At 41.2% G+C, this 72,089-nt stretch overlaps 1 protein-coding gene and 1 pseudogene across 1 annotated transcript; one reads left to right on the top strand and one right to left on the bottom strand.

Annotated features, from left to right (window-relative positions):
- Positions 1-37,313: 37,313 nt before the first annotated feature.
- TMIGD1 (transmembrane and immunoglobulin domain containing 1) lies at positions 37,314-53,870 on the top strand. Its single transcript, XM_056128130.1, has 5 exons — positions 37,314-37,392; positions 40,961-41,239; positions 46,089-46,370; positions 52,416-52,519; positions 53,826-53,870. Exons 1-5 carry the CDS (start codon positions 37,314-37,316, stop codon positions 53,868-53,870), a joined length of 789 nt encoding a protein of 262 aa, XP_055984105.1.
- Positions 53,871-64,314: 10,444 nt separating this feature from the next.
- Positions 64,315-64,926, bottom strand: LOC130036113 (protein lin-28 homolog A-like; annotated as a pseudogene).
- Between the last annotated feature and the right edge of the window lie 7,163 nt (positions 64,927-72,089).

Here is a 72,089-nt window from a genome sequence, read left to right on the forward strand (position 1 = left end):
TCTCTTATGAAAGTAATTCCACTTCTGAGCCATTGCACAAGGAAAGTGAAAAATACTTGTCCACAAAAAGATAGACTAAAATGTTCATATGCAGCTTTATTAAGAGTAGCCCCAAAGTGGAAGCAACCCACATGAAAATAGATTCACTGTACGCATTCATACAATGGCAAGCACGTAAGGATAAAGAGGGATAAGCTGCAACAATGTCTCTGAATTTCAAAATCTTTATATTGAACAAAAAGAACCAGACACAAAACAGCACATAATCTATGCCTTTCATTCTTAAATCCTAGAAGTATGCAGAAGTGGGTCAGTGGAAGAACACTTGACTGTACAAGGCCCTGGGTTCTATCCCTGGTATCATAGGGTCAGGTGTGGTCTCTCAATAATAGTCAAAAACTTTATTTTTAAAAATTAAGTTCTAGGTGCTGGAGAGATAGTACAGTGAGGAAGGTAAAGTACTTACTAGCCTTGTGCAATGCCAACCTGGGTTTGCTATCTGGCACTATATACCTGATAACTGAGCCCTACCAGGAGTGATCTGTGAGCATAGAACCAGGAGTAAACCCTGAGCAAAGGTGTAATCCCCAAACCTGTAAATAAATAAGTTCTAAAACAATTAGTGGTGATTAAAAAAAAAAAACAGCAGAACAGTAGTTATTTAAGAAGAGAGATTTATTGAAAGGAGGCACAGGGCCACTTCTGAGATCATAAAAAATAGTCTAAATATTGATAAGGATGGAAATTGCATTGACCAATATATTTGTCTAAGCCCAATTGAAATTTGTGCATTTTATTACATCAAAATTATAACTAAGCTTAAAAATAGGCCATTTGTACATCCTTGCTCACAGCAGTACTATTTATAACAGCCCAAAGATGAAAGCAGCTTAAATATCCATCAATTTAAGATAAACAAAGTACAAATTGTCCATATACGCCTATTCCCCCTGGCGGCTTGGAGGCTGGAGCTGGAGCGATAGCACAGCGGTAGGGCGGTTGCCTTGCACGCAGCCAACATGGCCGACCCGAGTTCGATTCCTCCACCCCTCTCGGAGAGCCCGGCAAGCTACCGAGAGTATCTCGCCCGCACTGCAGAGCCTGGCAAGCTCCCCGTGACGTATTCGATATGCCAGACACAGTAACAACAAAGTCTCCAATGGAGACATTACTGGGCCCACTCGAGCAAATCGATGAACAACGGGAGGGCCTTTACCTTACCTTTTACCCCCTGGCGGCTTGGTGGCTGCCATCTTCCAGAGACCATTGGAAAGTCAGGAATGGGATGGGCCAGCAGTGACAAGACACGTGGGGCCTCATGGGATGGGGGTGGAGTCGGCCTTTGTCTGTCCCACCCCAATGAGACCCTGGCTTGCTGCGCACGAACAGCTCCTCCGGCTACTGATTAAGCTGCTTAACAGCCATGATCCCAGAGACATGCAAACGAACCTCAGAACCCAGTGGCTTTGGGCAGAAATTCCTCCAGATTTAATTTTTAAAATTTCAGAATTTCAAAATTGTGTGGCTGCAATAGCGGCCACAAAACATCATATGCTATTCATATCCAGCAATAGAAAATAAATTGTCTAATGTTTCCTTTTCAGCAGATCTGAGTGTTGGGGGAAAATGCTAAACAGTAATGATATCAAAATATTGAATGTAATCAAAGTACAAAGAGAGTAATGTGGAAATAATCTGCCAAACAGGTGGGGGGTGAGTTGGTGGGATGGGGGGTATACTGGGGTTTTTGGTGGTGGAAAATGTGCACTGGTGAAGAGATGGGTGTTTCATCAATGTATAACTGAGACTTAAACCTGGAAGTTTTGTAACTGTTCTCACAGTGATTCAATAAATAAATTTATTTTTTTAAAAAGTCTGTACAGGGGCTGGAGAGATAGCACAGCGGGTAGGGTGTTTGCCTTGCACGCAGTCGACCCGGGTTTGATTCCCAGCATCCCATATGGTCCCCTGAGCACCACTAGGAGTAACTCCTGAGTGCAGAGCCAGGAGTAACCCCTGTGCATCGCCGGGTGTGACCCAAAAAGAAAAAAAAGTCCGTACAATGAAATATTATATGAATCTAAAATGGAAGGAAGAGAGAGAAAGAGAGAGAGAGAGAGAGAGAGAGAGAGAGAGAGAGAGAGAGAGAGAGAGAGAAGAAAAAATTCTTCCATAGAAGCAGGCAGGGAGTAAGGGGTGGCAGGTGATGGGAGGGAACCTGGGGATACTCTTGCTGAGAAATGTACACTGGTGGAGGGACGGGTCTTGTGATACTGTATGACTGAAATCCAATCATGAACAGCTTTATAAGGGTCTATATCACAGTGATTCAATAAAAAAGTTTAAAATATAATACAAATTAAAAGGAAGGAAACTATAATCCATGTTGAATATTAATGAATCTTGAGGACAATGTGCTAATTTAAATAAACCAGACAAACACACACACACACACACACACACCTGTATGATTCTACTTATGTGAGGTAGAGTAGTCAAATACATGAAGACAGAAAGTAAAATGGTTGTTACCAGGGTGCAGGGAGCAATGGAGATTCTTTGATGAATGGGTAGTTTTAGTTTTGCAAGAATGAGAAGAGTTCTAGGATGGAGTGGGGAAAAGACTCCACAATTCACAAAGTGTGACTGTACACAAATGCCATTGACCTGTACTTGAACGCTAAGATGGCAAAATCTTAAGCTACATGTACTTTACCGCATTTTTTTTTTCACTTTTTGGGTCACACCTGGCAATGCTCAGGGGTTACTCCTAGTTCTGCACTCAGGAACTGCTCCTATTGATGCTCGAGGGACCATATGGAATGCCAGGGATCAAACCTGGGTTAGCACCTGCAAGGCAAACACCCTACCCACTGTACTATCATTCTGGCCTACCACATTTTTTTTTTCAAAAAAAGAAATTGCACAGAAACTGTTATGATGTTATCTATATTTAATATTGCCAATAATAACTGATAATCTATATGTATTTCATAAAAGGAGGGAATATTTTTTTGGTTCTAGGATTGTTTGTAATTTATTCATTTATTTATTATAAATCAGATACAGTTACAAAAGAGATATAGTTACAAAGTTGTCCATGACTGGGTTTCAACCATACAGTGTTTCAATAAGGGAGGGATCTTTTTAAATTTAAAAAAAAAAGAGCATTGTTTAAGGATACAAAATGGTTCTTTCCCCCAAATGAGATTTGAATCTGTTGTCCCAAAGTATTCTTGCTTTATATTATGTTACAGATTAATTTTTTTTTAAATAAACCTCTCCTCTTCCCAAAAAACATAAACTTCCCATATTAGCACCAGTGTGAGACCCGAACCTGAACCACTCCAAAGGGGAAGATTGATAGCAATGGTAAATACTCTTGCCCACTGAACATTTATTCTGACCAAAATAGTGTTTCTTGTGACTAAAAGCATGCTTTCTCATTTATGTATTGGAGAATATCATGCAAAACTGTCCCTGTTACAGCTATTGAGATACTGAATAATAAAGATACCTCTTCCCCAGAGGCTAACACTGAGAACTGGCGAAGTAATGTTCTCTCCTTGGCATGATCAGATAGTGCAATTGCGGCTTGCCTCCACTTCCTTTCTACTTTCTGTGCCTTTAATATGGTGCCTGCTTAACCTGCAAATAGGTCTTGCAACTATGGTTTCTGTGAAGCTCAGGAAGTGAAGCAACCCAACATTGGTGAGGTCAGAGAGGCTGAGTCTGTGTGAGTGGTGGCAAGAAGGGAAGAAAATGTAACAAACATGAAACCACAAGAAAATTTACAAGTGGGTTTGCTGTGGAGTCCCAGAAAATTCTACAGGCCTCTACACTGACTAAGCTTCATACTCTTGCTTGGGAAAAAGGTGAATGGGCATTTCAAAGTCATGGAATTATCAGAGTCAATATGCAGTCTACCCACTTCTTATTCTTTAAATATTAAAATTTCTTACTGGCACATCTAAAATTATTTCTGAATTAGAAAAAGCAAGATAGACACAGATGAGAGGAATCAGTATTGTGATTAATATGACTCAACCAGCTTCCGCATACATGTATGTCCAATAGCACTTTATATATGTTTTCTGTGATGTTTCCTTTTATGTCTGTAGCTATAATATCAGGGGGGAATCTGGTATGTTAAGGCACATGAAGAAAAATTATCACACATTTTCAGGAAAAAATGCAAATAAATATAAAACACATGTATATCTCTTTGATGGGGATTCTTTCTTCATTCTCCTCAAGCCCTCATACTCTGTTAACTGTCTCTACTTTTCTTCGTCAGCCTGCCTCACCAGGCTTGAGTGTTACACTGTTGGCAAGTTACTGCTGGCCATAAACCCCTTCCTCCTCTTGTTTGGATTCAGATGCACTGAACATCCCTCCATGCCCTCATCCACCTCCACACCACACACATACAGACACTCTTCTCACCAAGCATAGGCTCCAATCTTTTATCTTCAGGCATCCCTTGAAATGGATACCCAAGCTGTGCTGAGCTTCTCACTTGCATGGATACTCTCCCTTTACTGCTCAGACTTTCACAGTGCATCCCCTACCAGACCCCACCACTGCCTGGTGGGGTTAAGACACCCTCTTAACTTTGCTCTTCAGCTTCTTTGCCTTGTTCAGATATAAGGGCCTTATTTTGTAATGTCTGTAATTGTTTTTGTTTTACTTCCAAATTTCTATAGATTTGACTTCAGAGCTAGTCCTGTTGTAACATATTTATCTCCATTCCCTGTTTTTTTTTACTCTGAAATGTCTTAATGGATGGGATTTTATCATCAGATAATTTTTCAAAAAGTGTTTATATATGCCTACCTGAGCTAAATGTTTGCATGTTTGAAACAATTTGTTGATTACCTTTGTACATGGGTAGACATTTGGCTGGGTATAAAATTCTTGAGCAATTCAATTCTTTGTAGAACTTTGTGAACATATCTTTCCTTCTAGCAGGGAGCATTCGTATGAGTAACTCTGAACCCAACTTGACCTCTTGCTATTATAAATAATCTGTATTTATCCCCCATGTTTGCACATGATTATTACTTAGCTCATAAAGTTTAGTCACTTGATGAGACTGCAGCATATTTCTATGCCTCTGTGTTAATTTTTTTCCTGCATCCTATAAATTTTTAGATTCTGTTCGTTTTAGGAAAATACACTCTTCCCTTTTAAAATTTCTATTCCCCATTTTCTCTTCTATCTCCCTTAGGGAAATCAAGTATATATAATTATTTCTATAATTTTTTTTCTTAGTTGATCTCATATTTTTCATAGATGTAAGGTTTTGGTTTGGAATTCCATAACAAAAATGCCATAGATTTGGTAGTTTCTGAATAACAGAAATGTATTTCTTAAAGTTCTGGAGGCTGGGAAGTCTAAAACCAAGATGCCAGTAGATTGTGTCTACTGAGAGGCCACTTTCTGGTTCATAGACTGCTGTCTTCTTGCTGTGTCCTCACATAATAAAAGAAACAAGAGAAACATCTTGAGTTTATAAATTCTGTTCGTGAAAGCTGCCAAGCCACCTCATTATAATACCATCACATTGGAGGGTGAAATCTTAACATAAAGTTGGGGAGAAACACACTTGGTCTATACATGAAGAGAATTATTATGGTATGATCTGAAGTATGAAGATTTTATATTTTTTCTTAGTTCAAGTCTTAAGAACTAAAAACTTTGGGGTGTGTGCTGTGTGTCTGTGCATGTAACTATGTAGAAAATTACAGAGAATGTTCATATCAAAGAAATACAGTATCCATGGGGGTGCAGTGCCACCAGCAGGTCAACCTACCCACTGGGTAAGCACATCAGCAGCCTGATGGTTCCTTCAGGCTGCTATGCCTCTGGCTGGACCCCAACAACTTGGGACCAAGTTTCACAAGAAATTAAATGATCAAAAATTAGGTTAGCCATGCACCCAAACCACCTCCAGCTCAGCACATTTATCAGCCTTACTTTAGAGACCCATAAATAAATCTAAAAAGATATCAAAAGCCACATCTAATCTCGGACATGCTCAAGGCTAAACAGACCAGGGTAAACTGGAGGGGGGAAGGTTAGCCTGCTGCCCACTCAAGCAGAGCCCCTGGCAGTCACCTGCTTTCACAATCCAAAATCTCTGCCATGCCCCTAGCCAGTATCCAACATCTCAGGTAGACTTCACTGAGATTTTAACCTGTTGAAAATTCAAATATGCCGTTTTTGTGACTGAAATCTCTAGGCTTTCTTGGGGTCAGAATGGGCTACCTTCCCCACCTCCCTGTACTTCCGGAAGCCTCAGCAACCACGTCCACACACCAAAGCTGCCACCAAGTTAAAAATCTACTTCAGCCTTACCTTCCCAATAAAAATACTGAATGCCCTGAACAAACACAATGACCTCTTGGTACCTGTATTGCAAACCATAATGCACAAAAGGAAAAGGAGAGAATGGGAAAGAAGAAAAGTGCCTCCCATAGAGACATCTGGGTGTGGGGTGTGGGGCGTTGGGGGATGGTAGGAGGGAAACAGGGTATATTGGTGGTGGGAAATGTACACTGGTGGAGGGATGGGTGTTGGATCATTGTATGATGAAAACTCAATCATGAACAGCTTTGTAATGGTCTATTTCATGGATATTCAATAAATTATTTTTTAAAACTGTAATGTGGAAAAAAGAAATATAAATAAAGGAAATATATATGTATATATAAAAAAACTGTAATGTGGAATTCATGCGGTTTCAGTCAGCTTGCTTAATCAGTGGTTGAATAAATAGCAGTACTCCTACATAAAAAAAGAAAAGAAATACAATATCCAATTTATTTTCTAAAAATATAGTGACTAGATAATAAGTGATTTAATTTAATTATTAAATAATTATTAAAATAAGTAAAGGTAAGGTAAAGGTAAAGGCCCTCCCGTTGATCGTCGATTTGCTCGAGCGGGCCCAGTAACGTCTCCATTGGAGACTTTGTTGTTACTGTGTCTGGCATATCAAATACTCTCGGTAGCTTGCCGGGCTCTCCGAGAGGGGCGGAGGAATCGAACTCGGGTCGGCCATGTTGGCCGCTTGTAAGGCGAACGCCCTACCACTGTGCTATCACTCCAGCCCAGAAATCTAAATGCTTTGTTTCTATTAGCCCTTAAAATTCTTACCATAACTATATGAAGTAAGCATTATTATACTGTCACTATGAGGGACTAAGCCATGGAAGGGTTAAGTAATTCTCAAGAGTTTCCTGACTACCAAATGGTAGAGCTGGTTAGAACTCACAGTTTCTCAAAGCAGTGTCCATGTATTAATCTTCTGTTTTCTCACTCATCTACTGTTACAATGGTAAGTTCTAAAATAAAAACATGTGTGTGCTCTTATTCATATTTTAAGAAGTTAAGTCTGTTGGTTCCCAATATTGCATATCACCTTTAAAGAAATTCATTAGAATTGTAAATCATATTGTCTGTAATCACTTAATCACTTAACTTCCCGTTAGTCGTCGATTTGCTTGAGCGGGCGCCAGTAACGTCTCCATTTGTCCCTGTCGCGTGCTAGTGTAGCCCAATGGCATCTGTTCGCTCCGGGAACATGAAGGGCCTCAAACCGATCGTTCATGATCTTGACGAAGAAGTCTGACCATCTGGTAGGTGGGCGGCCACGCGGTCTCTTGACATCCCCTGGAATCCAATCAGTAACAGCTCTAGTCCAACGGTCGTCTTTAAATCTCATTACGTGACCAGCCCATCTGATTTTCGACACCTTGGCAAATGAGACAGCGTCCCTGATCCTTGATCGTCGACGGATGTCAGAACTCCGGATTCGTTCTCTCATTTGAGTGAAACATGATATTCCAAGCATAGCTCTTTCTATTCTTCTTTGGGAGAACCTGAATGGCGTTCTCATCTTGTTTGCGTAGGGCCCAGGTCTCTGAGGCATATGTTAATGCAGGAAGAACAGTGGAATCAAAGAGATGTGCCCGGAGCCGGAGGTTCTTCGTCCTCTTAGCTATTTCTTCGACGTTCTTGAAGGCGTCCCAAGCCGCTCTCTTCCTCCTGCGCAGCCCGGGTGCCAGGTCATTTGTCATGTTGACCTCTCAACCTAGGTAGACATAGCTGTTGCATTCGGAGATGGTCATTCCATTGAGAGCGAATGGGGCGTCAGGAACAAGGCTGTTTCTCATAAACATTGTCTTCGTAAGATTCAGCTGTAGTCCTACCTTTCCACACTCACGGTCAAAGTCGGCCAGCATTTGTGCCGCTTGGCTGATGTTTGGTGTTATTAAAACAATGTCATCAGCAAAGCGGAGGTGGTGTAATTGCCGACCATCTATCTTCACTCCCATTCCTTCCCATTCCAGTCGTCGCATGATGTTCTCGAGGGTGGCACTGAAGAGTTTCGGTGAAATGGGATCACCCTGCCGCACCCCTCTCTTGACATCAACGATCACTTCTTTGTAGAATGGTGAGATCCTGGTAGTGAATCCGCAATAGAGCTCACAGAGGATCCTGATGTATTGGGCTTGAATGCCCTGATTGGCTAGGGCTTCAATGACCGCTTCCGTCTCAACAGAATCAAAGGCCTTCTTTAAATCAATGAACGTTAAGCAGAGCGGCATCTTGAACTCCCGAGAAACCTCAATGAGCTTGGTTATCGTGTGGATATGGTCGATGGTGCTGAATCCTTTGCGGAACCCTGCTTGCTCGCATGGTTGTCCTTCATCTAATGTTCTGCCAATCCTATTCAGGATGACTCGAGTGAACAACTTGTAGATGACAGACAATAGGCAGATCGGGCGATAGTTGCCAATGTCATGGATGTCTCCCTTCTTGAACAGTAGTACGGTCCTGCTGGTTTTCCATTGGGACGGAACCTTGCATTCAGACCGGTAGCGAGTGAAGAGCTGAGCCAGTGTATTGATGAGTACTGACGGCAGGTTCTTCAGGTGTTCAGGTCTGACCTTGTCTGGGCCGGGTGCTGTTTGTTTCTTTACCGACGAAATGGCGTGTCGGATTTCGGAGGGGAGAACGTTGGGAACAACATACCCATCCTGTGGAATTTGGTATGTCGGCAAGTGGACATGGCTATCGAAGAGATTTGAGTAGAAGTCATGGATAATCTTCTCCATTGCCGTTCTGGAGGATGTGAAGGATCCATCAGGACGTCGGAGGGCAGTCATCTTGGTCTTATAGTTGGCAAAGAACAGGCGGGCCTTACGAATACTTTTCCCGGCTTCTGCCGCATCTACCAGTACTTCTGTTCTTCTCTCTTTGAGGTCTTCCTTGATCGCATCTCTGCACTGCTTTGCAAGCTCGGACGTTAGCTTGCGGTTGCCTGAGGCATGCGCCAAACCACGCTGGCGAATTAGCTCAAGAGTTTTCGAAGATAGGCGACTTTTTGTGGCTATCTCTCTCTTGGCGTTCCTCGCACATTCATGGAGGTGCTGAACCAGTCGATCGTATTCCTCGTCAATGTTGTCAACAATGGCATCTTCCCATGTTGCCGCAATAGTACCAAAGAGTTCCCAGTTGGTGGTCATTCTGGGAGTTCTCTTTTTGAACTTTGCAGCCCTTTCTCCCCGCTCTGTGAAGTAGAATTTTGCACGAAGGAGACGGTGGTCCGATCCCGTTCGAAATTTTGGGACAACAGCGACATCAGTCAGGCAAAACCGTCGATTGAATATGATGTGGTCTATTTCGTTGTGGAATCGTCCACCGGGAGACTCCCATGTCCATCGTTTAGATTCTGCCTTCTGGAACTGTGAGTTACCATGGATGGTCTTGGTCGACATGATGAACTCTGACAGTCTCTCACCCTGTTCGTTCCATTCTAGGCCATGGGTCCCGATGTGAAGTTCTTCAGCTGATCTTTATTGTCTGTAAAACATTCTAAAAACTCATTTTCAGTTTTTCAGCTTTTTTGTTTCAACTTCTCCTTAAATCTTTTCAGTTATTTTCCTCAAAAGCTTTCAAGTTATATATATGTATACATGTACATATATAATGTTATCACCCTAATAACTTCAATTCTCTTATTTCAGCCATTGACACCTTCCTCTCACTTACTTTCTTCGTGCCACTAGTCTTTAAATCTATTTCTTCTGTCTTCTCATACTTTATTTTCTGGAATCTGTTCTTCAAATTCTTTTGGAAGCACAACCTATCTTATAAAATGTAGGACAGAGATACAGTATAAAGAATAATATACTTGCCTTACATGCAATTGACCTATGTAGGTTCCCATCACTATCCATAAGGCCCTGATCACTGCCAGGAATATCCACTGGTTACAGAGTCAGGAATAACTCCTGAGAATCACTAGGTATGGCCAAATAAGCCAAGTAAATAAATATGGGCTGGAGATCTAGGTTAGGGAGTAAGGAGTCTATGGTGCACGCAGTCAACACCAGTTCAAACCCCCGCATCATATATGGATATATGGCCCCTGGGCACTGCTAGAAGCAATCCTGGCATGATGGGTATGGTCAAAATAAATAAACAAATAAATGGAATAAAATAAAATGTATAGAAAACAGAAATTAAAAGAACAAAAGAAAAGGGGGTATGATGCCACCAGCAGGTCAATTTGTACCTGTGAGGCGAGTGCATCAGCGGCCTGATAGCACCATCAGGCTTTCAGATACTCCCAAATTGCTGCTGTGCCTTTGGCCAGACCCCAAAAACTTGGGGCAAAGTTTACCAAGAAAGTAAACGGCCAAAAGTTAGGTATGTGGGAGACACAACCACAAGCCACCTCCAGCTCAGCTATATAATTGGAGGCATGGCCTCTCTGGTTCCTGATCGAACTGCTTAACAGCCATGATCCCAGAGACTCAGAAGCAAATCTTGGAACCCAAAGGCTTTTGGCTGGCAGAAATGCATCCTGTTCCTGCAGTAGGTTACTGACTCTCCAATCCAGGTGGGAATAGGTTTCGTGTCCTGGCCTGTTCCCCTTGGTGGCCTAATGATCACCATCCTCCAGAAGCTACTGGACAGTCAGGTTTGGGCCAGCAGTGACGAGACACGCGGGGCCTCGCCAGATGGGAGTGGAATGGGCCCTTTCCTCCCCATCCCAGCGAGACCCTGAGTCGCCACCTACAAACGGTCTCTCTGGCTCCTGATCAAGCTAATTAATGGCCATAATCCCAGAGACTCAGAAACAAATCTCGAAACCCAGTGGCTTTTGGCAGAAATGCATCTGGATCACATACAAGGTGGCTGCTGCCTCAGAGCTTCTTGGAAAGCCAGGTATGAGCCAGTGGTGACGGGGCAACTGCAGTCTCATGGGAAGGGGGGCGATACCAGCATGTCCTTCTCGCACTACCGAGGTCATGAGTTGCCCCCATGAACGACTCTCCGGCATGACCATGGCTTCAGAGGCAAAAGGACTTAATCCAGAGCCCAGCAGCTTGCGGCAGAAAAGTGAATGGACCATGCATTAAACTACGGCTGCATGCCTCCCCGGGAGGGAAAGTGTTGCTCCCTTCCGCCTCCCCCCCCCCTGCTCCCCCCCCCCCCCCCCCCCGCAGCAAGGTGGCTGTTGCCTCAGAGCTTATTCAAAAGCCAGGTATGATCCAGTGGTGATGGGGCAACTGCATACTCATGGGAAGGGTGGCGGTACTGGCTCATCCTTCATGACCTACCGAGGTCACGAGTTGCCCCCCACGAGCGGCTCTCCAGCACAGCCATAACACCAGACACACAGAAACCAATCTCGTAATTATCTCACTCTTTGCAGAAATCCAAAATCGCAAGGCTGCTATTGCGGCCACACAAATTATATCATTCTCATTACCAGCTATAGAAAACAAAGTATTTCACAATGCCTTTTCAGCAATTCTGATTGTTGGGGAGGAAATTCTAAACAATAATGGTGCATCTTTTGTCGAAATAATAAATGTAATCAATGTAGAGAAGAGTTAAGTGGAAATCATCTGCCTCACAGGCATTGGGAGGGGTGGGAGGGAGGTATATTGGGGTTCTTGGTGGTGAAAAATGAGTACTGGTGAAGGGAGAGGTGTTTGATCATTGCATGACCGAGACTTAAACCTGAAAGCTTAGTAACTTTTCCCACAGTGACTCAATATATAAATATAAGAAGAAAAATTAAAAAATAAAATTATGAAAAAAAAAGTAAGGTGGAGTTCATGCCCAATTCAATCAGCTAATCAGTGGCTGAATAAATAGCAGTACTCCTACATTTAAAAAAAAAACAAAGTAAACATTTGCAGCTGATAGTGGTTAAGACAAAAATATAATAATCTTGAGAAAACTTTACTAAAATTGAGCAAGATGTAATTATGATTATGCTCTTTTAAAAAAATAAAAGTAATGATTTTTCTGAATATAGATTAAAAATAACAAAAGAAATATTTTTAATTTAATATTTTTTTGATTTTTAGAGTTATAAAACATCTATCTCTCTGACTTTCACCATTTTACAAAAATATTAGTTCAATAATTTGTGACTCAGATTTACAATTATTCTATTTTTTGCTCGAGCAGGCCCAGTAACAGTCTCCATTGGAGACTGTTGTTACTGTGTCTGGCATATCGAATACATCACAGGGAGCTTGCGAGGCTCTGCCGTGCGGGCGAGATACTCTTGGTAGCTTGCGGGGCTCTCCAAGAGGGGCAGAGGAATCGAACTTGGGTCGGCCATGTTGGCTGCGTGCAAGGCAAACGCCCTATTCTATTTTTAGTTTATTTTTTCATTATAATTGAAAGATTTTCACAAAGTTACACAGTACCAAATGCACCAAACCAATTTACCAACTCCTCATATTAACTTTAATCCACCGATTACGCTAATGTTCATTAAAATTTAGCTAATATATTTGTTGTTGTCAGAGTGACTCTTGCCAATAGAAAGGAATTATAAACTCATATGTAAAATATTAATAAGTTGGAAGATTATTTCTAATTTTTTAAAGCAGTGGATATTAATGTTTTATAGGTTATGATACAATTACATCAATTTCAGGAACAAAATAATAATGGAAGCATTTCCAATGTATAAATGTTTCATAGGTAATGATAAAGTTATATCAATTTCAGGAATAAAACTATAATGAAAACATTTCCAGGCACCCTTTTTTAAAATGTCGTCTCAATAAAAAGACTTTCTTTTCAAAAGTTATTTTTAATTAATTGATAAATAATGTCTTCTTATTAAATATATTAAATTTGAATGTTTAAATACCTGCTAGGTAGCATAAACATTCAAGGTGACTTGTCATATCAGAAAAGGTTGGATACTCTCAAGCACTGGTTTTCTTGTAAGAGAAAAAGAATGTAAAGAGTTCTTTTTTTTCCTTTTTTTGAGTTACAACCGGCGATGCACAGGGGTTACTCCTGACTTATGCACTCAAGAATTACTCCTGGAGGTGCTTGAGGGACCATATGGGATGCTGGGAATTGAACCTGGGTCTGCTGCATGCAAGGCAAACACCCTACCTGCTGTGCTATCACTCCAGCCCCCAAAGTATTAAAGAGTCTTTAAATTAACAATTATTTTGTCTTTTATGCCCAAATAACCTGTGAACCTACTTGATACAATTTTTTTATAAGTGGGAGGGGATTCACACTCTGGGATGCTCAGGGTAACTCCTGACTTTATACTTAGGACTTACTCCATGTGGTACATGGGGGACCATATGGGATACTGGGAATTGAACCCAGGCTGGACAGGAGTGAGACAAGAGATCAGACAACTTCCTCACAGTCACTCACTGCGGTGGTGAAAGTGGGTGGGGTTGAGCGTAGACTCTCTTGATTCCAAACCTGTTTTATGGTGCTTGTTGATTCTACCCAAGTCTTATGCCTTTTTCCTTTGCTAACAATGGTGGCCAGGCAGCTTTCAGTCAAAAGTGTGGCCAGATCTACAAGTACAGTATCAATGCAATGAGGGAATGTTTCCTCTGAATGGATCAGAAAGTCATGTTTAGAACACCGGCACTATTTAAGAGCTGAATTATGGGGACATGGCTGTAGAGTTAGGGTTCCAAGCATAGGATATGATCTTCTCCACTTCGAACTATAGCACCACCTGGTACCCACTTCAACATTAGCCCTGGTGAGACCCAAGCACCTCTGAAATATCCCTGGCATTCCCCAAAACCTCAGAATTTAATGTGCCTTCAGACCTTCCCATTGAACCCTTATAAACAGTTGACTAAGGATGGCTAGAAATGGTCCCCATATTTGGAGAGCCCCCTCCCCAAATAATTAAATTATGAAAAAAAGAAGAAAAAAAACACTGAGACCCAAATAGGCTCAAGATCCAGGCTGAGAAAGTCTGTGGCTAATTCCCAGAAAACAGACCTGGTAGTCAAGGAACAGGCTGACAGTGAAAGATGAAAAATGGCGTTATTTTATTTTATTATTTTAGTTTGGGGGCCACACCCAGCAGTGCTCAGAGCTTATTCCTGGTCTGCACTCAATCATCACTCTTTGTAGGGCTTGGAGGGACCATATGGGGTGTCAGGAAAAGAACTAGAATAGGCCACATGCCATGGCAGACACCTACCCACTGTACTCTTTCTCTAACCTTGGCCCTATTTTAAAAGGTTTTAATTCATCCTCTCTGCTTTGACTTTGTTTCTGTGATAACTGGGGGGTCACTTGACTGTGATGCTCACACACTTTTCTTTATGGTGCTCACTGGGGTTGCACACTTTAGTTGTAGTGCTCTCTTATTCTGACTGCAGTCCTCACCAGGAGTCACACTTGGTTGTGGTGTTTGCACACTTTTTGGGGGGGCTCACAATTATGACTGTGGTTCTTGCACACTTAGTTGCAATGCTGGTCAGGGGTCTCACATTTCATTGTGGCACTGGGAATCTCAAACCATATAGCTGCCGGGACAATATGCAGGCATGTAAGATGGCGCCAGGAGGCAAACTTGTAGCCTCACCACAAGACAGGTGTCTGTCACTGAGCCCTCCCTGGACTCTTGGATACCAGTGATTAATGCCTGCCGTGTCCCAAACAATATCCAACTCACCTAATGCTCATTTTTCCCTTTAATTCTGCAATGGTGATACTATTAATGTTTACATAATCTAGATGGAGAAAATGAGTTTCAGAAACTTCAAGTAATTTTTCTAACCTCCATAACTAAATGGCATGGCTCGATCCAGATTTGAACTTACGTTTATCTGAAATACATGCACTAATGCATGGCTTGGTATGGAAGGGACATTCACCTGGGCTCTCACATGCAAAGCGTATGCCTCAGCCTTTGAGTCATCTCTCTGGGCCCCAAGAAGGCATTTCAAACATAGGCCCTCTTTCCAATTGGATTGCTGTTCCTTGAACTTTCCTGGTCTCTTTCCAAAGGTGAACTCTTAATAGTGGAGCTGATGCCTCCTTATCAATGGAGTATGTCAGCAAGTAAGAAAGACAAGTGTGAAAGTACTTTTGCACCATCCTTTCCTCAACTATGAATTGAACTTTAAACAATTGGACTGAAGTTTGAACAAGAGAGATAGTACAGTGGGTAGGGAGTCTGCCTTGCCATGTGGCTTACCTTGGTTTAATTCCCAGAAATACGTATGGTCCCCTGAGCACCACCAGTAGTGATCCCGGGGTCCAGAGCCAGGGGTAAGCCCTCACCACAGTCCCTCCCCGCAAAATATCCCCCCAATTAAAAAATGTCCAAGTGTCCAATAAACATGTGGAATAAAGTAAAGTAAAGTAAAAGCCCTCCCGTTGATCATCGATTTGCTCGAGCGGGCCCAGTAACGTCTCCATTGGAGACTTTGTTGTTACTGTGTCTGGCATATCGAATACTCTCGGTAGCTTGCTGGGCTCTCCTACAGGGGCGGAGGAATAGAACTCGGGTCAGCCATGTTGGCTGCGTGCAAGGCAAACGCCCTACCGCTGTGCTATCGCTCTAGCTTCTACGGCCATACCACCCTGAACGCGCCCGAACATGCAAATGCAAATGAAAACCCCATGAGATTGCAACATGGGATGGAGTTCTTTGAAGGATGAAAATCTTAAACTGATTGTGATTATGATAACATGATTGTGACTGAAGAAAAATTCATCAAACCATCCATTATCTTTGGGTGGATTGTAAGCAGACATAAATCAATCAATAAACAAAACACCTCACAATGAGACGCCTCTTTAATCTAATTGATGATTTAAATAAAAAAGAAAGACAATAACAGGTGATGATGAATATGTAGCAAAATTGCAATCCTCCTACACTGCCATTGCAAAATGAGGCAGCTACTTTGGGAAATCGTTTGTCAGTTTCTCAAAATGCTAAATGTAGAGTTACCATATGACCCAGCAATTCCACTCATAGTTTGTACCTAAGAAAAATAAAAACGTATGTTCACACAGCTGATACAGGAGGTGGCTTGGCAGTATAGCACATGTCTCAAATGTGTGAGGTCCTGGGTTTGATCCTTAACACTGCAAAAATCAATATTTGAATATTCATAACTTCATTATTTTTAATAGTTAAAATAAATGTAAATATCAAAATGCCCATGAACTGATGAGTGGACAAGCAAAGTGTGGTATCATAAGCCACTAAGCAAACAGAATAATATTATGTGATCAGACAGAGGAATGAAGTAAGAGGCTAAAAAGAGATTGGGGTGAAAGTATTTGTCTGGCATGCCACAGACCCCAGTTCAATTCCCCATACCACATATGGTCCCCTAACACTGCTAGGAGTGAACTTAAGCACAGAGTCAGGAGCAACCCGAGCACTACCTCCCCCACAAAAAAAACCCAAAAGAAGTGAAATAGTGATAATCATGCTAAAACACGGACTAACTCTGAAGATGTGATAAGTGAAGGGAGATCAGAAAGAGTACCACTTACTTTTTCTGTGCTATTGCTGGAGCAATAGCACAGCGGTAGGGCGTTTGCCTTGCAATCTACCTGGCCGAGCTGGGTTCGATTCCTCCGTCCCTCTCAGAGAGCCAAGCAAACTACCAAGAGTATTTCGCCCGCACGGCAAAGCCTGGCAAGCTACCTGTGACGTATTCGATATTCCAAACACAGCAGCAACAAGTCTCACAATGGAGAAGTTACTGGGCTCGCGCAAGAAAATCGATGAGCAACAGGAGGACAGTGCAGACAGACAGTCCAGAATAAGTAAATTCATGGAGACAGAAAGTAGATTAATAGTCTCTAGAGACTAGAGGAAAAGGAGAAATAAGAACCTGTTATCAGAAAAGGTGAAGTCATGAAATTTACATACAAGTGGTAGTACATGGAAAGTATCATGCTAAGCAAAATGAGTCAGAAAGAGAGGGACAGACATAGAAAGATTGCATTTATCTGGGGAACATAAAGAAACAAAATAGGAGACTAACACCCAAGAATAGCTGAGATAAGTTCCAGGAGGTTTACTCCATGGCTTGGAGGCCAGCCACACAAGCTAGGGGGAAAGGCAGCTCAGAGAGAGAAGGCAGCACCAAATAAAGGGTGTTGGGAGGATCCTCCCAAGATGGGAGAAGCATGTTGAAAGCAGACTATAGACCGAACATGATTGCCACTCATTGACTCTTTTGCAAACCACAGTACCCAAAAGGAGAGAGAGAACAAAAGGGAATGCCCTGCCACAGAAGCAGGGTGGGGTGGGGAGGGGATGGGGGGTGGGAGGGATACTGGGATCCATGGTGGTGGAAAATGGGCACTGGTGGAGGGAAGGGTACTTGATCATTGTATAACTGAAACCCAAGCACAAAAATTTGTAAGTCTACAACTATACCTCATGGTGTTTCACTAATAAAAATTCTTTTAAAAAAGAACCCATTACCAAGACGCACAGCGTTTCTGTTATTATTTTGTTTTGCTTAGTTGTGGAGTCCAGAAATGGTGGTACTTGGGAGTAGAGGCATTCCTGGCAGTGCTCTGGGGACCATGTGGTACCAGGGACACAAACTAGAATTTCATATTTCCCAGGCATGTACTCTGCCACTTGAATCACAGGGCCAATCTCTCCAATTTCCTTTCGTTAGGGTAGGTAGGAGAGGGTGACTGGGCCCACACAGCAGGGCTCAGAGAGTACTCCTGTATTAGTGCCAGAGATAGAACTGGGGTCAGCAGTTTGCAAGACAAATGTCTTAATACCTATACTATCTTTCTGGGCTACACAGTTTCCTTTTTAAAGGTATTAAAATACATTTAGATAGCAGTAATGATGCATAACTCTATAAACATTCTAAAAAACCAGTGCACACTTTTAAAGGGCAGTTTCATGTGAATTATACCACAGTAAATCTTTCATTAAAGTGCTTTTAAAATAACAAATATAGTTATTTTGTAGCTACCTCTAATCAAAACAGAATCATAAAGTTAAATCATGTGTAGCACTTAGTGAAAATTAAGTTTGATTCTGTATGTTATAGGATGAACATATGAAAATATGACTATTCTGCATAAGTAGCCAGAATTGCAGTAAAAATAATAAAAGGGATAATGAATATCTGAAAATGTATTTTATTGTGCTAGCAATTTATTCATCTCATTACTCAGTGTATTTATTCATTATGATCGTGTTCCCATAAAAGCCACCCATTACTTTTCAAACAAAACAGTGATATCTCTATAAAAAAATAACTTCCACAGAATGAAAACAAAATAGTGTGGCTTCAGGTAGATAAAATTTGTTTTAAAGGAAGTCAGAGAAAATATCAAAACTACACCATCATTTAAATCTGCATTTCTTTAGCTATAAATCATATAGTCTTTAGACTATAAATCATTATACTACTCCAAAAGATTTAACTCCAATTTTAAGCCAATGACACATTTAATGGTCAAGGAGACTTTTTAATAAAGGTATAACTCCTTTATTAATCATATGTTACAAAGATTCAACAGCACACAATTTGAAAAAGCAGTCATGAGAGAGGGAGAGAGAGAGAGAGAGAGAGAGAGAGAGAGAGAAGAAAGGAAAGTCCTGCCATAAAGACAGACTGGGGGGAGGGTGGCAAGATCCTTAACTTGGAACATTGATCCCTTTACTCAGAAAGAAAGTGACTGGTGCACAAATAGCAAATCAACCTGGACGTTTGTTTTTGCATATATGATGAAGAAATGCTTAGAGATAGTTTTCGGAGAGCCCGACAAGCTACCGAGAGTATTCGATATGCCAGACACAGTAACAACAAAGTCTCCAATGGAGACGTTACTGGGCCCGCTCGAGCAAATCGACGATCAACGGGAGGGCCTTTACCTTACCTTACCTATCCTTGTTGACCCATGCTATGGGGAAGAGATTCTTCATCTCTACTGTGTGTTACTGAGAAAATAAAAGTTGGGATCAAATTTGATAGAAACCTGGCAATATGTTCAACATGGAAAGGTGTTAGTATAGGAACAAAAGGTTGTACCCAAGTGCCAATCCCCATGCTGCTTTCTTTGCAGAGAGAACTGAGCAGAATCAGTACTATTTACAACATGTCTTGGCCTTGAATCAGAGATGCAGTAGTGAGCATCGCAAATATGAACAGGTCAGGATCATTGAGTGAATGCTGCTGCATGTTGGAAGAAGAAACAAGACTTTTCCTTTACAGAGATATGTTGTTTGTCAGGAAATGTGTCCCCACCATTTTATTTGTTTGTTCTCATTGTTCTTAGGGGCTACTCTGAGCTCTGTGCTTAGAGGTGACTCCCAGTGGTACTCAGGAGACTATGCAGTGCTCAAGATCGAACCCGGAACCCCAACCCCCAATCCCCTGACAAAGCATGAGCTGAACCCATTGAGCTATCTCACAGGCCCCACATTTGTTTCTAATCAAGGAAGAAGTGTGTAGTATTTCTTCATGACACTCATCATGCTGATGGAGATATTTCTGTTTTCAAGTGGATTATCTCAGCTTTGTGTTCACATTATTGATTGGCCTCCTGAACCTATCATTTCAGAACTGAGAGAGCAACAAGTTTTAGAGATTGAAACTCTAGCCGAATTTCTTAGGACACTATAAACAACCTGTGATTGTTAGTTATTGCTATACAATAAATTACTCCAAAAGTGCTTTTAAAAATAATGTTTATGATCTCGCAGCTTCTGTAGGGCAGGAATTTGCAGCTTAGCTGGGTGAGTCTGGCAAGAAGCCCTTACAAGGTTGTAGTGGATCTTTTGGCTGGATCTGTAGTCATTTCAAGGGTCGATTGGAGAAGGATCCAGTTGTAAGTACATATACTTAGTTGTGGACAGGCCTGTATTGTCTATGGCTGTCGACTAAAGACAGCAGTTCCTTGCCACTCTGTCTCCCCTTGGACATCTCATTATCTCATAAGATGTATGTTGGATTCTCTAGACCAAGTGAGAGAGAAACAGAAAGAGACAGAAAGAGAAAGACACACAGAGAGAACAAGCAAGAGAAAAGTCACGGCCATTTTGTAACCCAATAACAGAGTGAGTTCTTCCCTGATCCCTTTTTTTTTTCTTTAGAAATGACTCTGTAGATCCCACCCATATCCGAGGAGAAGAGATTGTACACCAAAATGGAAAGCTGGAGATAGAATCACTGGGATGCCTGCTACAGTGCTTATTTTTTCCCCATGGATGTTGCTTTGCCAAGACAGGGGAGCATCTGATCCACTAGTTTTTTTTTTTTTAATTTTTATTAGTGAAACACCATGAGGTACAGTTGTAGATTTACAAATTTTTGTGCTTGGGTTTCGATTATACAATGATCAAGTACCCATCCCTCCACCAGTGCCCATTTTCTACCACCATGGATCCCAGTATCCCTCCCACCCCCGTCCCCCCATCCCACCCTGCCTCTGTGGCAGGGCATTCCCTTTTGTTCTCTCTCTCCTTTTGGGTGTTGTGATCTACTACTTTTGATCAGTGAAGTTTTCTACCTCTCCATCTGGCAAGGTCCAAATGTGTTCTATGCGGCATGAGGCAGAACTTGACCAGTCATGTCAATTGTGAAGATAGTTCAAGGTCGAAATCCTAACTCAGAAATCTAGTGTTCCTGTGAATGCATTTGTCACAAAGCTGGTATGCTCCCACTGCCCCCCCATGCCCCCTCCCCCCACACACTCATACCTCGCTTCTGTTAGCACAGATCTTTGCTAAGCAGATCTAAAGAGTCTTATTTTTGTATCCAAACCCAGGAACAAAAATTCTCGTCATTAAGCATTTAACCCTTTTTGCTGGGATATACTGAGAAACAAATTTCTTTCAGTGCATCAAATGGGTCTTATCTGACTCAACCTGAAAGGTAATGAAGTGGGTTTGACCTGACTGGATACTCTGTGTACCTTGGGAGTTGGCTCTCCAACTTTAGGCACTATTTATCTGGGTTAGGCAACTCAAATAGGAGTGGCCCGATTTAGGGCAACAGACTCATACATCTGCTTTACCAATTGTTCTCCAATCTCCACATATCTCTTTGGCCTTTGTAAGAAAACACCTAATTCTAAGGTGGCACGTAGCTTCCTAGACTTAAAACAACAATCCACTTTCTTGCAAACAGATGTGTTCATGTGTCTATGGGTTGACCAATGAGACATCCGTAGTAGTTGGTGTGGGCAATGTACATATGACCAATGTCCAGGAAGTAACTTGAAGGGACCACAGCAGATCTTGGCTCTTCCTTTGTGTTGGGTAGAGAATGGCTACACAGTCAAGGACTTCGGGAACCATTTTGAATCATGAAGCAATTTTGGGACTAAAAGTCAGGCAGGAAGAAGCAACATGAAAGAATATTCTGGCAAACCTAAAATGAATGATCTCTGGACTCCTTAGCTATGAGAACAAAATTAATCTGCATTTTTACTTAAGATACTTCTAGATTTTTCTGTTTCTCCTAACTGAGGTTTTGTTAGAAAGCAGACCCTAAATTTTAGCAATAAAAATCTAGAGTTGCCCTTTTGCTGTGTGTCCTATCCTTCCAAGGTATTGATTCTAAGCAGAAGTAAAAATCTTACAGCAATCATGACTATGTAGTTGTGATGACTGGCTGTGCCCCGGGTATGGGTCAACCTACAGAGAGCTGAATGGGACGGGGCAAAACAGGGGTGAGGGGTCAGAGTGCTTGGGGTTTTTTCTTCAGGAAGCAAGACTAGCAGGAGACTGTGGAGCCCTGAGCCAGATTCTGCTGCCATCTGCCTTGTGTGCTATCTAAATAAATCTTAAAGCCTGACAGGCTCTGCTCGATAGGTCAAGTCCTTGACTCACTCAGTCATGCAAAGCCTGTAGTACCTTTAAGGGGTGGGAGTCTCCAGGGACAAGGAAGTGCAGATAAAAGATAAACAAGAGGCTGTCTTATGAAAGCAGGCAGGGAAAAGAAAGAAAGAAAGAAAGAAAGAAAGAAAGAAAGAAAGAAAGAAAGAAAGAAAGAAAGAAAGAAAGAAGAGAAGAGAAGAGAAATCCGTATCTAGTACCAGTGTGGACAGTGTTGGCGCTGTTTGTGTAATGCCAGCCAGAGGTCCCTGTAAAACAAAGGCTATCTCTGTTTTCCTTTCACTGCCTCTGCTCCATGGTGTCAATGACATTCTCTAATGAAACCCATACCCAGGCTTATGCCAGGGCTCTGTTCAGCTCTTGCACTTCTTTTTACAGCATGTCAATGAAATAACTTTGCTTTAGAGCACTCAGAGCATTTCTGAACTAGTATTTTGAGTCAATGATGGCACTAAAACCCAGGATTTCATCACTCTTCCCTCCTCAAAGTTAAAAAAGTTTCCCTTCACTTCTAAAAGTTTCTCTTCCCATCTCACTCCCTTCCCTTCCCTTCCTTTTGTCTTCTTTTCCTTCCCTCCCCTACCCTCTGTTCACCTAGCTGTGTTTGAGGGCTGCTCCTGGCTCTGTGTTGGGTTAGGAAGGTTGCTTGCAGGTTAGGGGAATTTAACTTTGTCCTTCCATATGCAAAGCACTCAGTCCATTGAGCTATGTCTCTGACTTTTAGTGGTATTCAAGGGAACTGGAGTTGGGAGTGAGGGGAAGCTCCTGGCAATACCCACCAGGAAGACAAGTCAGTGCTAGAGCAAAGGATGCCACACTCGTTGGGCCCTAGGATATGGAGACCACCAGAACCACTTATCAGTTCTTGGAGGCCTCCAGGACTGCACAGGGCAATGCTCAGGGATCATATCTGCACCAGAGATTGAACCTGGATCAGTATCATCAAGGCAAGCACTTTAACCCCAGTACTATCTCTCTGGCCTCCATTTCTCTTCCTTCCTTCCTTCCTTCCTTCCTTCCTTCCTTCCTTCCTTCCATCCATCCTTTTTTTCTTCTTTCTTTTTTTCTTTCTTTAAGATTTTTGTGCCACACCCAGGAGTATTCAAGGATTAACTCCTGACTTTAAGCTCAGAGATCACACCTGGAGGGCTCAGGGGATCATATGAGGTGCCAGGGATTCAACCTAAATCGGCAGCACCAAGGCAAGCTCCTTACCCACTGTACTATCATTCTAGTTCCTAGACTCTAATCTCTTAAGTTCAAAAACTTCTTAGTGGAAAGGCCCAGAATTCACTATAGGGTAAAGGAATTTTTCAACAAATTATGACCTACCATCAAAATTCTGGATTGTTGATTTTCTTCCCCAATGCTTTTGAGCTAAACTAATTTTAGTTTGCTTGGCCCAACAATGCCTCCAGTTTAAAATCCACTTACTCTCCAGTGATTGTTTTTAAAGTATATTTCCCCAAATTAGATTCCAAAGTATGGGAGGTTCAGTGTGGAGCAGAAAGGGAGTGGATTCTCTACTCTGGCAACCCTTCATTGAAACGAAGACTCTCACACCAGAATCCAAAGATGTTATCTGTAGTTGTGGAGCAAGAAATAAAGTAGTGCAGGCATTATTTCAAATTATAAAGCTGATGAAATACCAATATTGATGAGGAAATATATTGCAGAAACCTTAATAGAAATTAAGATTTTTCTTAAGGTGTTTCTTAAGTGAGAAATAAGTATTAATCCACTGGATTCTTTTCTCTCACAGCTAGAGGTCAATGAGTACATCAAGAAATGATGACATTTTCTCAACAAATATTTCTGATGTGCCAAGCACTGTTCCAGGCGATGAAGCAACAGACACAAAATAAACAAAATGAAGTCACTGCACTCTTTGTTCTTCTAATAAGCGTACGGGTTAAAGATACACTTATGAAGGATAAAATTAGAGAAAATAGCTAAAGTTCTTAAAAGAGTTGTCTTAGAAAAGGGATTTAGAAAAGGGGAAAAAGAGATTTTTTTTTCCCTAAAAAGCCCACTATGCTATTTGATTTTCTTTTTGGAATGTTACACCAGTGGTTTCAGGAATTACTCCTGGCTTTGCTCTCCGGGATCACTCATAGTGGTGCTCAGGGGACCAAATGTGGTGCTAAGGACCACATAAAGATGTTCACCTCACGTTTTTCGGTGTGCCAGGGAACAGCAAGTACATTGGTGAGAACTGAAGGACTGAGAAGAGCTCCACCAAACATCAACAGGGTTTCCTTAGCTGTTGATATGTCCTTCATGATGGCTTACAGAGAACCAAGGTAATCTGCTGTCCTGACCTGCCTCTTGCATCAAAGCTTTCATAAATAGTTACTTCATCCCTGAGGCCTTGAGGTCCTCCAGATATATAGAGAGAGAGGGAGAGAGAGAAAGAAAGAGATCACTGTCTGGGGTCAGGAAATAATCAGTAGAAAAACACAAAGATATTAGCATAACAGAGCAAAGAGGATGCTGACATTCAGGATGACTGTTAAGGGGAAAGTATACAAGCTTGGTTACCAGAGACTAGAGGGAGAGGCCAACAATTCTTTCCAGAGAGGAGAGCCAGAGTGAAAATACTCCCATTGGCAAGTTTCAAGGTCCCAAGTAGAATCACTGAAGGCAGAATTGAATAGAAACAAGAGCAGATGCAATCCAGTTCCAGGGCGTTACTGACTATAGGCTTCCAGCACCATTCTCTTTCAAACAGTTAATTAAGTAAAGGAGTGATGGTGGGGGAACCTCCTAGATCTATAATGCAGCTATTTTTGAAGTTGTAGATAAGAGCTTTCGATTTGATTCCAGAATCTCCATCTCACCCCAAAGAAAGACATTATTTTTTCAGCTCTGGTTTCTGACTCCTTTATAAAGGTCATTGGCTCATCATTCCTTACAGGAATTCTCCAACCGGAGAGCTGGAGTGTTTAGTTTTTGACTTGTTTCCTTCTTTCTTTTTTTTCCCAAAAATCTACACAATGGTTGGCAAGACCATTTGTTTATTCAGAAAGCAGCCAACAGGATGCTACAAGCCTGTCGGTGATCAGTTCTGCCCCTGGAGATTTGCAAACTCCTGGGGATCAACGGAAGCTCAGAGCAGGCAAGAGGAGAAACTTCCTCCTTCTGGGGCCCCCATGGTTACAGCTTTTTAGGTGACCAAGTGGCAGCCTAATCCTTGGCACCTGGATAAATCTCTTCCCCATAACAAGACAGACTAGACTCTTCAGGGTGATTTCCCTTTGAAACTCTCCCCCACCACCCACCTCTTTCCTCTCTGAAATCCTGTATCCTGGTTCTTTGTTGTTTTTTTTTGGCGGGGGGGGGGGGGGGCGGGGGGGGAGGGGACATAAAGGACAGGGGTTGGGAGATTGGGCCACACTGAACTTTGTTTACAGTTTACTCCTGGCTCTGTAGCCAGGAATCACTCCTGGCAGTGCTCGAGGGCCATATGTGGTGCCAGGGATTGAATTGGGGTCTTGCAAGGTAAGTGCCTTAACCCCTGCACTATCTCTCCTGCCCCTCTATCCTACTTCTATTCTCATATCCCAAGACAGTACTAGATCCAGGCTATAGAGGATTTAATGTTCATACAATGTGTGGGGACTTCTTTAAGAAAAGAATAGAAAATTCCAGCTTTGTATAAAGGTCAGGGCCTTTAGAAGGGCTTGTACAAATGAGGGTCTCCAGAGGAAGTTTCATTAACTCCCTGTTAATCCGCCCTTGAAGCCCAATCATACTCAAATGGAAACTGGATGTTAGCTTGATGATTGCAAGTGGTGAAATATCCTGCATATATTATTTTTTTTCCTTTTGTATGAGGAGGTAGATCCAAAAACTTCTTTTGAGCTTGATAATGGTAACTAACGTTATCAACTGAAGAAGTAATTTTATTCTACATCTGTATTGCTGTCTCACAAGGCTCCTTTCCTCCCCCACTACTTGACACAGATTATGCCAGTAATGCTGGTAACCTGCAGAGACCCACCCAGGTGGCTCAAGAAAGTAGTTTCTCTAGCCCCAAGTAAACTTTACCTTCAGAATCACTGTCTCCAGAGGAGAAAGGACCTCTAGTGGCCACTCTCAAAGGTATCAAACCAATTCTATAATAATGATAATAATAGTAATAATAATAATTTTAAAAGTGTACAGGGGCCAGTAGCAAAGTACAAGGGTTAAGACACTTTTCTTTCATACTGTTCCCCCACCCCCACCTTGCCACTTCAGTTTTATTTAAGCAGTACAAATCCCCCAAGCTCTGCCAGGAGTGATCCCTGAGCACAGAGCCAGAAATAAACTCCGAGCACCATCAGGTATGCCCCCACCCCCAAAGTATACCAATGCAACTTAAACACTGTAACACTACTACCCAAAATATAATAAAAAATAAAATTATGAACGTGGGAAAAAGTGTTCTGGTCTTTCAGCTCACTGGCGGGTTCCAAGAGGCAAAGGAAAGAAAAAGAAAAAGAAAAAAATACACTAGATCAGGAATTCTGGGTTTTCAGCTAGGTAAGTTGTAGAGGGTAATATATTTTCTGCCAAATGGTATGTAAAGGATTTTGTCATTCAGAGGATGGTTTCTAATGCATAGTAAGTAGAGGATATTGTCTTTCAGGTCTTTATTTAAGTCTGATTCATGTGTGTGTGTGTGTGTGTGTGTGTGTGTGTGTGTGTGTGTGTGTGTGCGCGCGCTGCCAGGGATCAAACTCAGGGTCTCAAACACACATGAGAGGCATGTACTCTTCCACTGGCCACTTGGACTAAGATTTGATTTTTTATTTTTACAAGGAAGGAATCCTTTTGAAGGATAGGAAATTAGAAAAGCATTAATCACTGTTTAAGAGTGGAAGGTCTGCATGTACAAAAGTAAGATCAAAATGGATTAAAGACCTCAACATCAGACCAGAAACCATAAGGTACATTGAAGACAAAGTTGGCAAAACCCTCCATGACATGGAAGCTAATGGTATCTTCAAAGATGCCACGCCACTGACTGAGCAAGTGAAAACAGAGATAGATAAATGGGACTATCTTAAACTAAGAAGCTTCTGCATCTCCAAAGAAACAGTGACCAAAATACAAAGACAGTCTACAGAATGGGAAAGGATATTCGCCGAATACACATCTGACAAGGGGTTGATATCCAGGATATACAAAATACTGGTTAAACTCCACAGGAAGAAAACATCCAACCCCATCCAAAAATGGGGCAATGAAATGAACAGAAACTTTCTCAAAGAAGAAATCCGAATGGCAAAAAAGCACATGAGAAAATGCTCTACATCATTAATCATCAGGGAGATGCAGATCAAAACCACAATGAGATACCATCTCACACCTCAGAGACTGGCCCACATTCAAAAGAACAAAAGCAACCAATGCTGGTGCGGATGTGGCGAGAAAGGGACACTCCTTCACTGTTGGTGGGAATGTCGACTGGTTCAGCCCTTCTGGAAAACAGTATGGACGATTCTCAAAAAATTAGAAATCGAGCTCCCATTTGACCCAGCAATACCACTCCTGGGAATATATCCCAGAGAGGCAAAAATGTATAGTCGAAGTGACATCTGCACTTGTTTGTTCATTGCAGCACTCTTTACAATAGCCAGAAACTGGAAGAAACCCGAATGCCCAAGAACAGATGACTGGTTAAAGAAACTTTGGTACATCTACACAATGGAGTACTATGTAGCTGTTAGAAAAGATGAAGTCATGAAATTTACATGCAAGTGGTACTACATGGAAAGTATCATGCTAAGCGAAATGAGTCAGAAAGAGAGGGATAGACATAGAAAGATTGCATTCATCTGGGGGATATAAAATAACAAAATATGAGATTAATACCCAAGAATAGATGAGATCAACACCAGGAGGATTACTCCATAGCTCAGAGGCCAGCCGGGCATTCCAGGGGGAAAGGGCAGCTCAGATAGAGAAGGGAGCACCAAATAAAGGGTGTTTGGAGGATCCTCCCAGGAGGGGAGATGCATGTCGAAAGTAGACTATGGACTGAACATGTTTGCCACTCAATGCCTCTTTTGCTGACCACAACACCCAAAAGGAGAGAGAGAACACAGGGGATTGCCCTGCCACAGAGGCAGGGGGGGATGGGGGGATGGGGGTGGGAGGGATATTATCCATGGTGGTGGAAAATGGGCACTGGTGGAGGGATGGGTATCTGATCATTGTATAATCGAAACCCAAGCACAAAAAATTGTAAATCTACAACTGTACCTCATGGTGTTTCGCTAATAAAAAAAAAAAAGAGTGGAAGGTCTGAAGTTCCAGGACCAATTTTTTCCTTTATTTTTCTTCTTAGGTCATACCCAGAGATGCTCAGGGTTTACTCCTCGCTCTGCACTCAGAATAATTCCTGACAGTGCTTGAGGGACCAAATGGGAACCTAGGTCGACTGCGTGCAAGGCTAATACCCTACCTGCTGTACTATCGCTCCAGCCCACCAGAACCATTTTTTTTTATAATTTATTTCTTTATTGAATCACTGTGGGAAAAGTTACAGAGCTTTCGGGTTTAGGTCTCAGTCATGTAAATATCAAACACATTTCCCTTTACCAATACTTATTTTTAACCGCAAACCCCAATAGAACCCCACCTCCCACCCCTCCCAATTCCTGTGAGGCAGATGAGTTCTAGTTAATACTCTATCTACTTTGATTAGATACATTGTTTCGATAGAAGATGCACAATTATTGTTTAGAGTTTACGACCCTCTTCCCCCCAATCAGACATGCTGAAACAGCGTTGTGAAATGATTTGCCTTCTACAACTTGGTTTAAGAATAAAATGATGTCGCGCGGCTGCTATTGCGGCCGCACGGTTTTGGATTTCTGCTATTTTACTTATTGACCCTCGAAGAATTTCTATTAAAACTTAGATAGTTAAGAGATTGGTTTCTGTGCCCTGGAGTCGTGGCCATGCCGGAGAGCCGCTCGTGGGGGGCAGCTGGCGACCTCGGTCGGGCGTGAAGGATGGCCCATTACGCCCCCCTTCCCATGAGGTCCCTGCCGCTCCCACCACCCCCGGCTCAAACCTGCTGTCCACAAGGCTCCCGTGCGGCTGCCATCTTTCTTTCCAGAGAGGATTGGGTGAATGGAGCAACACCCTTTCCCCTCCGGGCAGGCATGCTGGTGCGGTTTAACACATAGTCCATTTGCTTTTCTGCTCCAAGCGGGTGGCTCTCTGTGCTAAGTCCTTGTGCTTCCGGGGCCGTGGCTGTGCCAGAGAGCCGCTCGTGGGGGGCATCTGGTGACCTCGGTCAGGCGTGAAGGACGGCCCATTACGCCCCCCTTCCCATGAGGTCCCTGCCGCTCCCACCCCCGGCTCAAACCTGCTGCAGGACCAATTTTTAAACTGTTTGTTGGACACCATTGAATTCTAAGTGGTGACTTAGAATTCAGTGTAGGGACTCCTGCACTGCTTCCAGAATCACTCTATTATTATTAAGCTGGAACGAACATAGTTTAGCTTACAAAATTCTCAAGGACAGTTCCAGGGAACCTCACTGGCCTATGACCCTTCGGCCATTTGCTGCTGCCTCTGTAACAATAAGCTTGGTGACAGCAGCCATAAAGCCTCAGTCCAGATTTTTGGAGTGGCACTAATCAAGGGTTCTCTGTGCTATGGTCCAGCTTCCTGTGGTTGGGTGGCTTGTTTCCCTCCGTTGTTCTCTATCCCCCCACAACAGCAAATATTGTGAGCCTGTGCTTTCTCAAAGCCAATCTCCCACGGGGCATCCCTGCGCTCATACCTTCCAGGCAGAGCACCTGATTTTACCTCTGAGTTAACATCCTCCCTCCTCACCTCCTTCCCATTCATTCTCTTTCTCCCTCCCTCCTTCCTTCCTTCTGCCAATGTTTCTTGCAGTAAACTCTAAGCGTAATCCAGACTCTTCCTCACTAAGGGACTTTAAGTATCACCTGCATCAATTCTTAAACTCATAGTACCTGATTGTCAAGGTGAGATTCCTGAATCAAAGTGTGTTTCACTTGGGAAGTCTTAAAGATGGGCTTCTTAGTCTCATGAGAATTGACAGAGGAAAGGGACTTGGAAATTCCCCAGCTGTGGGTTTATGTTATCTAAAACAAAAGGCCATGGTTGTTTACTCTTGTGGGCCCTCAGTTGAGAGGTATGTGACCTTAATGTGAAGGTGATTGGTTTCTACTCCCAGGAATTTCCTCACTCGAGGCTGCCTCTCTTTTCTCCCTCTGGACCTGAGTTCCATGTAGAAGATGTGGAATATTGGACTTTTGTTAATAGTCCAACCAGCAAAACTACTTAGCCTTAATGGTTAACTTCTAGGTTTAACTATTTATAGGAAATGATTTCCTTTCTCTGTCAATTCTAGAACAAAGGAAGTTCAGGGACTTAGACCTTTGTCAAATTATGTCACTTCTTTGACTCTCCAGAAGGGGCACCATGATTTCATTTTTAACTCTGATATTCTCTCCCATTGCTGAGTGTACTCTCCCTGTCTCAGGGCCCTTAGCTTCCCTCCAAGAATTAAGATTCTTAGAGCGGGAGCAATACTACAGCAGGTAGGGTGCTTGCCTTGTATGCAGCCAACCTAGGTTCAATCCCTGTAACTCCACATGATCCCCTGTGATCCCTGAGTAAAGAGCCAGGAATAACCTCTGAGCATCACCTGGTGTGGCCCAAAAAAACAAACAAAAGAAAATTAAGACTACTGATGATGGAACCAGAGAGATAGTACAGTGGGTAAGAAGCTTGCCTGGCATGCTGATATTACTGGAGCTGTGCCAGGATGCTCCCTGAGTACAAAGCCAGGAGTAAGACCTAGCACAGTCAGTTATGGTTCAAAAACCAACAAAACAAAAACAAAACCCTCAAGGACTAGAAGCTGTGTTTTACTCATCTCCATATGGTGTGGAGTTCTGGGTGATCCGTTTATCTTGTAGATCTTACAGATTGATATTGTTCTGGAGACTCTTTTTCACAGAGAGTAGCAGAGTGACTTGAGAAGACAAAAATTCACAACAAAGATACCATATAGACTTGGATGATCATTGGGGCATGATCAACCCCCAGTGTTTAGACTAGGAAGCAGCTAGTAGACACTCAAAAACCCTGCCAAATACTTCCCCCACAACATCTTATCAATGAAAACATACCCCAAAAGTTGAAAGAATATTACAGTGAGTATCTATTATCATTCAAACAATGTATATTAATAGGTAAAGGTAAGGTAAAGGCCCTCCCGTTGATCGTTGATTTGCTCGAGCGGGCCCAGTAATGTCTCCATTGGAGACTTTGTTGTTACTGTGTCTGGCATATCGAATACTCTCGGTAGCTTGCCGGGCTCTCCGAGAGGGGCGGAGGAATCAAACTCGGGTCAGCCATGTTGGCCGCTTGTAAGGCAAACGCCCTACCCGCTGTGCTATTAATAGAGTGAACATTAAAATCTTGCTGAGCTTGCTTTCAGTGTATATTTATTTGATTTTTTTCTTAATCATTTAAAAGTTAGTTGTAATCATTATAATACTTAATACTTGAGCATGAAGACATTCTCCTACATAGCTACAACTCTACTGTCCTCCCATTGTTCATCGATTTGCTCAAGCGGGCCCAGTAACATCTCCTTTTTTTTTTTTTTTTTGAGACTTCTTGTTACTGTGTTTGGCATATTGAATACATCATGGGTAGCTTGCCAGGATTTGCTGTGTGGGCGAGATACTCTCGGTAGCTTGCTGGGCTCTCCGAGAGGGACAAGAGAGGTGGAGGAATCAAACCCGTCTATCTCCCTTAAAAACATGGAACTTGGGCTGAAGCGATAGCACAGCGGGTAGGGCGTTTTCCTTGCACGTGGCTGACTCAAGTTCGATTCCCAGCATCCCATATTGTTCCCTGAGCACCGTCAGGAATAATTCCTGAGTGCAAAGCCAGGAGTAACCCCTGTGCACTGCCAGGTGTGACCCAAAAAAAGGGGAAAACATGAATCTGGGCCAGAGAGATAGTACAGGAGGTAAGAAGCTTGTCTTATAGGTGGCCAACCTCAATTTGAATCCCAGGTACTACATATGGTCCCCGAAAAACCAACAGGGATCTCTCCTGAGCACAGAGTTAGAAGTAGCCCCTGAGTACTGTGTGTATGAACCCAAAACAAACCAAATGATCAATATTTTGCCTGTAATGACTACGAATAGCCATTTATAGTCATTAATGTTAGCATCTTACCTTCCTTTCCTGGCCTGCCTTGAAGTCACTTGCAAACAGTTCTTAGTCATTTATGGAAGACTAAGAGAGTACTTTGGCCTTCCAGGGGGCATTGGAGTCCTGAGCAGAAAATACTTTCAAGAGTGTCCTTCAGCCCAAATTGGTAGATAAATACCCAATCTTTCTTCCAAACTGACTCTGAGGTTTACTCCTCACAGCTTGTCAAAAGGTCTTCAGTGGCCCACGGCTACAAACTACTCAACAAGTCCTTTGTCTTGTTTCATTTCTTATCTTACTTCTTTACTGTGTTTCTTGAGATCATCTTTTCTGTTTTGTTTTATTTGGGGGCCATATTCTGGAGTGCCCAGGGCTCACTCCTGGCTCTGCACTCAGTGATCACTCCTAGTGATGTCCAGGGAATCATATGGGGCATTGGGGATTCTAACCAAAGTAAGAAACATGCAAGTTAAGTGTCTTAACCCCAGTGCTATCTATCTAGCACCCCCACCCCAGATTCTGAAATCATCTTTCAATAAATTACTCGACAGCCAAAGCTTTGAAGGGACCCAGAACCACTAAATCAAATCATTGCTTAATTCATTTTAAAATGAAAATAGAAAAATGCACTGTTCTTTCCATCAAAGGAGTCAACTCAAAAGCTACTTAGATGGCTCTTGAAACTGAACCAGTAGGAACTACTCTTATAGCTTAATAAAACATTGCTATAGAGAGAATGTTTACTAAGCTTGGGCAAACCTTTATTAATAAGAATAAAAACTACTGCTAATGAAAAGATTTCTGGGTGGTTGCACCACTGACTGAGCAACTGAAGTTTGAGCTTCCTGGATTCATACTTTCTGCTAAAAAAGATGATGTAAAGTTATGGTATAGATAAATACAGTATAGTCCTGTAAATGTATTTTCCTTGTGATTTTCTAGTTTTTGCTTTGTTTTGTTGTGGGGCCACATCTGACAATGCTCAGGGATTACTCCTGGCTCTGCACTCAGAAATTACTCCTGGAATTGCCTGGGGGACCTTTTGGGGTGTGGAGGATCGAACCTGGGTGGGCAGATTGCAAGGCAAATGCCCTCCCAGTTTGTCTCTGGCTTCCCCCCCCACAAACTTTTTTTAAATTTTTCAAACTTCTTTTATTTTCAGCTGTTGAAACAATATTCCTGAGAGCTGCCAATACCTCTAACAGCTAAACAGAGTTAGCAATTAACCATCCAGAATGTTACAGTAACTGAACGGAACCTTATTTGTTTTCCTTTGAGCTCATTCTTCATTCTCCCCTTCTAGAAATAGTCATGACTGTTTAGTTTATCTGTCATCTTAATGAAGTGACATCTACAACAGTGGAGTCTTCTGAAGTTTCTGTTATTGCTCTTCCTATATTTGAAATGCCTTGATCATTGTATAATTGAAACCCAAGCACAAAAATTTGTAAGTCTACAACTGTACCTCATGGTGTCTCACTAATAAAAATTAAAAAAAAGAAAAAGAAATGCCATGCCTGATCCTGTTGTGATGGGATCAGAAAAGAGACCCGCAGATCTACCCACCATGTGATACAGGTATGGAGCCACTCCTGACCAGCTGTCCACCACCCAGAACTCTCTCTTTTTCTTTTTTGCCTGCCAACTGCACAGATGTTTTTATTTCAAGGGGTTGGACGAAGTCTTTCTGAATTCAGAAAATCTAGAAATCTTTCCCTTAGCATAACAATACCTAGTCCTGTTTTCAGTATCAGAGCTTTAAAGGGAGTTGGCTGAAAAAAAGTCAACACCAGCTGGACTTGAAAATGGAATGTGTTCATTATTTCCAGCTATAATCCTCCTCTCTCCTGCATCATGTAAGATTTGGAGCTCCTTTTAAAAAATGTTTGAAACTTTAAACACTGTGATTTGCAAAGTTCTTCATAATACTGTTGTTTCAGGAATTCCATATTCCAACACCAGTATGACCTTCCTTTCACCAATAGGCCCAGTTTCCCAGTTAAATAATCTTTTGAAGTCATACAACTTTTAAGAATCAGATACCTGGTTACCCAGTGTGTTACCCAGAGTGCTAAAACAATAAATATCCTATTTTTTGTGTGAATGGAAAATCATGTAAATTTATTAATGTTTAGTTCCCAGATAAAAATGCACTGTAATCACACTATAGATATATTATCAATAAAATATCCTTTATTGATCATTCTTCAAAGTCTAATGCAAGGATTTCTCAAATCCAGTAAATGCCTCAAAGGGCTAGAACTTTCTCCTGCCATGTGTAGCTTGGTACAGCTTATCTAATAGGCTTGGGTTACCAGTGGTAAGAAACATTTTTCCAGAAACATTGTTTCAACAGTTGATACTGAAAAATTATTTAAGTTGTATGCAGTCTTCCAATGTTTTCACTACTGTGAGAATAGTTTCCCCAGACTTGTCTCACCCCATCTCTCGGATTGTTAAGAGATAAAAGCACAATCATCAAACTTGAACATAATCATGTTTGCTGAGATGAACTACAAATTTTTGTTCAAGGTCAAGTTTTCTTGGAACAATCACATCCCTGTCAGTTATAGCTGGCCCCACCTAGTAACTTAGAAACCTATAAACACTTGGTCTTAAGAAGATGTCTTTCCCAATTACTCGTTTCTTTAAGAATCCATAAAGAGAAAGACTTTGAACCCAATATATCATATTTACTTCACCCTACTGTCATAAAGCATTCAAACTCAATCATTATAAAGAATGTAACAGGAAAAGGATTCAGAGTCAGATCAAGGACCGGAGGAACAATTGAACAATTGACCAAGAAGTCTGCCTTTCAGAACTTAACAGGTAAGACATAAGACTTTGTCTAATATAGGAAGAAGAAAATCATGGAATTTTAAAATGGACCATATGGGAGAATTTTATGTTGAAAAATCAGAAAAAAAGAGCATACCTCCTCCTGAACAGGGTAGGATGAGGTTTCCCAAGCAGTATACACACTTCGTTTTTATTGAGCATCTATAATGAACAGTGATTGAGAAAGCTCTGTGAATGACCAGATTCTAATGTCACTGTTACAATGATGTGATAAAAATCTTTGGGGCACAGTTTTAAAGTTACAAAAGACCCAATTGGAGAACGAATCATCTCTTGTTGAAAAAATTGATGCAGACTTGCCAGCCAGAAAGGGTGAGTCTGTCAGGAATGATGTTTGTTCCTGTCTGGACAGGCTTGGGAGAGGAGAAGAAAGATGTGTAGGTCTGTTCAAACTCTTGGAGTAAATATTTGTGTTAAGGGGCGCAAACTCCAAGTTGCTAAGGTCTGTGGAGTGGCCAGGGACTGGAAGGGATTAACAGCAGCTTCTTAAAGTAAAAACTGTTGATTTAGGCAGGAGAGTTAAAGAGAATGATTTAGGGAGTGCTAGATTCAAATACTAAAGCTGATATTTACTGAATTTGGAATTTGGGGAAAATTATATATTATCTCTAAACTTTCTTTTTGTTTATTTATTTTTGCTTTTGAGTCACACCCAATGAGACTCAAGGGTTACTCAGGGGTTAATAATGCAGGACCATTATTCCTGATGGTGATATGGGATGCCAGGGATCAAACCCAGGTTGGCTGTGTGCAAGGCAAACACCCTACCTGCTGTACTATTGCTCAGGCCCTCTAAACTTTTAGAAACAGCTTAAAGAGACATTTTTAGGAATTTAAGATTGAAATAATGAATGGAAAATGTTTCTCAAAGTGCCTGCTGTATAGAAAACCTTTTTATATGTCTTTCTGCTATTTTCATAACAGAACTGTTACAGGGCAGTAATAACTACATTTTTTCCTAGATGGAAATGAAGAATATCCAGGGAGACCAATGGCAGCAGCAAAATATAGAAGAAGGGAGAAAATAGATCTTTATTATTTATTATGTGTAGAACAAATGGAGTGTTGGGAAAGGAGTAATGTTAGGGGTAAAATAGTGGAAGGATGGGGGAGATAGCAGAGATCAACATGGTTTAAGAACAGAGGTCCATGTTGTAATTGAGTCTTTTCTTCTGTAGTTTTTTATTTACTTGTTTTGGTTTTGGGCTCACACCTGGCGGTGCTCAGGACTTACTCCTCCTGGCTTTACTCAGGGATCACTCCTGGTGGGGTTTAGGGGACCATATGGGGTGCTGGAGATTGAACCCAGGTTGATTGCATGCAAGGCGAACTTCTTACCCTGCTAAACTAGCACTCCAGCCCAGGCCTAGCTTCTTAAGCTATGGGTCACAACCGAAATGGGGTCATGTATATAGGGATCGTGAAAGACCTGGAAATAGCAAAAACACTGGCAACACTGGCGATATGACAACCAAAATTAGTTCAAACTCAAATGCATAATGAATCTGAGGTGTTTCTGGAAGTGCATGCCCATGTTGCATTTCTCAGGCAAACAGGGGTTGCAAGTGAAAAAGGTTTAAGAACTCCTCTTCCCTGGTACAAAACATGCAAATTATGGCACTTGAAACTGTCTCAAAAAAATCTGTGAGAGCAACTAAACAAAAACGACCCAGGAAAACTTCGAAAGAGAATTAGTTTGTTCAGCAGGGACTGTTTGAAAATGAATTAAGTTCATTTTTTTCTGCTAAAGGACATTCTACCAGTTCCTCTAGGGAAGATGGTTTTATCTTCTTCCAGGCTATTACAGGTACTTACCTTACATCCTATTTACAGCGACTCCCTTTTTGTTTCAAAGAAAGTCCCTTAATACTGAAAGTACTTTGATCTTAGTAGTCAGAGAAGGATTAATTTAAAACTAGAAGTCATACCGTTAGAGCTGGCATGACTCAACTGGGACTTTATTTTAAATGGAAAATAGACATAAGGAAAGTTCATAGACTCAGCCTTGAGCAAAGTGCAGGACCAACTGCTCTCCTTTCTCCCTGGCAGACCAGACGCAAATTCGTTCAAGATGGCCTGGAAGAGCAGCAGCTTCGTGGGAGTGCACTGGTGTCTTCTAGTGATTTTTTTCCTGCCACATGTGATCACTAGTAAGTTCATATTCTTTCTGACCTCTTTCTAAGTAAAGAAAATGTGCAATTACAAAATGGTCAGAGTGCATTGGGAACACTCTAAAAAATCCAAATTGGAATGACTTGAGAGTGAGGATGGCAAAGAGAATGGATGACATATTAAAAGATTAAAGGGAAAAAAATGGAAGAGGAGAGGGGTGCATACATACCAAGCAATGCTCAGGAGTCCAGGGGTCACTCTAGAAATACCCAACCAACAAGGCCAGATGGTTCAGTACTAGTGCTGTGCAATGTCAGGGATCACTCCAGCACCCCAGCAGTGCTTGGGGATCTCCAGAACTACACTCACTGATGGTCATACTTGAGAGGTCGCATGGTGCTGGGGATCAAATCTGGAGTCAGTCATGTGTCCTAAACCCTAAGCTATCTCCCCAACACTGGGGGGGATATATATTTATATATATATCATAGAGTGCATACATAATATATTGAATATATAATATATTTTATTTATTTAAAAAATAAATATGTATATGGAAAGAAGGCCCTCCAAAGCAGTGCTCAGAGACCAGGCTCCCCTCCCAGCAATTCTCAGTCCACCAGGCCAGAAGTTCCACAAAAGGACCCCAGGAGGTGGGACTGACATCCTGGAGCTGCTCAGGCTCCAGGGTGTCAGGAATTTAATGGATCACTGGATGTGCTTTCATGTCTCCAGGGCCATACTTTTGAGGTCTCCAGTGGCCATTTCAGGACTGTGACCAATGATATGCTCTGGTGTTAGGGATTGTACTGGATTCAGCTGCATGCAGGCCATTCAAAGCATGCACCTCGACCCTTGTGCTCGCTCTGTAGCCTCTGACTGTCACACTGTCCTCCTGTTGTTCATCGATTTTGCTCAAGCGGGCCCAGTAACATCTCCATTTTGAGATTTGTTGTTACTGTGTTTGGCATATTGAATACGTCACGGGGAGCTTTGCTGCACTTTGCCGTCCGGGTGAGATACTCTCGGTAGCTTGCTGGGCTCTCTGAGAGGGGCGGAGGAATCGAACCCAGCTCGGCTGGGCTGGCTGCTTGCAAGGCAAATGCCTTACCTCTGAAAAACATATTTTTATAGTTCTGATATTGCCTGACAGGAGAATTCTTCTGTTCTCTCCAGAGTCACAGTCATAATTTTCCCACATCCTTATGCACTTTATTACTAATATTACTAAAAATCATCTTTTTGTGGGGAGGAGATATTTGGGTCACACCCAGTGGTGCTCAGAGATTACTCCTGGCTCTGTGCTCAGGTGTCACTGATGGTAATACTGGGGGACCATGGGTGATGCTGGGGATTGAATCAAGGCTCGTTGCATGCAAGGCAAGTGTTGTAGCTCCTTTCTCCAACACACTAAGACTTAATCTTATGCTGCTTATTTGAAATTCTACACAAAAATTTTTCTTGCATTTGCTTCCCACAGCAACCTGGAAATACTTTTCTCTCTGATTTAAAAATTAATAGGGAATAATCCAATCATCAAGGGAAGTATTAAGAAGTAATGGCAAGAAACAGGAGTCAGGGGTCAAGGGTCTCAGGTATATCAGTGAGTGGTGTGAAGGAATGGTATAGCTCTATATCCAAACCACAGAGTCAATAGCACTGAAACCAGGACATCCAAACCACTACAATTAACTTAAATCTGTGTCTGTCAAGAAGGCAGTCTAGGGTGGAAGAATGGGAAGGGGACACTGGTGGGTGAAAGAAGTTGACACTGGCAGTGGGACTGGTGTTGGAACATAGTATGCCTAAAACTCATTTATGAATACTTTGTAATTCATGGTGTCTTAAAAATCATACATTTTTAAAAGTAATATATAATCACTATAAAATAATTTAGGAAATATATATATAACAAGAAGAAAAATCTCCCCAAGGAGATTATTATTACTTTGGAATATATTCTTTCAGATCAAAAAAAAAAAGTAGCAGACAACAATACTATTAATTTTTAGTTTGGCTACTTGTTCCGAGCTGGAAAAATAAACGCTGAAATAAGACACATTACTAGACAAGCTTATTTCTAAAACTCAGACATGAACATGAGTTTATCTATCATGTCCATCCCATAATTTTCTACCCCAAAAAACACAACTGCTTAAGCATCTTTATATTTCCCTCCATAGCCAAAATAATATTGAAACATCAGAAATACAGGACAGAGCCAGGGATGAAGCTCTGTGATAGATCCCTGACACCGCATGGTCCCTTAAATTCATCTGGGAGTGATCCATGGGCAACAAACCAGGAGAAGCTCATAAGAACAAGGAATTGTGGCCAAAACAACGAACAAAGAAAGAAAACAGAAACACAGGGGGTCAGAGAGATAGTACAGTGAGAGGGCTCTTATCTTGTAAGGGGCCCACCTAGATTCAAGCCCAGCATCCCATATGGTCCCCTGAGCACTGCCAGGAGTAATTCCTGAGTGCAAAACCAGGAATTCCTGAGTGCAAAACCCTGAGTATCACTAGATGTAAACAAAGGGGAAAAATGTTCCTATTTATCAAGGAATCAGAAAAGTTTATTTCAACTTTTGTCTATATGAATATTTAACTTATATAAATAGTTATTATTAGTAATATTTTTCCACTCTCCAAATGGGCTGGAGCGATAGCACAGCGGTAGGGCGTTCGCCTTACAAGCGGCCAACATGGCCGACCCGAGTTCGATTCCTCCGCCCCTCTCGGAGAGCCCGGCAAGCTACCGAGAGTATTCGATATGCCAGACACAGTAACAACAAAGTCTCCAATGGAGACGTTACTGGGCCCGCTCGAGCAAATCGACGATCAACGGGAGGGCCTTTACCTTTACCTTTACCTTTACCTCCAAATGTTAAGTCTTAAATATATATTTATTTTGCTAATCCTTTTTCCTTTGTATTTTCCCACTACAATGCCATTACTTTGCTATTTACAACTCTTTAAAGTAGTTAGATTGGGTCTAGCAATTATTCCCCACATTTTCTACATATATGTATACATGTAATTATATATTCCCCAAGACTTTTTCTCATAGATGTGTTTATGGAGGGACTAGGATATGACTCATGGTAGGGTAGTGCATGAGTCTCTGTATTCAACCCCTGGCACAATATATATGCACTAACACATGCACATATATGTGTGTAAATGAGGTGATACATATACTGTTAGAAACAGTAACGGGGGTTAACACGGGGGTTCATAAAGTACACTGAACATTATAATTTCCTGGGAGACTTTTAAAAACCTATGCCCATGTTGAATTCATGTCAATTAATCGTAATATCTGCATGTCAGTATGTTTTTAAAGATTCCCTGACTGGAGCCAGAAATAGTACTGGGGTTAAGGCATAGGCCAGAAGTAGACTCTGAGTGCTGCTGGATGTGCCAAAACTAATAATAACAATTATTATACTTGCATATCTTTTCTCTTGTTAGCAAAGATCATATAACACAATATGACTCTAATTGTTGCAGAGTATTTTGTTGCAGTGATGTGATTTAGTCTCCTATTGATGAGAATTTAAGTTTCTTCTCTCCATGTTTATTGTTTCTATCTTACTCCCAGGTTCTGTATTAACTGTGAACAATAAAACTGAGAACTATTTTCTGGACACTAGGATTGGCTCCAACGAATTTTTAAAATGTGCCGTTCAAAACCACACCGGAGATGAAGAACTTCTCTGGTACAGAGAAGAAGGGGAAGTGGATTTGAAATATGAGAACAAGATCAACTCCAGCTCGGTCTGTGTCTCTTTCATCACTGAAGATGACAACGGTGTCACCTTTACCTGCAAGCTTCAAAGTAACCAGTCGATGTCCATCTCTGTGATGCTGAATGTCATTTGTGAGTGAGGGGAAGCAACTTACTGCTGATCTGCCTATGTTATCTGCTATACTACAGTAGTTGATAGTTGAAATGGGGGCCTGTGGAGTATGTGTATCTTAACATCTGTTTGGTATCATCCAATTATCCTACTCATGCTTCCTTACAAAATAGGAAATTGTCCATTTCGCCTTATCTTCCTGAGCACTCCGTAGCCTTAAACTCTATATTATGCCAGTCTGATTTCAAGTGTTACTCTTATTTTCTTAGTTGGAAGTAAAGAGTGTTCACCTTTTCATAAATGTATTAACTATTCATGATTTTTCTGTGAAATGTCTGTATCCTTTTCTGTTTTTCTTTTGGGATATCTGTCGTTTTCTTAATGATTTGGATAAGGGCTTTGTAAATTAAGAAATTAGTCTTTTTGTCATTTGTGGTAGGAAGTATTTCTTCGATTAATTTTTTGAATCATATTTAAATGTTAATTATTTATTTATGTATTTTTGCAAATGTTAATTTAAAGTCACTGTTTTTTTTTCTTTATGGTCGCTAGGTTTTATGTTCTACTTAGAAATTTGTTGTTGTTTTAGGACCACATCTGGCAGTGCACAAGGGTACCTCTGATTCTGGAATAACTCCTAGAGTGCTCAGGGGACCATATGGGATGCCAGGGATTGAATCCATGTTGGCTGCATGCAAACCCAAGTGCCCTATCCACTGTATTTATTACTTTAACCCCCTTTTCGGGAGTTAAAATATTTCTTAAAAATTTCTTAAAATATTTCTAAAAGCCCCGGAGGCTCTTCAGTGATAGGGTTCCAGGTACTAATAAGCCATTAGTATTATCCCTTATGCAAGGATGGAGGTCCTTCAAGTAATACCAAGTAAGAAATCTGTGTGGAAAACTGAATCTACAAGAGGGAGGTGTGGACAGTGTGATGTGAGGTGATATAAGGTAGGATGATGATGGGGTGTTGTTTATTTGAATCATCTCTGGACTTGGAACGTAGTAATAAAAAGTTAAAGCTATTTGAATTCAATGAGCTCAGCAAACTTTCCTGTGAAAAAAATGATGCCACTGATATTAAGATAAGAGGGTGGAGAAGATACCAAGGAATCCGCCCTCCAGAAAATACTGGCATCCTACAACTTTAGTGCTCACGGTGATTCATTCGCCTGTTCCCTGCCAAAGGAACTTCCTGTTATGTTTTCTGTATGTTGATAAAATGTGATTTCTAGCAAGTTTTCTCTTGACTACTTCTACTATCGGAGGACTTTGGAGGTGTTGTACTTATAATAAAATTATAGATGAGAGAACTGAGGGCCCAGATCATCACAACCAGAACTGAGAACAGAATACAAATTCCCCAGGACTCCTATTTAAGTGCTTCTCTCATTGTACTACTTTAAGAGAGAATTGGAAAAACTGTCAATAACAAAAACTTTAGTGAGTTAAGGAAATAAATTTCTGTTTTCCAGCCTGAACCCCTTAAAAATTACCTTTGTAACAACTTCCTAAACATTATTGTTGCTACACACACACACACACACACACACACACACACACACACAGAGCCCAGTAGCTCAGTGATTCAAAGTGATAACAACTGACAAGCTTATTAATGGATGTGTTAAAATGAGCTAATGAAAGGACTAAAAATACCATGGATCATCCTAAAGAAATATTATTGCTAAAATAGCAGCTCCAGGGCCAGAGAGTTCAATGAACTGAGCAAATGCTTTGCATGAAGTAGGCCTGGATTTCATGCCCAGTACAATATGATCCTCCAGTCTGGCCAGGAGCAAACTCTGAGCACAGCTCCAGGAGTTCTCCCAAATGCCACCAGGTGCGGCCCCAAGACAATAATAATTCAAAAATAACAGATCAAGAACTAAATTAAAACTTGATAATAAACTTTTTTGGGGGGTTAAGGGGGATGAATATGAATAAATAGGCTCTTTCATATATTGGTAATGCTGAAAGCATAAAAAAGACCCAAGTATAAATTAAGACCCTCTCTTTTGCAAAATCTATCCAACTTTAAAGTTTCTCTCCCCTGTGACCCAGCATTTCTACTTCTAGCTTACTTTGGAGAAACACATGCAAATGTGCATAAGGAAACATTTATTCTTGTTGTACCATTGTTTAGCATTTTTTAAAGGAAAATATAAAAAAAATTGAGAACAATCAAAGTAAAATAGTTGAAAAGTTAAGGTCAGATTTGATTTTGAGAACTAGATAAAAAGCAATGAGCCAGACCTCCATGGTTCTGTGTGGATATATCTCAAAATCACACATGTCGTTGAAGAAATGACAAATCCTATGCAAGCCCTTCATATCTTCCTAAAACAATACAATGTATTTTCTGTGGGTAAATTGTATGTGTGGAAAATGATTTTAAAGATGTCCACAAAGAGCTAGGATTGTCTCAAAGGACTAAAAATGTCTTGGTATGCCTGAGATCCCATGTTCTAAACTCATACAGTATAGCTCCCTGAACTCTGCTAAGTATAGTCCTGGTACCTCTGAAGCACTATTGAGGTCACTCTTGTGGCCCCCAGCCCCAGTAAATCCAAACAGGGTCAGTTCAAGCACTGAACTGTGTGGCCTGTATATCTGGGCAAACAAAAGTGGGAATGGTCCCTGGGCCTCTAGGAGCAAACCCCCTCCTACCCAAATATTTCCAAGGATTTATATCAAATTTGTAGTAGTAGCTATCTCTGGGAGTCAGGAAATAACCAGTAGGAGTCAAAGAGGACATCAGCTTTATTTGAAATGTACTAAGTCTTTTTAAAAGGCAATAGTTAGATCTGCAGAGAAAGTACAGGGGTTCAGGCACTTACCTTGCATGCAGCAGACCTTGGTTCAATCACTAGCAGCACATATGGTCATTAAGTCTCACCAGGAGTGATACCTGATCGGAACCAGGAGTAAACTCTGAGCAATACCAGATGTACATTTTCTTCACCCTTCCCTTTAAAAAAATAAAGCAATACTTTTGTGTAGTTTATTTGCTTAAAAACATAAAATTTTAAGGAATCCCATGATAGTATAACAGTCAGCTGCCTAGCATGTGCCTGACCTGGTTCTATCATCAGCACCACATGGTCTACCCACCCTCTGGGGTGGCCTTGTTGATCTCTGGCAATACAAGGCCTCAGCAGCACTGCACACTCAGGCCCTTATACTGAACCATCTTCCACGTTGACCAAGAACCATTAATGGGGCCCCTGGACCCCCTGAGAACTAATTGAGAGTACTCCCCAATTTTTTTCTAAGAGTTAAATAAAAATTAACATCTAGGAGCTAGAGAAATACTACAGTGAGTGGGGCACGTACCTTGTACATTGCTGAATTGTGTTCAATCCCAGGCATCCATATGGTCTCCTAAGCCCTGCTAGGAGTGATCCCTGAGTACAGAGCCAGAATAAGTCTGGTCATGATCTCAAAACAAACAACAACATCAACAACAAAATTAATAACTAGTAGGACATATCTACCAGTGGGACCATATATTGGCAATTATGTTCTCAATTTAGCAACTTCCCACATATTTGAATAGCATATAAAGTCCTAATTGGATGTGGAGACAAAAATCCAAGCTCATTCCGAAAAGCAACAAAATGTCATTCTTCGAAGGGAGTTATTAATAGCACAGCCCACTCAGGATCTAATTATTCAGTGTGCAGATTAGAGATGCTTCTTTCCCCTTCCATCCTTTTTTCTTTCTCGTTCCTAACTGCCCATTTTTAAATCATTTTATTACTTGATTAGTAATGAAAGTCTACACCTTGGCTACAGAATGGAAGGATCACTGAGTTGAAGAGCAGATCCTCACAACCATTCCTCCCACTAGAGATGGGAAGGCCTGCATGGGGGTGAGGATTATTTGATGAAGATAATCTACCCTCATTGGGGATAGAGTAAAGAAATGATTAGATAGAGGAAATGAGAGAGTAGAGAGCAGTCATGCTTACCTTCCATCAATACCAGAGAATGCCTTCTGGGAGAAGGACATGGTTTGTAGAGGAGCACTGAGAAAATACAAATACGCACTGGTCAATCTGTGGCCATGGAAAATGTGGTCAGATAAAATGCAAAATTAGGAGGAGCCCTTGAAACTGCCAGCTCCATGATGACAATAATAGTAGCTAACTTTTCGGTCAAGTCTGCCAGTCATTATCTCTTGTCATCTTCCAAAAAAAAACTTTGAGGAGGTATTAGCTCATTTTTAGATAAAGAAACAAAGATCTTAAGTGTCAAATACCTTTCTTGAAATTGGGTAAATGGTGTAGATGAGATTAGGGCTGCCTGCTTTCTTAATATTATACCGTTTAATCCAACACAAGCATGGATGGTTTATTATTAACTCTCAGAGAGCAGACGGAAGGCTTATACTCAGGTGCAAATAATCTACTTGATACAGATTCATTACACACACACACACGCGCACGCACACACGCACACACATACATGTTTTAGGGTTTGTCTTATTTACTACATTAAAAATTCCATACGGGGAGCCAGAGAAATAGAAGGTGATGATCTTCCATGTAATTTATTTGGCTCTGGCATAACATAAGTTCTCCTGAATATTCCTGGGAGTGATCCCTTAGCACAGAATCAGGAGTAGCCCTGAGCACAGACCAGTGTGGCCTAAAAAACAAAACAAAAGCTCTACAATGTTTGAAGTATGAAGCTGATGACTATTGATCCCCAATTTCTAGTCTAGTGCTTGGCATACAACAGTGTGTCAAATACAAAATTAATTTTTGTTAACTACTGAATGACTATTGATGTTGAATCTTTAATGCTGGAGGTGAACTATGGTTTATTTGCTAATTAAATCTAAATGCTTGAGTCTTGCAGTTTCTCCTATCCTAAGTGGAAGTGACTTGCACACAATTGAGGAAGGCAGCGAAGTGCACCTGGCTTGCATGGTGAAGTCCAATCCCCAAGCTCAGATGACATGGTACCGAAATGGCAGCATCCTGAACTTAGAGAAAAACCATCACCACGTCCAACAGACAAGTGATTCTCTTCAGCTGACAATCAGCAAAGTTAAGAAATCTGACAATGGAACCTACACCTGTGTTGCACAGTCACCTCTGAATATAACAAATACCAAGGACTTTTACCTCATTGTTGAAGGTAAGGTAAAGGTGAAGGTAAAGGCCCTCCCGTTGATCATCGATGTGCTCAAGCGGGCCCAGTAACGTCTCCTTTGGAGACTTTGTTGTTACTGTGTCTGGCATATCGAATACTCTCGGTAGCTTGCCAGGCTCTCCGAGAGGGGCGGAGGAATCGAACTCGGGTCGGCCGTGTTGGCTGTGTGCAAGGCAAACGTCCTACCGCTGAAGGTAACTCATTTTTTGTAATATCAAACACAGTGCAAAATCCAGAAGCTTTTAAATATTTTTATTGGGGCCGGTACCACAGAGGGCAGGGCATTTGCCTTGCAAGTGGCCAACCCAGGTTCGATTCCCAGCATCCCAGATTGTCCCCCGAGCACCACCAAGAGCAATTCCTGATTGCATGATCCAGGAGTAACCTCTGTGCAATGCTGGGTGTGACCCAAAAAGCAAGAAATATATGCATTTTTATTGACCACAAATGATAATGACAATTTTGATCAGTAGCTAATATTTTCTTGAGGTGAATTATCCTTACTGAAGATTTCCACTGAGAATTCAAACTTTTTCTTTTTACGGAATCCGGTCTATATCATGTAGGATATAGGTATATGTAAGATATATCATATCTTTTTAAAGAAAGTGTTCTTTTTTAGAAGCAAGTGACATAGAAGACAATTCTGATTGACTTTTTTAGGAAGGAATATTTCCACAAATACTCCTGTACAATAAGATTTGTAAAAACCTGTTGCATTTATAGCCCACTGACAGAAAAAACTCAGAAACATACGGGGGGGGGGGGAACTCTGATAGTTAGGAAAAACAGATTTCCAAACTTGTTCTTAATTCTAAAGCTGAAACCTACCATTAATCAGAATAGGAAGTGGGGAACAAGGAAGGAATGGGATCTTTCTCTTTACTTCATGATGCTTAGATCATTTCTGCATGATAGGAACAAATGAAGTATCAAACATTTTCCTCCTCCTATTTCTCACTCACACAAAAATTTTTTAAAAAAAGTAAGCTACCTGCTGTAGCAAAAGCAAAAGAGAAAAAATGTTCATGTGCATACTTCCTGGTCTGGGGCCAGTATGCTAGGAACAGCCAAACAAGCTGAGGTCCTATGGCTTGTAAGAACATTCATTACTCCTTTATCATTTGCTTCTCTGTGCCCATTCATCTTCCTTCTTTTCAGTCCCTAGGAGCCAACAACCCCCTTCCACAGATGTTAGACTGATGTGACCGTAGGGCTTCTTATTTCCTCCCTAGCAGACATTCTGGTATACCAACAGATTGACTGGTGGGGAGGAAGAGTTACTGCTGGCTGATTTCCCATTGCTGTGATTATTGGCATGTGCGACAATTGATCCTGCAAAGCAGCAACAGCATGCCTGAGGAATGCTTGCTTGAAAAACCAATCCACAAATTCTGACAAACCTAAGCACTTGTGTAATAGAAAGGGACTCCATACTGAAGCTGTGCTTCTCAGCATCCCAGGACCACAAAACCATGGTTGAAGGGACCTCAGGTGATGCCTTTCTGTCTGGCTCTACAGACCACACATGGAGATTAGGAAAGGATATCATCCCTGCAGGTTAGGAAGAACTCATAATTGCTCTATGTCATATTAAAAAAAATACAGCTTGTATAGCAAGGTTGGCAAATTGGTTTTAGATGGGCAGAATCCTGTTTTGGGTGGAGCTCTTCCAAACCAACTTGTTTTGCTCAGTTATTCCTGTTTTATTACTTCCCTGGCTATTGGCTGCCTTTGTAGCATTAGCATTCTGCGGCTGGTGCTCAGGCTAAATGCCAGACTTGCCACCAGATTCTCTCTCAGCTTCACAGCTCAGTGGGGTAGTTTCTAAATGAGGCCATGCAAAGCTGGAAATACCATAACTCTTTTCGCAAGCACAAGAGGTTGATTTACATGTTGAGATTTTGCCATAATGTATATGGGGGGCAAACAGGGAAAGGAAATACCAGGGCCAGTTAGGAATCAGGGAGTGAAATGCAGTTAAATTTGCCAATGATCACTTTCAACAGAAACCTGGAGTAAAAGATAAGCAAATTATTTATTTCTGCTTGTTTATGGAGTGAAAATTGTCATATGTGGCTTCAAATCATTCTGCATGGTAAAGATATTCCAACCTGTGAAGAGATTCTGATCTCCTGTCTTAATCGTTTCATCTTTGCTTCCCATTTGTTTAGTTTAGTAAGTTAGTTTGCTTTGTTTGTTTAGGGCTTTGGTTTTGAGCCATGCCCAGCAGTGTTCAGGGTTTACTCCTGGCTTTGTGCTCAGGGATCACTTCTGGCAGGCTCAAGGAATCGGATGGGATGCACAGAGATGGAACCCAGATGAGCCGTGTGCAAGGCAAACACTCTACCTGCTAGACTATCACTCTGGTCCCTTTGTGTCCCCAACACCACCACCATTGTCACCTTTTCTTGACATATCTCCCTGGATTTGCAAGTTAACAGGACCTCAGTAAAATGAAGGTCCTTGGTTATGCCCTAGGCTGGAAATAATAGAGTCAGACCTTAAGAAAAGACTCAGTGGATCAGAATTTCTTTAGAGAAATTGGTATAATTCATTCCCTCATGAGGATAATTTCTAACAACAGCCAAAAGAAAACAAGAGTAAAGGAGACGTCATCTATTTACTCCCTAAAATTATGTGGAGGTGGAAAATGGTGGAGAATAAAACAATTAGAAGGTAAATTTCTTAGAATGCTGTACAATCACAGAAGCTAAACATTATTTCATAATGCCCAGTCATAGAAGATCTGGGCTTTGAAGTTGGATTTATCTACACCACTTCTTTCTTTCCTCTTCTCCTCTCACTCCTCAGATGCATTCTTCTGACTCTGTCCTTTATAATACATAACTATTTTTTGTTTGGTTGGTTGTTTTTGTTTTGTTTTGTTCTGTTTGGGGCCACATCAGGAGGCACTCAGGGCTTATTCTTAACTCTAAACTCAGAAATCACTCCTGGAAGGCTCGGGGGCCATATGGACACCTGGGATCAAATCTGGGTCGGCCATGTGCCAGATAAACACCTTACCTGCTGTACTATCACTCCTGCCCCATATAATGCATGTATTTATTGCAATTTTTTTCCTTTAATGTCACCCCACTTGAGTGTGAAGACAGGAAGTGGCCAAGTTCTCTAGTTTTTGCAGACACAGTCACATCAGCTAATATGAAGTATTCGTTGAGAAAATATCAACTATTATCTCAATTGGGGCTCTTTTTTTAAATAAAGTCATTTATTGAATCACCGTGAGAGCAGTTACAAAGCTTTTGGGTTTAAGTCTCTGTTATACAACGATGAAACACCTGTCCCTTCACCAATGCACATTTTCCACCACCAAAAACCCCAGTATACCTCCCACCCCACACCTTTCCCCTACCTGTGTGGCAGATGATTTCCACATTACTCTCACTCTACTGTGATTACATTCAATATTTTGACACCAGACCCATCATTATTATTTGGGATTTTCCCCTCGACACTCAGATCTGCCGAAAAGGCAACATTAGACAATTTGTTTTCTATTGCTGATTATGGATAGCATATGATTTTGAAATTCTGAAATTTTAATGATTAAATATGAAGGGATTTCTGCCAAAAGTCGCTGGGTTCCAAGATCTATTTCTGAGTCTCTGGGATCATGGCTTAGCAGCTTGATCATTAGCCAGAGTGCGACTTGGGGTCTCGTTGGGGCAGGGGAAGAAAGGGCCAGCTCCACCCCCATCCCATGAGACCCCGTGTGTCTGGTCACTGCGGGCCCATACCTGATTGTTCATTGGCCTTTAGAAGATGGCAGCCACAGAGCCGCCAGGGGGAATAGGCAGAGGGATAGCACCTTTTCCCACCTGGGGTGGCCTGCGGCTGGTAACCTAAAGCGAAGTCCCAAAGCATTTCTCCGAAAAGCTACTGGGTTCCGAGATTTGTTTCTGAGTCTCTGGGATAATGGCTTAAGCAGCTTGATCAGTAGCCAGAAGGCCCATTCATAATTGGAGCTCTTTACTCCCTAAAAATCCCTACAATGTGAAAGTAGTCAGAACAGGAGCCCCTCTCGGGACTATGGTGGTCCCTGGGGCTTAACTAGGGCATTTCCAATACCTGTTGCCTTTAAGCAACTTTACTTTTGACAGTTTCATCCCATGGCTTATTAAAAGTATAATTTTTTTTGCTGAAACATTTTTGAGTACAAAAGGGCTTATATAACTTGCATACATTTTAAATTTTATTATAGCTTATTATTAATTTGGTTTTTACTTTTGAAATTGCATTATTAGTAAACAATAAGGTTTTAGAGTACAAAAAGTTACATTCATAGATGTCTTAAAAATTTCTTTTGATTAATTTTTGCCACTTAATTTTTATATTTAGTGGCTATATTTTCTTCTTCAGGTCTCAAATGTTTTGTGGATTTTTTAAAACTTTATATTTATCTACTTATTCATTTTTGGTTTGGGGGCCATAATCAGCAGTGCTCAGAAGTTACTCCCAGATTTGTGCTCAGGGTCACTCCTGGCAGTGCTTAGAGGATCATGTAGTCCCAAGGACAGAATCCAGGCTTTCTCCATGCAGAGTATGTGCCCAGCATGTTGAACTATCTCTTTAGTTCTGGCGATAGAATGTGTGTGTGTGTGTGTGTGTGTGTGTGTGTGTGTGTATGTGTGCAGGGATTGTTGAACCACACCCAGCTGGACTTACTCTTGGCTCTGTACTCAGGGACAAGATGTGCAGAGGAGCAAACCAGGGTTAGCCACATGTGGCAAGTGCCTTAACTTCTGGACTATCTCTCTTGACCCTTCAGTATAGTTTTTTCACTGTGTCTTTGATGTCCGATGTCTGAGTTTCCATATCCAGGCTGTCAAAATAGCTGACATTCTCTTCCTCGTCCATGTTAGAAGTAGATTCTGTTCTTACACATCCCATGGAGAGAAATGACAATCTTTGTGAGGGTTGGGACAGCTGGTGCACTGAGTACTACTTTCCTAGAGGTATGATGCATCCATCTTCTATAATGTCTTGTCACCTGTTTAGGACACTTCCTCGGTATAAGTAAAAGGTCCTGACAGATTGGAGAACCCATAGCCTCTCTCCCTTCAGTCTCTTCTTGCTGTTAAAATTTTTATCCTCAGAACAAAAATATATTACAGCAAGAAAGGTGATTGCCTTGCATGCTGTCGACTGGGATTCAATCTCTGCCACTCGATTAGATCCCCTGAGCCCCACTAGGAGTGATTCCTGAACACAGAGTCAGGAAGAGTAACCCCACAGAACCACCATCTGTGGTTCCCCGAATCATCAGAAATCCTTTATTTGCCTTGGGCCAGAGAGAGAGTACAGGGGCTAATAAGGCACTTGCCCTGCACACAGTCAATTGCGGTTTGATGCCCAGCACTACATATGATCACCTGAGCAGTATCAAGAGTGAGAGTGATCCCTGAGCTTTACCAGGTAGGCCCCCCTCAAATCAAAACCTTTATCCTCACTTTTACCATTTGTGATACCTCCCAATATATTGGGCTGTTCAAATGGTAGAAATAAACAACAACAACAGCAGCAACAACGTTCACTTCATTTTGCTTCTATTTTCTTCAGGGCAAAAATTAGGGATGAGAAACAGTGCAAATTGTTGGACTGCTTTGGGGGAATATAATTTGACAACAAAAATCTTTCTACAATGCAATGGGTTCAAAAGTGTTTGCAAATTCCTAGTTCTTTAACTTTGGGCAAGTCAACAAACCTCTTGGCCTTGATTTTAAGGGGACATAAAAATGCTTAGCTTGGGAAATTGTGCAGAAGATTTAATTGAGAGGATGACACCTAGATTGGGAAGATAGCTCAAAGAGCTGGACTCTTGAGGCCTTAGGTTTGATTCAGGGAGAAATGCACGGTTTTCTCCCTGAGCACTGCTTGTGAGAAGCCCCCCTATAAAAAGCAGCTGATACTTATAAACTATGGCATCATGGTTGCAACAGATTAGAAGTACATACTTAGAAGCCTAGAAACATTAGTTCTCATTCCTTGCATTTCTCTTTTCAACAGATAGAGCTTTGACAGTACCTATAGAACCTATTATTTCTGGATGTGTTGTGGTCTTTCTGACAATCTGCTTTGGAATCATTGCGAGAAGAAAAAAAATAATGAAGGTATATAAGTATTTTAGGTTATTCGGGTTTAAAATATCTTCCACAATGAGCATTCTAATGGAAGTCATTCAAGGGAATATGAATTGTATGTCATACAGGGGATCTAATGACAAAACAGTGGGTAGGGCATGCAGTAAACCAGGGTTTGATCCCCAGCATCCCATATAGTCCCCTGAATCCACCAGAAATGATTCCTGAGTTCAGTCAGGAATAACCCCTGAGCACTGCCAGTTTCCAGTTGGTTGGGGGAATTGCACTCCCAATTACGTCACCCACATCCCCCCAAAAACCCCGAATTGTAAGTACATTCTGAACTCAGCTATAAAAACAATAGAAGTGCATAAAGACATGACCCAAATGAAAGCAGCTGGACTACTGGCAGGGCTGTGGGCAAAATTTTCTTCCTTTCAAGTTTCCCTTTAATGTTTTCATAGTGCCTTTGGTATAATAAATCAATATAAAGAAGAACATCTGCTCTGTGTTCAGAGATCAGTGTGGAAAGACAGTATTTGCTTTTCTCCTCTTAAGTACAGCCTAGCAACCGGCTGAATGGTGTCTGCATTGGAAAGAAGAATATAGAGTATATGTGCTTGCATAGGTTAATACTAAGCATTTGACTCCACCATGTAAGACATCAAAGACAAACAATTATGGCAGATGGTCTCTGAGGAAGGGCTTGTGGGCTAGGCTGAGTTCAGCATCTTAGAAGAAACATTCTCCTTGAAACACATGGTACTTGGGAATGATTCAAGGCAGTATCTCCCAAGAAGAAATTCACTCACTCCATTTTGATCCAAAGCCAATTTTCCAGCATTAAAAATAGAAATAGGAGCTAGAGAGATAGTATGGTGGTTAGGGCACTTGCCTAGCATGTGACCAAGTGAAGTTCCATCTCTAGCACCCTGTACTGTCCCCTGAGCCCTAACAGGAGTGGTCCCTGAGTGCAGAGCCAGGAGAACATAAGCAGAACCATGTGTAGCTAGAAAAAGGAAGAAAGAAATTAGGGAGGAAGAAAGGAAGGAAGGAAGGAAGGAAGGAAGGAAGGAAGGAAGGAAGGAAGGAAGGAAGGAAGGGAGGGAGGGAGGAAGGGAGGGAGGGAGAGAAAAATATACAACTGTCTAAGCATCCTGGAAGGATCTTGATTTTATATTTCTATATTGTCTAAGTTCAAATGATGCACATGGCCAAACAAATAAGACCTGGGACAGTGCTTGTCTCTCAAGCCACTTGATTGCATTCCCAATGTTTATGCATAAGGCTTAGAAAAGCAGAAAAACTCACTGCTGTTTATTGCATTTTCTTTTAGCTGTGCATAAGGGATAACACTCCTCAAAGAGAAACAGCTCTGTAAGTACTCTGGACTGGGGCCAACAGTTTTTCCCTCAGCAGATGGGGAACACTGACTTGCAGCAGGGAGCCCCACCCAGGCAACCTGCTCCTCAGATGGGAGGGTGCTAGAAGGTGAAGGAGTTCAGTAGAGAATGGAGGGTGGAGAAGAGTCTGCCTCTGCTTGGAAGAGACAGGTGAGACTAGATTGGAAGCTGCCCAGAACTGGGAATACCTTTGGTCTGAAGACTACTCTCTTTAAGCAATTAAGTGTGACAGCATTTTATTGCTACACAATGTGAGTGACTGAGAGTGCCTATCCCGGGGGGGAAACTACTGCTGAATTCTCTTTCACAACAAGCGTCGGAAACCACATTCCACACCCTAAAGACTGCCTTCTCTGGGGAGTGTCTCAGAATCAGTTGGCTCCAGTATATTCCAAGTGGGTAGTTGGTAGAAAAGAGCGATAGCATTCTTTCCAAGAGTGTGCACCTTGTTTTGGATTGTTTTCTTATTGCTATGATCTTCTTCTAATTAGTTTCTTGGTTCATTTCAGGTGAAAAGCTGGGATGTCACCGAATGCATCAAGTTTTTCACTGGGCCTTCCTTGATTTTCCTTCTATATTTATTGCTATTATTAAATTCATTTCTTTCAAATTGTCAAAGGTTACAGAGAAGAGTTTCATTAATCACTGAACAGTAGTTGTTGTGACTATTTTGACAGACATATGGAACATTTTTATGGAGAAAAATGTCAAGAATGAGAAGTAAGAGTTTGTGTTAATTGGGATTGGTTCTGAAAGTTAGTAACCATTTACCCTCTATTTAGAGTATATTTCCCTAGGCGGGAGATAAATAGGTATTTGGATTTCATAAATCATAGCAATACTTTCCCCCCAAATTGGAATGGACCACATAAAGTGATGATTTTTTTAAGTTGCCAGGGGAGCACAAAAAATAACCATTATTGGGCTGTGAATGAGCTTCATGGTAGAGCACATGCTTCTAGTGTGAGGCCCTGCACCATAAAAATAAAAGATATCAATATCACTTACCTTCATTGTTGTTTCATCAGAAAAAAATGTTTGAGACCTAAAAAAAAAAGAAGATATGATGGACATGATATCAAAATATAAAATACTCCCTTAAATGAAATAAATGTGGTATTATAAAAAAAAAGATGTCCTTATTTTTTCTCAGCTCATTATGGTTCATAGAATCTCAAAATTTGTGGAATTTTTTTGTTTTGAGGCTACACCCCATGACACTCATGGTTTTATTCCTGGCTCTGAGCTGAGGGCTCACCCCTGGCAGGCATTGGGGACCATATTGGATATCAAACCAGATTGAATGGAGATAAAATCCAGGTTGGCCATGAGCAAGGCAAGAACCCTACCCACTATACTATCTTTTCAAACCCCATTGTAAGCTTTCTTGTGGTGATGAAAATGAGACCAACAGAGGCCAGGAATCAGGCATGTTAGTTTGTAAATATCCTTAGCCTCTTTTTTCAGTTTTTTGTAGATAAATTTGCAGAAATCTATCTACATTAATTATGAGTCGGCTTATACTCTTCTAATAGACCTCAATTTTAAATGTCATTATTTATTATTTATTATTGACTCTCTCCCCCCTTATCCATTCTTGGTTATTTTTTTTTCCTCTACAAGAATCTCCATTTCATTTTCCCATACAACTTAGATAAATTAGTGGAAAAGGCGGCCCTGCTGTGCTTCCCCCTTTATTTGGGGGGGGGGGGATTATTTTATCCAATATTCTGCAGTTAAACGTTTTACAGTGTGCATGCAAGAGAGATTTACTGTCAGACAGGTGGCACAGAAGCAAAAGAAAGAAACAAATAGAATGTATGAAATCTAAGAGGATTGTTTCTAAGAGGAGGAGACACATTCCCATGATCCTCCTGTTAGGTTTATCTTCCCTTTCTTAGAAATCTCAGAGAGAGAGAGAGAGAGAGAGAGAGAGAGAGAGAGAGAGAGAGAGAGAGATTCACTTGTCTTCTTAGATTCTCCTAAGTTTTTTTAGGTAAGATCATGTTCTCATTCAAGAGTCCTCAAAATAGATTTTAGAAACTCACTGAAAATGCAAAGATTGTAAAATTCAAAAATGTAGATATAATTAAGTAGAAGACTAAAGGTTATGGAGAAAATTTCTAAAATTTTCTATAAAGAAAATAGTATGGGACTGGAGGAACTGTACAGCAAATAGGGCCCAAGTCGATCCCCAGCATTTCATATCTTCCCCCTACCTCTGATAGGAGTAATTCCTGAATGCATAACTAGGAGAAACCCCTGCGTGTTTCTGGATGTGGTCCAAAAGCAAAAAATGAAGGAGGAAGAAGAGGAGGGGGGTGGGGAAAGGAAGGAAGGAAGGAAGGAAGGAAGGAAGGAAGGAAGGAAGGAAATCCTAAGGTGGGTTAGGGTATAAACTAGAGGGGAAAAAAATGACCTGTGTAAGTGGACTCGAATCCCAACTTTGGCCCTATTATTTCAGATAAGTTTTTTCTCCCTCCTTGGCATATGGGAAACGAGAAATTTAGATTCAGAAGATTAAAATTAATTTTTATGTTAATTTGGCAAATGTGATTCTCAAAAGATTTTCATATTGCTTACTTGAATACTGTAAGGAGTTGGCAATACCGGAAATGTAAAACCTTTGCCCCACCTAGAAGAGTTATGAATCAGCTTTGTTCTAGGACATGTAACAATCTTTGAGAATTATAGGTCATCAGCAAAGCATTTCTTCACCCTTATAAAAAACCAGTGTCCTTGTACATTTGTACAGACAATGAACATTAACTAGTTTAAACAGAGTACAGTTATATAAATGAACATTGTATTTCCTTTTGCTTTACAGTTCTGAACAAAGGAGTCCATGTTAAAAGCTGTGTCATGGTCCTGGCAATGTAGTTCTATGGTAGAACTCATGCCTTGCATATAGGAGGCCCTAAGTTCAACCTCTGGCTCATGCACATGTGTGCACAATGCAGACTCATATTCATACACCTGTCTACCATTAACGCTAAAATGGAAAGTCAGCCTACAGCCTGCCTTAGAAGGACATTGAAATTCTAGGACTCAACAGAGGCCCTCATTGTCTTTCCCCAAATATCTTCTTAGATACTTAAAATTCCGACATTTATTCTTCTGGTTTTGACCTTCATCAGGGGAGAGGAGACAAGGGAAATTATAATTACTCCCTTCTCAGCTTTTTAAATAATAACCTTGGGACCAGAGAGGTAGTACAGCATAGTACAGCTTGTCTTGCACACAGTTGACCTACGTTTGACCCCTAAACATAGCACAGTGTGCCCCCAAAACAAAACAATAATGACACCTTTTATAATTATTACTTTTTTCCTTCTTGGACCCCTTTTTTAAAAAAAATTGGTGTATCAAGTAAACTTTATCATTAAATAATTATAACTCATTTCCCCAATTAAAAAAGAAATCTATAGGGCTGGAGAAATAATGAAGCAGGGAAGGTACTTGTCTTACATGTGACTGACTCCGCTTTGCTCTCCAGCACCATACATTGTCTCCAGAGTACCCCCATAAGCTACTCCTGAGTAAAGGATTTTAGAGCAAGGACTAAACCCTGAACACTGCTGAGTATGAACTAAAATGCACCCCCTCAAAAAATAAAGTTCGGGGTTAATTTTTTTCAATTATTAATGAGGGGTTAGAGAGATAGTACAGCAGGTAGGGTACTTGCCTTACATGCATCCAACTTGAGTTCAATCTCCGGCATCCCATATGGCCCCCAGAACAACACTAGGAGTAATTCCTGACTGCGCAGACAGGAGTAACTCCTGAGCATCACCAGGTGTCACCCACAAACAAGAAACAAACAAGTAATTATTAAATGGTATCTACGTGCTACTCTGAATATTTTTTTGTGACTCCACAGTTAGCGAAGTGACACAATTTCAGTGAAAAAGCAAAGAAATTCAGAAATTTGGTTAATCTTTGGTTAGGCTTTAGAGGTTAGTGATATAATCATTGCCACTGGCTTTCTTCAATTACTGACAATAATTTACAAGTTCCTTTCCTCACCAAATTTCCTCAATACCGTCATGACTGGTATTTACCTGATCAGGGTATGTCACGAACTCTATGTCACGATTCTTACAAGGTATCATCTAAAAGCATAGACACAGAATTGAAAAAGAAAGGCTTTATTGGCAAGAAAACAACTTTCTAGTTGGGAGGCAAGTCTGAACAGCACGAAGATGTAGAACCAGTTTGGGGAGAGAAAGGGGGAACATATTATATTAGGAAGGGTTTGGTAATACAATTGCCTACACACTTATAAGTTTTCCAGGAAAAAAAAACTAAACTTATTTATTAGGGAAAAGATGTGCCTGGGCAGTTACAGAACATAATACGTAGCCACATATTGTATGTGAGAAAAATGGCAAAGAAACATCTCAGGGCACGCTTTTTGGCGTGGGAACATGGGCTTCCAGCTGAGGTGATCTCCAGCGCACATTCTCCTTTCACTGTGCTACTAATTCAGGCAGCTGCAGCCTATCAGTACAAAGATATTTGTGAAGTTCTGTCTTGGTCCAAACAGTACCAAAATATATGTAACGAGGCAACAGTTCCTATTTAGGAAAAGCATCTAAATCTGGAGCATCTAGCCAGTTTATTTTTCCACTTCCTTATCCCTAGACAGTTCATCTCAGATTTGACAAGAAGGAAAGAGGAAACGCAGTTTTGATGGTTGGATCACAAGAGTTCAAGCAGACCAATGAATAAAGCAAGCTAGATGTAAAATAATATGAAGTGGTAGAGACTCGCAAATGGAGAACACATCTATGTCTAAAGGAAGGTTAATAATTACCAAGGAACAGATATTTTTATTTATTAAAAGATGTCAGAGGGGGTGGAGAGATATACTGTGGGTAAGGTTCCTGCCTTGAATTCCAGAATCCCATATGGTACCATCTGGCACACCGGAAGTGAACCCTGAGTAAAGAGCCAGGAGTAAGATTTAAGTAAGCTTCTCTGGGAATAACCCCAGATCAAACAAAAAAGAAGTGCCAGGAATATGTCTTTTTATATATGTCTAGGAGTAGAAGGACCTTCTCACTTCAATATGTGTTGTTTTCTGTTAAGCAAATTACAGTCCAGTTTTGACTTGGACTTTCATCTCCTGGAGATTTGTGTCAAACAGCTCTTGTAGTTTTTCCTTATAGCCACCTCTTAACTCATGGTGAGTGTATGATAATGAGGGACTAAGTGAGAGGACTTTTAGTTATACTTTGCTGAGGGATTTATTCTATAAACAACTCTGTGATACAGCTGTGATTGTCCCAATGAGGTCACTTGGGCTCAGCATTCTTTGAGAGTGACTAAGCTGGAAATCATACGCAGGCTGACCCAAAGAGAGAGAATATAATAAAAGGAGTAAAGTTTGAATAATAAAGACAAACTTAATCTCTCATATTTTATAAATGCTTTGAAAACAAGAGAATTTTAATCAGAGGAGCTTGTGAAAATGTTGCAATGCTCTTGGAAATAATTTGAGTTATCATGGAGTGTTGCAGAATTGGAGTGGGAGAATTACTGCCCTAAATATTTGTAATTTTGATAATAATAATCACCCAGTATTGCTCTTTGCCAAAGGGGTTGGTAGATCATTTCTTATCTTGCAACAATCCTAAAATGTAGGTGTAGGAATCACCATTTTACAGATAAAGAAATTGAGGGGTTACAAAAGCAAAATAAATTGTTCGATCTCATACAAACACAAACAAACAAAAGTTATTTCAAACTTATACAACTAACATGAGATATAGATCAGATTTAAATACAGAGCAGCCTGAGCCCACAGCTCATGACCCTTCCTCTAACCTAAGGTGTCCCGGGGGAAAGAGGCAGGGATAAAAATATGGGAGGTTATTTAGAGCATTTTACTGCTTTAGGGGATTCGTGGTTATGGCAGAGATATTTATCAGTCACTAAATATGTATTTTTTAGTGACTTTGCTCTATGTATTTTTTTTTACCATTAGTCATTGTGACTAGTTCTAGTCAAGGGCTATAGATAAAAATTAATGGAGTCATTTCAAGGCAAAGCAAAAACAAAATGGGTACGTATTTTTTATTCCTGTAACATGGCAACCATGAAAAAGATGTCAGAGAAGTCTGGAATGCTAAATAACTACCTGTTCACATGTAAGTAGAAATAGTTTCTTTGTATTTAGCCATGATATTTTAGAGTTAATTTGTTACTGCAGCATAACTTAACTAAGCCCGCCTAAAGTGGATATTTCCATTATTACAGCAATTCAAGAGAAAATTTCATCTACTTTAAAAAGTGATGATTAACCTCAGATGCTTAACAAGTTCCTGCAACTTGTTTTCTTGGCAATAAATCCTTTTTCAACTGAGCATTTCTATGCTTTTAGATGATACTCTGTAAGAATTTGAGTTCACGAAATATCCTGATTAGTTAAATAGCACAGTCATGATGGTGGTCAAGAGGAAATTTTGTGAGGAAAAGAATTTGTAAATTATTGTTGGTGATTGAAGATAGCCAGTGGCAATGATTACATCGCTAACCTCTAAAGTCTAACCAAAGATTAACCAAAAAACTGGATTTCTTTGCTTTTTTAACTTGAATTGTGTCACTTCGCTAACCATGGAGTTACAAAAGATGTTCAGAGTAGTACATAGATAGCATTAATAATTGTTTGTTTCTTGCTTGGGGGGTCACACTCAGTGATGCTCAGCAATTGTAATTGTGAATATATCCTTGGGGGCCTTAAGGAAAGCCAGGGTGGCCTTGATGACCTATAATAAGGCTGGCCTAAGCAACATAACATCACCATGCCTATGCATTAGTTTGGTCTGTAAGAGCTTTGTAGAATATTTACAGGTATTGCCCCTGAGCTCAATAAGCATCACTTTGGAGTCAACCCCCTCCTCCACGCCCCATCCGCTCAACCCACCAATATTCTTTAAGTAGGAGTTATTTGAATTTCCAAAGCAATAATTTTCCCAAGAAATATTTTGGTTTGTGCTTGACTTTGGAACTCTATCCTTGAATAATCCACAACCCACTTGTTTTCATTGAACCTGACTGGTGTTAAAGGGAATGGTTAAGTTTCTGTGTCTTGTATTTTCCATTTTTAACTCATGGGAAAAAAACTGTAACTACCAGATGTACAGAAAACTACCAGTTGTATGAATATTTGCTTAGAAAATGGGTCCCCTCATTCTGGCTCACTGGCAGCTCAAGGAGGCCACATCACTCAGAGACTCAAACACCGAAGGACTAGACGAAAATATAATCTCCATGAGTCCTCATGATACAGGGCTGATCTTTTTTTTTTTAAGTTTAATAATAAAACAACTCTTAGGGGGCCTTCCTACATCCTTGCATGTCATTTGGTAAACTATATTCTTTTACAACAGGGTCTCAACCCCAAACAGGTCATTTTTCACTCCAGGTATCATTTATAGATTTTATAGGCAACTCATGGACATCACTTAAAATATTCCACCAACAAGAATATAAACTTCATTACCTAAAAGTAATAATACATTCGATTCCTAAATTTTAATGTTATGGTGCTAATAAAAGTGCCTATTAAGACTTAGCTCACAAGGGGCAGGAGCAATAATATGCAGGTAGGGTGTTTGCCTTGTAAGCAGCCAAACTGGGTTCAATCCCCGGCATCCTATATGATCCGCCAGGCACCACCAGGAGTAACTCCTGAGTGTAGAGCCAGGAGTAACCCCTGAACATCGCTGGGTTTGACCAAAAAAAGAAAAAAAAAGACTTGTCTCACTTGAAAATCATTCATCTAAAGTGCTTTGCCTCAATTTGGTTCATACTTTTTTTTTTAGTACCAATAAGTTTTTATTTATTCATTGTATTTTCCCAGGGTACAGAAAGGGAATTGGGAAAAGGATCAGCATGTATGTAGCAAAATGATTGCAAAAGGGAAAGGAAGTAACCCATACAGCAAAATCAACCATCAAATAAACATTTCCCAAGGATGGGGTCACCAAAGCCCATGGGCTCCAGTCTCAGCCCATGGGATGAGGGAAGGGGATCAGGTACATGCTTTCCTACTCTCCCGCCCTCCCTCCCCATAAATTTAAGATTTCACACAAAGCTTTGGTTTCCAGCAGTAAACATGGAGTTACATTCATCTGTCTCCTATTAAACAATCTTGTGGCCACTTTGACCTAAGTTTCTTGCACCTGCACAAAAGTTCCTGAGTGACTTGGATATACATTCATCTTCCCTTTCCTTGGTTTCCTGATCCCACTTTACATGGAAGGGCCTCTCATTGCATAAAAGATAGCAAGTGATAGTCCTGTCTTCAAAGGCTGGGTGCAAGGAATAGAGTGTTCTGAACTTCTAAAGGACTTTTGTAAAAATCACTTTCTTTAAGACTTGTGGAGATACACCACGAACTTGCAAGGTTGTGTGGATTGGTGGGGGCGGGGTGTTGGGGGAAATTTGGTGGAAGCGTGGGGAGAAGGGAGAATCAAGGAGATGGTAAGAAAATTCAGGAGATGGTAGAAATTTGAGGGACAGAAGACCTGATTCAAAATAGGAAATAGGGGCAGGAGAACACAAGAGAAAGGGTGGCTCAAGACCCCCATTTCAAGAGGGTTCCCCAAGCTTGCTTCACATCCTTTTACCTGGTGCAGAACCTTGTGTCAAAGATGCTTTGGCTATTTTGCTTATACAAAAGTTTTTAAAGAATAAAACCCCAAAATAACATGGAGAAGACCAACACATTATATCTACACAAACTGGGCCACCTAGAAATCACCAAGTTAGCTACTCATAAGTTCTACAAAGCCCAGACAAATACAATAATTAGAAGGGGATGCAAGTTGGGGGAGACAAGAACCCAGGATCAGACACGAATCACTCAATGCGGTCTATGCATTTGCCCCGTTTTCAACACAGTGAGGTAGAAGTTTGCAGGGATCACAGCACGTAAACGAATCCCCCCTTTTCTCCTTTGGCTACCATGACGTGAATCACTGATACCGCAGGGCAGGACACTGGCTCTGGACCCCAAAAAGGAGACATCAGGAAGCCAAAGAGTTAAAGGTTCTGGATTTGGTCCTTGTTTTATATCCATACCTGGGCATCTCAATACACAGATATCCTTTGAAAGCTATCCTTATGAACTCAAACTATGTTTGGGGTTTTTTGGGCAAGCACACATTCACCCTGTTGTGCATGGTAGGCCTAGCCCAATCCAGTGAAAGAGGAATCTGGGATGTCAAGAGTCCTGTGCCCTGGGGTTAGAGGTCTGGGACAGAAATCCTCCATCTCACACACAGACGTCACCTGATCTTAGCTTCCTCTAGGTGCCTTTAGCCTGGCCCAGTTTCTCCTAACCCCTCTCTGCACCACCTTTCCTGTTCAGACCAGATTCCAATCTTGGGGAGGAAATCAAATCACAGGGCAGCCAGGGAAAATCTAGCCCCGCCATGAAAACATTGAAGGTGGAGGGGTTTTAAGACAACATAACAGCAGAAAAGTCAGCTCACAATTGGCCAAAAAAAAAAAATGAGGTAGTTCAATCCACTTCAAATAGTTTTTTTCCCTGCTGATCAAACAACAAAAAGTACTCCTGCTGTGCAGACCCGGAGCTGCTGCTGACTTATCCCTGAGATTGCTCATGAACCTGAGAACACAGTGCAAGAATGAGGGCCTTAGATTAAAATACACAAAAGTACAAAACCAGAATATTTATATTAAGAAAAAAATTAAAATGCACAAGATACGTCATTTGCACACAGCTAATGCTGTTGGCATCCTGGAGAAGGTGGGACCACGGTGCAGCAATCCAAGGCAGCAAATAAATAAAATCATATTGGCTCAAAATGGGGAGGGAGTTTAGGAGCGGATAGATCAGCGCTGTTCCAATCCCCCTTTGGCCTTTCATCACAATCCATGGCTTGGGACAGCTCCCAACATTTTAACCCAACCAAGAGTGTTGGGAAACAAGATGTAGAAAAAGCCTGTCTTAGCCCTGAGATTCCCTCCCATGGAATGCATAAGCTTGTGGGTTGGGCCCATTAATCTGGTCTCTTATCTGATCAATCTTTTCACTCTGGCATGGAAAATAGTTACATAGCCCTCTTTAAAAGGAAAACCACTTCCCTGTCCAGAATGTTTCAAAAGCAAGAGATCCTGGGCATAGAGACTCAGATAAAGCATGCAGAGGGGGTCAGTCCCCAAAGCTCTCAGGTGCATTTAGACAGCATGATTGGAGTTCCTTTGCCTCACCCCCTCACCCCTGCCAAGAGGGAAGAGAGGGTGAAGCTCTGGACCCCGACCTGAGATACATACATGGCAGTCCCAGCTGCCCCCTTCCCATCCTGTCCCCACTTTCTCCTCTCTGCCGGATTGATGCCTGCTCCTAGAAACTTGCTGATCGCAAAAGGATAGCCCCCACCCACTGGCTCAATTCTGGGCCTCAGTCAGCAGGGCAGGGGAATGGATCTCCTCTTCTTCCTCCCGGAAGTAGGTAGGCTTCCCCTGGGAGCTGGGGGCTTGCTGGGCCTTCAGTGGACAGGAGGCCACCATATGGTTGGTGCCCTGGCAGAAGTGGCACTTCTTGGATTGGGGTGGCAGCTTGCATTCTTTGGCATGATGGTCTAGACCGCCACAGTTGTAGTTGTAGTTAGATCTCCGCTTCTGCATGTTCTTCCCTTTGGGCCGCCTCTCACTTCCAATATAGAACACCCCACCAGAACCAGTAACTCGAATAGACTACAGGCCCTTGGCGGACTTCTTGAAGGTGAACTCCACTGCCTCCCCCTTCTTCAGGCTCCGAAAACCCTCCATGTGCAGTTTACTCTGATGCACAAAGACGTCCACCGGGGGATCGTGCGCGACCCCGGCGCGGGTGGTCATGGACAGGAAGCCGAACCCCATGCGCACGTTGAACCACTTACAGATGCCGGCCCGGTGCAGCAGCTGCGGCTCCTTGGCCGGCCGGACGGCGTCCTCCCTCACCTCCTCGGGCGCCTTGGCACAGCCACCTGCAAACTGCTGGTTTGATACAGAGCCCATGGCCCTGGGCCCCAGGTCGGGCGGCTGCTGGCCCCAAAGAAGTCCGGAGGCAAAGGTGGTTCATACGTTTTGATTTTATTATTATTTTGGTTTTGGGGCCACCCCAGGAGATGCTCAGGGTTTATACCTGGCTCTGCACTCAGGAATCACTCCTGGCAGTGATCAGATGACTATATGGGTTGCCAGGGATGGAACAGCGGTCATCCATGTGCAAGGCAAGTGCCCTACCCACTGTACTATCTTTCCAGCCTCCATATATGTTTTTTCAAAGCAATGTAAACATCTTTATTCATTTTATACAATCATATTTATTTCTTCTCTCTCCTTCATGTTTTTTGTCGTGCTGGTGACTGAGAGTTACTTTTTTTTGTTTGTTTTTTGGGTCACACCTGGCAATGCTCAGGGGTCACTCCTGGCTCATGCACTCAGGAATCATTCCTGGCAGTGCTCGGGGGACCATATGGGATGCTGGGAATCAAACCTGTGTCGGCCATGTTGGCTGCATGCAAGACAAACACCCTACCCGCTGTGCTATCGCTCCAGCCCCGATAGTTACTCTTGATTGTGGTATTTACACACTTTAGATGTAGGGTTTGGAGGGTGGAGTTGAAAACTTGAGCTGTGGTGCTTGCACAAACATTTTATTTGTGACACTAGACAGGGATCTCACAGTTAGTTGAGTTCTCACACACTTGTGGTTGCAGTGGGCCAGAGATCACACACCTGTGATCACAAACAACAGTGCCATCAGTGGTCACATTACAAGCAGGCAGGTCATGGAATCAAACTCACAGCCTCATGCTTGCAAGGTTGATGCTTTGTCATGGAACAGTCCCCCAGTAGGAGGAACAATCTTCTGCTGTTCATATTTGTTGGGGTTTTGTTGGGGGGGGGGGAGTGTTTGATAGAACAAGGGTTGGTTTTTATGCCCCATACTATGTCTCCAGCCCTCATTTTTGTTTTTAAGAAGGTAATGATTATTAACAAGTTTATATTTTGGCTATAGAAATGATCCCTGAAAGTATAGGGCTGGAGCGATAGCACAGCGGGTAGGGCGTTCGCCTTACAAGCGACCAACATGGCCGACCCGAGTTCGATTCCTCCGCCCCTCTCGGAGAGCCCGGCAAGCTACCGAGAGTATTCGATATGCCAGACACAGTAACAACAAAGTCTCCAATGGAAACGTTACTAGGCCTGCTCGAGCAAATCGATGATCAACGGGAGGGCCTTTACCTTTTTACCTATATTTTGGCTAGAGATTTACGAAAATTTATTTAGCTAACTCTAAATATAGGCAAACATATGTCATGAGTACACAATGCTATTATTCATCTAAATAAGCTTCTATCATGTATTCTTTTCTGTTATGTTGAGTGATAGTCATGATATTCTACCTACATTCAACAAATTTTAATTTGCCAACGTGAAAACTTAAAATCTGAGTATGTATGTATGTGCCTAAGAAAAGCTCCCTTATTTTGTTCTCATTGTCAAAACTAAGATACTAAGTGAAAATACAAATCTAAACCACCCAAAAATAGAATGTGCACAAATGGTTGCTTTGTTGCGAATTGTAAAATGACATCCAGCAACACTGAGACATTTCTAAACCTACATGTTCCTTGTTTTCACTGGCTTGTCTATGAAGTATCTGAGTTTCAAAATGTTTTCTCTCAGAGATAGACAAATCAGACTATCTTAAACTAAGAAGCTTCTGCACCTCAAAAGACAGTCTACAGAATGGGAAAGGATATTCGCCGAATACACATCCAACAAGGGGTTGATATCAAGGATATACAAAGTACTGGTTGAACTCCACAAGAAGAGAACACACAACCCCATCAAAAAATGGGGAAAAAAACGAAATGAACAGAAACTTTCTCAAAGAACATATCCGAATGGAGGAGCCAGAGTGATAGGACAGCGGTTACGGCATTTGCCTGGCAATGCAGCTGAGCAATGCAGCTGATCCAGGTTCAGTCCCTGGCACCCTATATGACCTCAGAGCCCAGGTGGGAGTGATGTCTGATACCTGGTGTGACAGGGTTGATATCTGAGGTCGGGTAAACCATACACATGGAATTTGATCATGGATGATTATAAGGTTGGGCACCATGAATAACTGTAAATTACAGTACCTCAATAAAAAAATTTTTTTAAAAAATCCGAATGGCAAAAAGGCACATGAGAAAATGCTCTACATCATTAATCATCTGGGAGATGCAGATCAAAACAACAATGAGATATCATCTCACACCACAGAGACTGGCCCACATCCAAATGAACAAAAGCAACCTCCATCACTGCTGGTGGGAATGCCGACTGGCTCAGCCCTTTTGGAAAACAGTATGGACAATTCTCAAAAAATTAGAAAGTGAGCTCCCATTTGACCCAGCAATTCCACTCCTGGGAATATATCCCAGAGAGGCAAAAAAGTATAGTCAAAGTTAACATCTGCACTTGTTTGTTCATTGCAGCACTGTTTACAATAGCTAGAATCTGGAAAAAACCTGAGTACCCGAGAACAGATGACTGGTTAAAGATACTTTGGTGCATCTACACAATGAAGTACTATGTAGCTGTTGGAAAAGATGAAATCATGAAATTTACATGCAAGTGGTACTACATGGAAAGTATCATGCTAAGCAAAATGAGTCAGAAAGAGAGGAGCAGACATAGAGAGATTGCATTCATCTGGGGAACATTAAGTAACAAAATAGGCGACTAATACCCAAGAATAGCCGAGATAAGTACCAGGAGGTTCACTCCATGGCTTGGAGGCCAGCCACACATGCTAGGGGAAAAGGCAGCTCAGACAGAGAAGGGAGCACCAAATAAAAGGTGTTGGGAGGATGCTCCCAAGATGGGAGATGCATGCTGAAAGTAGACTGTAGACCGAACATGATTGCCACTCAATGCCTCTTTTGCAAACCACAGCACCCAAAAGGAGAGAGAGAACAACGGGGAATGCCCTGCCACAGAAGCAGGATGGGAGGGATGGGTACTCTATCATTGTATAACTGAAACCCAAGCACAAAAATTTGTAAGTCTACAACTGTACCTCATGGTGTTTCACTAATAAAAATTTTAAAAAAAGAAAAGCAGAGAAAGAGGGGAAAAAAAGTTTTCACTTACATTCTATTTTTCAGTTCTTAGGTTTAGAGAGTTTAAATTCTTAGTCTCTGAGTCAGATTACCTGAAAGTAGTAATTCAAGACCTATACAAGATTAGTAGAAACTCTATCATTTTTATAGCTGTATGGATATGCAAATTACTGAATTTACTATCCTTGTATTACTATCCTATATTTCCTTATCTGTAAACGAGATAGTCACAGAATTTACCTTCTGACTTAAAGTTCTTGCTAGAATTAAATGAATTAAGACCTGAATAGTGTAAGACCTGGATAGAGTAGGAACTCAATAAATAAAAAATTAAATTTAATTTTTTTATTTGTTTGTTTTATTTGGGGCCATACCGAATAGTGCTCAGAGCTTACACTTGGCTCTGTGCTCAGGGGTCAGTCCTGATAGTGCCAGGGAGCCATATGTGGTACCTGGAACTGATCCTGGGTCGACCACATACAAGCACATACCTTAACCCTTATAACTATCTCTGCAACCCCATTGTCCCCTTATGCTTTCTTTCTTATTTAACCTTTTATTTAAAAAAATCATATTTCCTACTTGAGAGCTTTTGGGGATCAAAAGTATCTTTTTGTCCTAAGAAGACAAAATTTTTTCATTCACTTTTGTGATTAGATGCATTTTTCATTCTCATCCCTCACCCCATAAGTGTGTTCTGTTTTACTTTGATCTATAACTCATACTTCTTGGAAAAAGAAAGGAAAGGAGAAAATGAGAGAAATATTAAGAGAAATGCAAGATGGAAATCTGATGAGAAAATATTTTCAAGGATAATCACTGGAAAAGGTAGATTTAAGTCACTAACTCCTGTCAGTTGACTTTATTTTTGGTATTTTACATTTTGCATCAAGACAAGTCTTTGAAGAGGACTAGAATTCCATAGCTGTTCCTAAGTATAAGGATTTAAATAATAGTTGTTACCATGGTGTTACACTAACAAAAATTTAAAAATAAATAAATAAATCTATTTATTTTTTATTTATCTATTTATTTATTTTTAATAAATAAAACATAGTTGTTTCAGATACTAGAGAATATAGCTCATAAATTAAAGAAGACTTGAAGAATAATCTGCCTTTGTTTCTTGCAGCTTTGAACAAAGTCTGTGTTATAGCATTCCAAAATGGAAATTAGAATCTACAATTTTCAATTATTTCCAATTAAATAGCTATTATTTTTCTGAGATCCCATTTTCTCCTTTTTTCCTCTTTTAGCTCTATAATTTTCTTTCTCATTTACCCCTCTTTTCCTTCTGTTTTCATTTATGCTTTTCTGTAATTCAACAGAGACTAGATTTTGTTGATCATAGATATAAACAATTCTTACAAAGAGAAACAATTCTTACAGAGAGGTCCAGAATAGCTCAATCAGGACCTCCTTGTGACAAGATTCTGACTGCAGTCTATCAGTGTTTTGTTGTTTTGTTCACAAAAATCATCCTCTCTCTTCCACAAGGAAAAAAAATAGAAGCATTTTCACTTTATTTTTCAGAACATGGTCTCAATTCTCAGCGGAAACATATGGCCTCAATGTCTGGTCCCTGCCCTCTCTTCCTTCTGTCCCATCTATGATCAATGTCTTCAGTTTCTAGAGAATTGCCACTTTAAGAACTTCGTATAAGCCTTTATCTTCAACAAGAATGCCCCCGCACCCCACCATGGGGCTGGAGCGAGTACAGCTGGTAGGGTGCTTGTCTTGCACTCAGCAGATCTGGGTTCGATCCCCCACATCTCATTTGGTCGTCCAAGCACTCCCAGTAGTAATTCCTGAGTGCAGAGCCAGGGGTAACCTCTGAGCATTGTTGGGTGTGCCCTAAAGGCAAAAACAAACAACAAATAGAATGTCTTTCCTCAGACATTATCACTTAATTCCAGTTTATCCCAAACTCAGATGATCTGTCATCTCTTCCAGGAAGCTTTTCTTACAGCTCCTAGTCTCACAGATATTTGTCTTCCACGCCCCATGGTACAGTATGCAAACCAGAGCAGGATAGTTAAGGTTAGGACTAGGGTTAAGGTAGCCTACTTTCAAACTATAGTCCATAGTCGCTCACTTATTTTCTTCAAAATTATCTTTAAGGGGCTGGAGCGATAGCACAGCGGGTGGGGCGTTAGCCTTGCACACGGCCAACCCAGGTTCAATTCCCAGCATCCCACATAGTCCCCTGAGCACTGTCAGTGGTGACTCCTGAATGCAGAGCCAGGAGTGACCCCTGAGCATCGCCAGGTGTGACCAAAAAAGAAAAAGAAAAAAAAATCTGCATCGAAGTGACTGAGTTCTAATTACTAACTTGATAAATACAGTATTCCTGAGCGCAGAGCCAGGAGTAACATCACTTGGCCTGCATCCCCCCCCCAAAAAATATATATCTTTAATAAGGACCTCTTCCATCAGACTTCATGCTTATATTTCTATCTCTTTCAGTTTATCATTTGCCCTGTAGCAAAAGTAATCTTTTCAAGATGAACTATTTCACATATACAAAAATCCTGGGGTCAGAGTAAGGTTAAGGCACTTGCCTGCATGCTGTTGACCGTGGGGCAATATCAAGCACCATATATGATCCCCTGAGTTTGTCAGGAGTGATCCCTGAGCACAGAACTAGGGATAAACCCTAAGTACCAACAGGTGTGGCCCCCAAATCATAATAAATATGTAAATAAGAATCACACTGTAGCACTGTCCTCCCATTGTTCACTGAGTTGCTCGAGCGGGCACCAGTAAAGTCTCCATTGTGAGACTTGTATGTAAATAAGAATAATGTATAAAATTCGGTATAACTAGTTGAAATGATCAGCCATATACACACATATACAGTTTAAGAAATAGAATATTGCCAATCTATCAACTTCAATTCCTTTGAAGTTGAATGTTCCTTTGCAAAGATAAAACACTGTAGCACTGTAGCACTGTCCTCCCGTTGCTCATCAATTTGCTCAGGTGGGCACCAGTAATGTCTTTATTGTGAGACTTGTTGTTACTGTTTTTGGCATATCGAATACACCACGGAGAGCTTGCCAGGCTTTGCCATGTGAACTGGATACTCTAGGTAGCTTGCTCTCTGAGAGGGATGGAGGAATCGAACCTGGGTCGGCCACATGCAAGGCAAACACCCTACCCACTGTGCTATTGTCCCAGCCTGCAAAGATAAATTAATAAATAAATTTAAAATAAATAGATTTATTTTAGAGAGACAGAGAGAGAGGGGGAGAGAGAGAATCTAAGTCAAAAACATACCTACCTCCAGCCTCTGATAACCAAAATAATAATAATAATAATAATAGTAACATATTTGCAATTTGTCTAAAATAAATAGATTTGACTGTGAGTATTAGTGCACATGCACAATTTTTTTAATCTAGGGTAAGATTGTTACAGTATTTACGATTGATGTGATGATGAAATCATAGTAGTGATGAAATATTCCATGTCAATGTGTCCAATATGATAGCTACATGTAGTTATTGAGTATTTGGAATATGACTAGTGCAACTGAGAAATTAAATTTTGTTGTTGTTTCTGTTGCTTAGTTTTCAGGGACTATAGCCAAAATCGTATTTTTAACACATTAATGTCACATGGTATTGGGGATTGAGCCCAGGGCCTCACATATGCAACATGTATTTCCTACCTCTTGAGTCAGATCCCCGACCCCAGTAAATTTTGTTTGTTTTGACCACACCCAGTAGTGCTCAGGAGCTACTTGTACCTCATCCTCAGGGGTTAGTCCTAGTGTGCTTCAGGAACTAGTTTGCACCAAGGAGCAAACCTGGACCTCCTACATGCAAAGCATGCACTCCAATCAATTTAGCACCCTTCTGGACCCCAATGAATTTTAAATTGTATTTAATTTTAATTCATACTAATTTAAACAGTGAAAGTGACTTGTGACAACATTTAACAGAGTAGCTTTAGAATATATTATATATATATATACATATATATATATATATACACATAGAACAACGGTAGGGCATTTGCCTTGCATGCAGCCGACCCAACTGACCCGGGTTCAAT

The sequence above is a fragment of the Sorex fumeus genome, unplaced genomic scaffold, assembly GCF_029834395.1.
Source record: "Sorex fumeus unplaced genomic scaffold, SorFum_2.1 ptg000063l, whole genome shotgun sequence".
In the NCBI taxonomy this organism is placed as follows: domain Eukaryota; kingdom Metazoa; phylum Chordata; class Mammalia; order Eulipotyphla; family Soricidae; genus Sorex; species Sorex fumeus.

Excerpts from the sequence above, each read along its gene's own strand:
- TMIGD1 (XM_056128130.1), top strand. The coding sequence starts at position 37,314 with ATGGCCTGGAAGAGCAGCAGCTTCGTGGGAGTGCACTGGTGTCTTCTA. Across the intron at positions 41,240-46,088 it reads TGTGATGCTGAATGTCATTT|TTTCTCCTATCCTAAGTGGA; the intron begins GTGAGTGAGGGG and ends TGAGTCTTGCAG. Across the intron at positions 46,371-52,415 it reads CTTTTACCTCATTGTTGAAG|ATAGAGCTTTGACAGTACCT; the intron begins GTAAGGTAAAGG and ends TCTTTTCAACAG.